We start from the raw sequence: 61,332 nt of genomic DNA, 5'->3' as shown, positions 1-61,332 counted from the left end.
TTATTACAAATTTATAATGTTTCGTCTGCCATCTGAATAGTTGTTATGTTATGTGCATTGAAATTAAATTTTATGACGCCATCGATCCCACAAGTGTGGATAATATTTATTACAAATTTATAATGTTTCGTCTGTCATCTGAATAGTTGTTGTGTAACTATGTGCATTGAAATTAAATATTATGACGCCATCGATCCCACAAGTGTGGGTAATAGATGAAGCCAATACCTACTATTACCATAGTAAGGTCCACGTTATAATGGCAGTGGATAAAGATAGAAGAATAGCGATGCCGATTCTCTGCATTAATTAATTATATTTCTACACTGTCAAAAACATGATTGGCATCGTTCTGAACCTAGAAAAGGATAGTAACACCGGTTTTGTCGAATGATAGACAAGGATAGCAAAACCAAAGTTGATCAAATACTGTCATTATAACGTGGACCTCACTATAGTAATAGTAGAAGTAGCAGAAGGTATTAGTCTAATTTTTATAGTATAACTAAATATACGAGTTGGCCTACTTGAAGCTCTGCGATTAGCTGAGTGAGTTAGCTTTAGGGAATCAGCCAATCATGTCAATTTGTCTGAATAAACGCTTTGTGTGGCCTGACCCAAGGAGGAGAAAAGCCGCATGTTAAACGTTCCAGTTTGTCGTAGTACCACTTTGTCATCGACTTAGCCTACCTGTCAAAACAAAACTCAAAAATGTTGTTCATGTAAGAGGTTATGTTATTTTGTGGTTTTTGACATTTTGACTTTTTTTGAAACCTTACTTTTAAGAATAACAAGCGAATAATTATATTTTAATTTACAAAAATATTTGTAGAGTGATATTTTTTATTGTAACGTTCTAGTGTTTTGTATAATTTACGGCATTAACAATAAATCTAATGGCTAATGTTAGTTCAATAATATTAGACCAATCAATAAGATTGTTTTTATTATTACAAAACGTTAAATAATTGAAAATTTGAAAATGTGCTTTGTCTTTGCTGTATAAACATATCCATTACGATATATTGCCGCATTAACTTGAGACAACGTTTTTTACTGTGAACTGTGTAATGTGGGTAATTGAAAAAATCACAATTTTCCCCAACAAGACTTGATGCAGGTTTGTAATTAACTTACATTAAGACATTTTATATATTTAAATATTAGGTTTAGCATTGTTTTGCTTAATTTATCTATCATTAACCGTTAACTCTATCCTCTAACTAATAAGATGGTAACAAAAATTAACTGACAGTCGTCAACTCATCATAATAGCAGTTGGTAACAAATAGAATAGATAGCCTACATAATAATAAATACTTTTAACTAAAGTTTAATCTGTTACTCTCCATAATAGAAAACTCACACAATGATTATAGTATAGTGAGTTATCCAGCAACATATAGGCCTACCTCTCAATGCCCTATGAAACTATACTGCAAGCAGCTATTGGTAATCCCGTCCTGTCCCCGAACCTATGGATTGGGGTACAGTTAAGATTTAATTCACGAAAACGTCGACAGCCCCAAAAGTAAGTCTTTAATTTGCACTAACCTTGGAACTGGCGAGGAAGTGGACTGTATCTCGTGTGTAGAAGCTACTGCTGACGATATCCTGTCTTTATGCGTAGGCCTATATGATATTGTACATATATCACGAAACGAAACGAGGTAATTGCATTCAGCTCGAATGCCACGGAACAGGAGAAACGGAATGAAACGATGTTGACTTCTCGAGCACGCTTCTTGAAGTGCTGGGTTGAAAGATAAACGGGGAGGATGAAGGAGGGGTGAGGGAGAGAGGTTATCTTGCCTCTTTGGGGAGGGGGAAGGGGAGGAAAGCACAAACCAATCAACCTGCAATCAAGGCTGCCGATCCTCCATGAATCCACCATCTCCGCCCGCCTTGGAATGCCCCATTCCCAAGAACATAAACTCAAAAAAAACTAAAATTTAAAAGTAAAAGAAAAACAAAACAACATGCACTGAACGGTAGAAAAGGAAAAACGAATGGAAAAAGAAATAGGAAAGGAAAACGGAAAACTTGGTGTGTGGGTTAAACTAATAGGGAAGTATGGGGGCAAGTTTCCTAACTGGCCTAACATACTCACCAGAGTTAGTTTTCACGTGAGCTGAGCGCACAACACCCTCAGCATCACTTATGATTTGGGTGACTCTACCTAATGGGTATGATAAGGGTGATGAATTGTCCTCTTTAATCCATACTAACTGCCCTACCTGAAGGTTTGTGTCACTCTCAAACCACTTATTCTTCTGTTGAAGAGTGTGGAGGTATTCACTCTCCCACCTCTTCCACAATCTCTGTGTGAAGCGATTATCCTTTTCCCAACGAGACAGTCTGTGCTCGTTGACATCACTCACGTCAATTTCAGGAACCGCCAACAGAGGGCGACGAACAAGGAAATGTCCGGGAGTCAGCGCCTCGTAGTCATCAGGAGATGAAGAGAGCGCATACAACGGTCTTGAATTGAGTATCGCCTCAATTTTCACCAACAGAGTGGAAAGCTCAACAATAGTTAGGACCGAATTTCCCACTTTACGAAACAAATGGAATTTCACATTTTTAATATTAGACTCACAGATTCCATTCATGAAAGGAGCATGTGGAATATTAAAACGAAATTGGATGCTTTTAGATGACATCGCATCACAAACGTTGGATTGATTTTCTGATGATCTGAGAAATTCAACAATTTCCTTCAATTGTCGCACAGCACCTTTGAAATTCGTCCCTTGATCACAGAATATTTCTTTAGGCAATCCACGCCTAGAAACAAAACGATGGAGAGTGTTAATAAACTCTTCGGATGAAAGACTTGTAAGCACCTCAATGTGACAAGCTTTTGTTGCCAGACAGACAAACAGTGCAAAGTATGCCTTGTACGTACGAGCTTTGGGCCGAATACTCTCTTTGACAGTGAAAGGACCAGCTAGATCGACCGCAGCCTTCAGAAAGGGAGCACTGGGAACAACACGAGAGCTGGGAAGATCACCCATGACGGGAGCAACAGGAGTTGCATTGAATAAACGGCAATGAGTACAATTGAAAATCACATTTCTGATAACACTGTGTGCTCCAGCAATCCAAAAATAACGCTGAATAAGAGCACGCACTATTCTTGGTCCAGCATGAAGATGAGAAATATGATAATACTCAATGAGGAGTTTAGTAAAATGACTATCCACAGCTCTTGTAAAAAACATTTCATTTTGAATATTACTGGAGCTATAAAACTGAGAGGGTCATACAGGCGCACGATAAAGGACAGAACAGTGCGCGTGTGTGTCTGAGTTTTTCTTTTGAAACTCTGGAACGGAGACTTTAATATGAAAACAATCAGTAGTTGGGTTCCACATTATGCCAAGAACTTTCACATTTGAATTAGGCTCATCACTGATATGAAGTGGTACTTGAGTGTTTTCAGAACAAATCAATTCCAAGAACTCAGGAGAATTACTGCTCCATTTATTCAACTTGATATGAGCACAGTTTAGAAGATTACAAAGTTGTGATTTTATTTCACAGATTTCTTCCAACGAATTAGCACATGTGAGAAAATCGTCGTGATATATATCATCACGAATAGCTGCTGCTGCCAACGGAAATTTATCTCCTTCATCTTTCGCCAGTTGAATGAGAGTACGTTGAGCAAGAAAACCAGACGGTTTCAAACCATATGTGATTGTTTTGAGCTCATAAACGACAATATCATCGGAAGGATCTTTATGAAACAATATGAGAAGGAAAGAACAATCTTCTTCATCAACGAGGATAGCACTATACATTTTCGTAACATCACACGTGAATACGAATGAGTGAAGTCTGAATCTAGTTAACACATCACATATGTCATTTAACAATTTTGGACCTGAATGAAGAACTTGATTCAACAAAATGTGACTCTTTTTAGTAGACCCATCAAATACAACACGAACCTTTGTTGTAGGTGATGACGGATTGAATACACAAAAATAAGGAATAAAATATTTACCTGGTTTTTTAGCAACTTCCATATGATCCAAAAGAAGATACTCTTCCATAAATGATACGCAATCAGATTTCAAACGAGCATCACGCAGCATACACCGCTCAAAATATCACAATTTTCCCCAACAAGACTTGATGCAGGTTTGTAATTAACTTACATTAACACATTTTATATATTTAAATATTAGGTTTAGCATTGTTTTGCTTAATTTATCTATCATTAACCGTTAACTCTATCCTCTAACTAATAAGATGGTAACAAAAATTAACTGACAGTCGTCAACTCATCATAATAGCAGTTGGTAACAAATAGAATAGATAGCCTACATAATAATAAATACTTTTAACTAAAGTTTAATCTGTTACTCTCCATAATAGAAAACTCACACAATGATTATAGTATAGTGAGTTATCCAGCAACATATAGGCCTACCTCTCAATGCCCTATGAAACTATACTGCAAGCAGCTATTGGTAATCCCGTCCTGTCCCCAAACCTATGGATTGGGGTACAGTTAAGATTTAATTCACGAAAACGTCGACAGCCCCAAAAGTAAGTCTTTAATTTGTACTAACCTTGGAAGTGGACTGTATCTTGTGTGTAGAAGTTACTGCTAACGATATCCTGTCTTTATGCGTAGGCCTATATGATATTGTACATATATCACAAAACGAAACAAGGTAATTGTGTTCAGCTCGAACGCCACGGAACAGGAGAAACGGAATGAAACGATGTTGACTTCTCGAGCACGCTTTTTGAAGTGCTGGGTTGAAAGATAAACGGGGAGGATGAAGGAGTGGTGAGGGAGAGAGGTTATCTTGCCTCTTTGGGAGAGGGGGAAGGGGAGGAAAGCACAAACCAATCAACCTGCAATCAAGGCTGCCGATCCTCCATGAATCCACCATCTCCGCCCGCCTTGGAATGCCCCATTTCCAAGAACATAAACTCAAAAAAAAACTAAAATTTAAAAGTAAAAGAAAAACAAAACAACATGCACTGAACGGTAGAAAAGGAAAAACAAATGGAAAAAGAAATAGGAAAGGAAAACGGAAAACTTGGTGTGTGGGTTAAACTAATAGGGAAGTATGGGGGCAAGTTTCCTAACTGGCCTAACATACTCACCAGAGTTAGTTTTCACGTGAGCTGAGCGCACAACACCCTTAGCATCACTTATGATTTGGGTGACTCTACCTAATGGGTATGATAAGGGTGATGAATTGTCCTCTTTAATCCATACTAACTGCCCTACCTGAAGGTTTGTGTCACTCTCAAACCACTTATTCTTCTGTTGAAGAGTGTGGATGTATTCACTCTCCCACCTCTTCCACAATCTCTGAGTGAAGCGATTAACCTTTTCCCAACGAGACAGTCTGTGCTCGTTGACATCACTCACGTCAATTTCAGGAACCGCCAACAGAGGGCGACGAACAAGGAAATATCCGGGAGTCGGCGCCTCGTAGTCATCAGGAGATGAAGAGAGCGCATACAACGGTCTTGAATTGAGTATCGCCTCAATTTTCACCAACAGAGTGGAAAGCTCAACAATAGTTAGGACCGAATTTCCCACTTCACGAAACAAATGGAATTTCACATTTTTAATATTAGACTCACAGATTCCATTCATGAAAGGAGCATGTGGAATATTAAAACGAAATTGGATGCTTTTAGATGACATCGCATCACAGATGTTGGATTGATTTTCTGATGATTTGAGAAATTCAACAATTTCCTTCAATTGTCGCACAGCACCTTTGAAATTCGTCCCTTGATCACAGAATATTTCTTTAGGCAATCCACGCCTAGAAACAAAACGATGGAGAGTGTTAATAAACTCTTCGGATGTAAGACTTGTAAGCACCTCAATGTGACAAGCTTCTGTTGCCAGACAGACAAACAGTGCAAAGTATGCCTTGTACGTACGAGCTTTGGGCCGAATACTCTCTTTGACAGTGAAAGGACCAGCTAGATCGACCGCAGCCTTCAGAAAGGGAGCACTGGGAACAACACCCATGACGGGAGCAACAGGAGTTGCATTGAATAAACGGCAACGAGTACAATTGAAAATCACATTTCTGATAACACTGTGTGCTCCAGCAATCCAAAAATAACGCTGAATAAGAGACGCACTATTCTTGGTCCAGCATGAAGATGAGAAATATGATAATACTCAATGAGGAGTTTAGTAAAATGACTATCTTTATGTATCAAACAAGGATGCTTGGCTTCATATCCTAAAGCACTATTTACCAATCTGCCACCAACACGAATCACACCATCACAATCCAAGAATACAGACAATTTTTGGAAACTCTTATCACAAGGTTTACCCTCTTTCAATAATTCGAGTTCACGATTGAAATGACACTTTTGAACAATTTTAACACAATAAATTTGTGCACATTTCAACTCTTGAACACTAAGTGCGCCTGATTTACGACAGACACCACTAATTGATGCTTTACAGTTATTCACGAAACGTAAAACATAAGCACAGGAACGTAACAATCTCATGTATGAGGAGAAACGTGTTATCTGAATAACAGCAGTCTCTTCAGTGATATTCAAAACAACACCTTCATTTTGTTTCACATCAGGCAGAATTTCAGTAGCAGGGTAAGTCATAGATGACAACGGCCAACATGACAACGAATTAGAACACCACGTTGGAGCATTGAACCAATCTTGCAAATTGCACAAATTTTGGGGAGAAATGCCTCTTGAACCAACATCGACAATATTGAAATCAGTACCAATGTGGTTCCAATCTGAATTATTAGTCAACTCTAATATTCTCACAACACGATTTGCAACAAACGTTTGCAACTTGTAAGGAGGTATATGCAACCAAGATAAAACAATAGTTTAATCACTGAACAGAAACGTAGATTGAAGATTGATTTTTTCCAGTGAAGGAAGGACTGAAACATACAATCGCGAAAGCAACAATGCAGCTTGAAGCTCTAATCGAGGAATAGACAGAGTTTTCAACGACGCAACTTTAGTTTTAGCTTTCAACAGGAAGCATTTCACCGTAGATTCTGACGACACAACTCTCAAGAAGATACAAGCACAGATTCCTTTCTGCGATGCGTCGGAAAACCCAAGTATTTGACAAGAAAAAGCATCGCCATAAACGCATCGAGGAATTGAAATTGAACTTAGAGCAGGAAGCTCTCTCATCAGCTCGTTCCAGCATTCGTTGTAGTCAACAGGAATCGGCGTATCCCAATCGATGTCCAACTTCCACAGCTCTTGTAAAAAACATTTCATTTTGAATATTACTGGAGCTATAAAACTGAGAGGGTCATACAGGCGCGCGATAAAGGACAGAACAGTGCGCTTAGAGTTTTTCTTTTGAAACTCTGGAACGGAGACTTTAATATGAAAACAATCAGTAGTTGGGTTCCACATTATGCCAAGAACTTTCACATTTGAATTAGGCTCATCACTGATATGAAGTGGTACTTGAGTGTTTTCAGAACAAATCAATTCCAAGAACTCAGGAGAATTACTGCTCCATTTATTCAACTTGATATGAGCACAGTTTAGAAGATTACAAAGTTGTGATTTTATTTCACAGATTTCTTCCAATGAATTAGCACCTGTGAGAAAATCGTCATGATATATATCATCACGAATAGCTGCTGCTGCCAACGGAAATTTATCTCCTTCATCTTTCGCCAGTTGAATGAGAGCACGTTGAGCAAGAAAACCAGACGGTTTCAAACCATATGTGATTGTTTTGAGCTCATAAACGACAATATCATCGGAAGGATCTTTATGAAACAATATGAGAAGGAAAGAACAATCTTCTTCATCAATGAGGATAGCACTATACATTTTCGTAACATCACACGTGAATACGAATGAGTGAAGTCTGAATCTAGTTAACACATCACATATGTCATTCAACAATTTTGGACCTGAATGAAGAACTTGATTCAACAAAATGTGACTCTTTTTAGTAGACCCATCAAATACAACACGAACCTTTGTTGTAGGTGATGACGGATTGAATACACAAAAATAAGAAATAAAATATTTACCTGGTTTTTTAGCAACTTCCATATGATCCAAAAGAAGATACTCTTCCATAAATGATACGCAATCAGATTTCAAACGAGCATCACGCAGCATACACCGCTCCAACGACAGAAAACGATTTAAAGCAACATCATGAGATTCATGAAACTTGAGTTGATTAGTGTCAACTTTGAAAGTGAGATGAACAACATATCTTCCTTCAGTATCACGCGTGTGAGTTTCAGCAAAATGTTTCTCACAAAACTCATCATCGGGACTAGGAAATTTATGATTAGGAATTTCTTCACTTTCCCAAAACTTATGAATCAAATTATTCAACGAGTTCTCAGAGGTGGGACACGTCATTAATGCAGTCAATGACTGATTAAGAAGACCGGAATGATTTGGAAATTCACCCAAAATAATGTCACCAAACACTGTAGGAATCACGCAAAACAAACACTCTTCACTAGATGAGACTTGACTATGATGACATAATATTTTGTTGAATAACTGGCATCCTAATAGAAGGTCAACGGAACATTGTTCATAGAACACAGGATCAGCAAGGTTGAATTTTTTCAACTCATTTTGCACTTTCGAACTGAGATAAATAGGGGGCAATGAACCAACTATTTTATCAATCACGTAAGCCTCAGCTTCTAGATGAGGGTGATTTGAGCCCTTAGGTTTCAACAAACATTTCACAACACCAGAAGAATTCCCTACACTCGAGGAATTCAAACCAGAGAAATTTTGATGACAATCATGAACAGATAAACCAAGTTTCATAACAAGATCTTTTGTGATGAAATTAACAGTACTACCAGAATCAATCATTAAACGAACCAGATGAATTTTTAATAACTGCTTGAGCAGTACCTGGAACAACACTCGTTTTAGGAATTAAACTAACAATTTATGACTTATCAATAACATTATCAGTGATACCACAATGCTTAGAAGAATTTGAATTCTCAACAACATTCATAGTGCTATCAGTTTGAGTGATGGAATCAACGGATTTCGATTTCAAAGCAACTTTAGAAACTTCAGGAACTTACAATGATTTCAGAGTGGTAATACTATCACCTACTTTAACAAGAAAATCTTGAAGCGATTGTAACAAAGGTTTAAATGGGATTGAACTAGTTTTCAAAATCTCATTTACGTAGTAGTTAGCTAGCACCCTATCACTTTCATAACGCTTGCATAGAGTTTTCCATGCCAAATCAAAATCACTACTTATCTGAAAAGATTTCACTACTCTGGCTGATTCGCCTTTCAACAAATTATGCAAAATATGAGATTTATGAACAGAAGAATAATATTTATCATCCACAATCAATGATGAAAAGATATTTTTGAATCTAGGCCAGTCTGAAATATCAGAGTCATCAAACGGTTTTATTTCAGTTGGAGGTAATATCATGTTCAAACGGGGAGAATGAGAGGTTGAAGGTGAAGGTTCACTTTTCTCCTTTGGCTTCTCATTTTTCATTTGATTCAATTTATCACGAGCATTTATTATTGCACAGGATAAATTATCAATAACGGTAAGTGATTGATATTCAGGTTCTTTAGTAGGTTCAACTTGAATAGATAATTCATTGATTTCATCTAAGAGTGCAGAATATTCTTTCACAGTATTTTCAATAGATATGCTTCTTATCAAAAATTGAGATTGAATTTTAGGATCATTGATGTCCTTCAACAATTCATAAGCTTGTTGAACACGGCTAAACAAAGTTTCTTTCTTCTTCACACGAATAGTAAGCAAGGCTTGTGGGCTTGCCATTGTAACTAAGTAACTGATTAGATAAACAAGGAGATTTGGAAAGGAACTTTGTAACTGGATTTAACATTGATATCAGTGCATGTACCAACAAGTAACTCTACTATTAACGAATTGAAATTTAAATTGAAAAATAAATCTCTTGGAAATAGAACATATCCCAGGCCTGGTCGGACCATGTGGTAATCCCGTCCTGTCCCCAAACCTATGGATTGGGGTACAGTTAAGATTTAATTCACGAAAACGTCAACAGCCCCAAAAGTAAGTCTTTAATTTGCACTAACCTTGGAACTGGCGAGGAAGTGGACTGTATCTTGTGTGTAGAAGTTACTGCTGACGATATCCTGTCTTTATGCGTAGGCCTATATGATATTGTACATATATCACGAAATGAAACGAGGTAATTGCATTCAGCTCGAACGCCACGGAACAGGAGAAACGGAATGAAACGATGTTGACTTCTCGAGCACGCTTCTTGAAGTGCTGGGTTGAAAGATAAACGGGGAGGATGAAGGAGGGGTGAGGGAGAGAGGTTATCTTGCCTCTTTGGGAGAGGGGGAAGGGGAGGAAAGCACAATCCAATCAACCTGCAATCAAGGCTGCCGATCCTCCGTGAATCCACCAGCTATAATATAGGCTACTGTGCACCCCTGGGGCCTGGGCAATATTGGTAACTTGGTGTAGGGTGTGATACACAAATGGGCCAGGAGTGACCATAACCAAGTTCTGTTTAGCCTTCAATAGGGCATATCCAACCTCTCAATAAGCATCGTATCTCAAATAAGTGGATATTCTCTGCCTGGTTGCAAGCTATCCTCAAACTTGCATGTGCTTTGCAGTGTGCATGAAAACCTCACATGGAAAGACTTTTACAGTAAACCTATCAGCCCCACAAGGTCCTTAATCATCCTTAAGATCATTATTATACTATCAAATCATAGATCAAACAGTATCTTCGTTGAATTCCAGGTTTGAGATCTTTTGAATTTTTAATAAATATTAAAAAATTCTTACTATGTAAAGATTCTCATAAAAATGACATATCTTGTTCTGTGAGGGCGATGTAGTTTCTTACCGCCTTCTCCTCCATATTTATAATAGATTTTTCAAAAGACGACAATGTTGAGAACCTGCAAGACTGCACAATCTGTTCTCAAGAAAAATCCTCATTTTAGAGTTTAGAGGTCTTACACCAGAACCGCACGAGTTTGTGCGTATTATTACACCGTACCGGGTGTCAACATCAACAGCCGAGATTGAAAACAGAAAAGAAAATAATAATTATACTGATGGTGATGCCCACATAAGTTCTTAGGCTTGTGCGTCGGTAATGAATGAGAGGGATGATGATGAGAGATGACAACTTTTTTTAGGTAATCGGAACCAATGACTTATCGTCTCCTCCGAAAGACGGGGTGGCCGTATCCATGTGATTGTGCTGTGGTCAAAAACTTTTGCCCCGGTCGAGAATCGAACTCGAGCTCTTTTGATTATTAGACCGGCGCGTTCACTTACTCCAACAAGTCACCCAATATAATATATGAGAGGAATGAGCTGTAAATACTGTATGTTATAGTGTGTTAATAGCATAAAAGAACAAATAATGTGATCTTGAAGGTGGACTTTGGTCCCACAATATTTGAATGAAGTCGGCACCGCTGCAATGCTCTACTGCACAGATTTAAAAATCACTGCAAATGAAACATTGCTATGGTGAGGTCCACGTTATAATGGCAGTGAAGAAAGATAGGAGAAGCTGATACCGGTATATATAATGAATTATTAACTGTTAACACGTTTTTAAAATTTATTGTAATTATAATCACTTTTATAATATTTCATGATTTTGATACCATAGTCAATGATGTATCTCAGTTCCTTTGTTGGTTGAAACAGTGAGGAAAGAACAAAGTTCCTCCTTTTTTCTGTGGTTGAATCCATGTGAATATCCCCATGCTGGAAGTAACCGTTTTGTATCTTCAGATTAAATTTTGCCATGTTTCTAAGAGTCTAGTTCTATAATAATACCTTCTACATCTTCTTCAAATCGTCCTACAACTCATTTGCCTGTTCTTCTACCTGTTAAAGCATTGAAGTCACCTAATAGCCTAGTTTTTATTTCCACTTATTGATGCTACCAACAGGTCTTTTAGTTTATCCTCAACATACATTTCTTTTCGTTCTTTGAGTCATCGTCAACTGTAGGAGCATAAACTGCAACACAACATCCTGTTATTCTTTCAAATCTACTTGAATATTGAATAATTTTAATTGAAGTTGAAAATGTTCAGCAAAAACTTGGATTCTAACCCACAACCTTTCTTTCATTCTGTGCGTCAAGAGTGCACTCGCCGAAGACCTTTGTTTGGGTTTTTATTGTTACTTAAACTTGTATATCAAATTCAATAAATTCGTTTTAATGATTAAAATTGAATATTAGTCTTATTTATAAGACCTGTAGGTTGTGTAACTTTACAAATTGAATCTGATTCTAAAATATCCATAGCAAAGTTTATAATTGTAAAGTGTCCTTCAGTTGTTCCAATCCTAGGCCTAGAATCATGTATTGATCTCAACTTGATTGAAAGAGTTGACTCTATAGATAAAAAAATGATAAAAATTATCAAGTGGATGAGGAAAAACAGGCTATCTATAAAAAAAACAAACATGTCTTCGACGGCCTTGGGCGTTTTCCTGATATTTGCAAGATTAAATTGAAAAAAAAATGCATCACCAAAAATAAGTCCTGCTCGGCGTACCCCACTCAAAATTAAAGAGAAGTTTCGAGAAACTTTGGAATCACTAAAGTCAGAAGGTATTATAACTCCAGTTGAAGAGCCTGTTAACTGGATAAATAACGTTGTAGTTGTTGAAAAGCCGGATGGATCACTGAGAATTTGTATTGACCCAGTTGAACTTAATAAATATATAATCAGGGAACGTTATCTCATTCCAACAGTGGAAGAACTAGCACCAAAATTGTCACACAAGAAGGTGTTTACTGTATTAGATATTAAAGATGCATTCTAGCATATTGCACTTGATGAGGAGTCCAGTAAGCTGTGTTCATTTAACACAGGATTTGGAACATACAGATTTTTACGAGCACCATTTGGTCTGTCGTGCTTGCTTAAACTGTTTCAGAGGTTAGTGCACAAATACTTTGGAGATATTGAAGGCATCTCACTGTACTTTGATGACCTCTGCATTGCTAGTAATTCAAAAGAAGATAAATCATTCGAATTAATTATTGGAATTAATTAATTTTATTAAAAATAAAAAAGGCATATGTCCATACTTTGTAAATTAGACATTTTTATGCCAAATTTCAATTTAATCAGTTCGGAAGTTCAGATCTGATGATGCAACAAACTTGTATTTCGTATCCCGTACAACCTTCCTTTATTAATAACTAGCCGGCAGGCTCGCTTCGCTCGGATTCGCCCCCTGGACCCCCGGCTGGATCATCCAGATATTTAGACCCTAGCTGTACTTCTGTACCAAGTTTGAATATTTTCTCTCAATTGATTCTTGAAAAATATGAGAAAACGCAGTAAAACCGCCCTTAATGGGCTTATCTTTGGCGTAATTATGTATTCCTCTTAAGACAACATTTCTGACCCTTAAAATTAAATATTAATTTTATTTATTATAATCAATAATTCAAATTATTAATTATTGGAATTGATAAATTTTATTAAAAATAAAAATAGGCTTATATCCATCCTTGGTAAATTAAACATTTTTATGCAAAATTTCGAGTTAATCCGTTCGGAAGCTCAGATCTGATGATACAACAAACTTGTATTTCTTATCCCGTACATCCTTCCTTTATTAATAACTAGCCGGCAGATAGACCATTGCTTATCTTTTGTACCGAATCTGAACAAGATCTGTCAATTTTAGCTCTTGAGAACGTGTAGAAAGCACAGGTAAACTAAAAAAACTGCGGAACTTGGGTTTTTCCAAGACCCTCCCAATACAACATTTTTATACCTCAGCTGAACCTGTGTACTAAATTTGAAAATTTTCTCTCAATTAGTTCTTGAAAAATGTGAGAAAACGCAGAAAAAACGGTAGGGAACGCTGGGAAAAGCAGTGAAACCGCCTATTTTGGGCGTATCTTTGGCGTAATTCTGAGTACTCTCAAGAATGAATTTCTGGACCCTGGCTGAACTTCTGTTCAAAATGTTAACATGGTCTGTCAATTAGTTTTTGAGATGGCCTAGAGAACGCAGGAAAAACGCTCAAAACCCGCCAATCTTGGGCGGAACTTAGGCGTCTTAACTTTAGGCGGAACTCAACTTAAAAAAAAAATCAATTCAAAACTTCCAATACAACATTTTTGTACCTCAGCTAAGCCTATGTACCAAGTTTGAACATTTGTATAGGGTAGGGTTTGAACTTTAGGGTATAAGCAAGTTGTATAGGGTAGAAATGGTAGGTTTGCATTATTTTGAAAAATACCCCTTTTTTGAAAATTCGTAGCTCCAGCTCCAAAAATGGCAGAGGCCTGCGCGACCACTTAATTTATTGGAAATTTAGTTATCTTTAATTTTGTAAAGAATGCTTTTTCTCGAAAAACTCAAGGTTTTTGAGATTAAATGGATGAATGCAAAAAATACGAAATTTTGGGGGTGAAGCCGCCCTCTGGCGTGTCAGCGAATTCCAGATTCGAATTCAGCGCCCCAAAATACATATAGAACCGTCGAGAAAAATTCTTTCGGGGCTGTTTCCTGAAAAACGACCATTTGACTGGACTATAATATCGTCCTCTCATCTGGCTTTACATATACAACTATACAATCAAATTCAATATCTATGATCTGATTATATGATACTAGCCGTCAGGCTCGCTTCGCTCGCCTTATACGTCTAGCCAGGGGGCTCCGCCCCCTGGACCCCCGACTGGATCGTCCAAGAATGAGATCAGCAGGCTCGCTTCGCTCGCCTGCATTTTTCATTTGAGCATTTTTATCATATGTTAGGACAATCCAGTCGGGGGTTCAGACTAAACGTCTGGCTAAACGGATATGGCGAGCGAAGCGAGCCTGACGGCTAGTAATATAATATTCCCAGGATTGAAGTAGCAGTGCCCAATCAATTATTTTTTCGCGATAAATGCATTTAAATCTTCAACTTGGTGCCAACCTAACAAATTCAACTCAACTTAATACCAACCTGACAAAATTATTAATTTAGTTGCCAGTTAACAACTGTTTCGAAGAGGTACTCTATCTAGATTATAGTTCTATAGTAACATATGATATGGAAATTTCAATTATAATTAAGAGATTGGGAGAAGAAGAATATACATGCTAAAAGACGAACTTTAAACCCTTAAAAACAACCCTTAGAGTTGGAATATTGCCAAAAGATTTCTTAGTGCGCCTCTAAAGGGCCAACTGAACATACCTACCAAATTTGAACGTTTTTGGTCCGGTAGATTTTTAGTTATGCGAGTGAGTGAATGAGTGAGTCAGTCAGTCAGTGAGTGCCATTTCGCTTTTATATATTATATAGATACTAGCTTACCTGGCGAACTTCGTACCGCAAAAAAATCAATGTATCTCATGTCACACTTGACTTTATTTGGTGAATCATGAAATTTATCTGACAATCAATATTTTCATTTACATCTCAATACGGACTTCCTATGTCCTTAGTCATGTAGCATTTATTATTCCGAAAATATATTCTTCTCAATCAATTGGTAGTAATATCGGACAGGTGTGTGCACTCCAATTGAAAACAATGCATCGAATCTAATCGTCCGATCCGTCCGATGACGATCTGTGTGCGCCTACCTTAAATACACAATTTATCACAGGGTGACGTATTTATTACAGCTGGTAACTTTAGATGCTGAATCATATTATCACAATATGATCTTGAATCATGATGATCATCTTTCTGTTCTTCCGTTTGCCGCTCGGCCAAAAATTCTGAAAACATGGGTCTGTAAAATGGATTAATAATTTATAATTATTAGCCCCCCTATTAAAATTTTTGGTCAGAAACCATCCCCAATATTCACACAACATATCCCCAAAGTTTCATGCCGTTCTGTCAAGTAGTTTTTACGTCTATAGGGAACAAACAAACTAGCACACAGTCATTCACTTTTATATATATAGATCACTGTGTAATGGGGCCTTAAGTAACGTTTCCCAGTTTATTAACATTTGTATTATCAATATAATTTGTAAATTGAAACTATTATACCTGTTTCTTCCTCTACTTCATCAAATTTATGCTTACAGAGCCAGCATTCAATTGTTACATTCTACTGTTAATCATTTTTAAGCAATGAATATTCAATTTTGGTATTTAACTGGATCTTATCATAAATTCAAACGATTCCGGTTTTTAATTAAACCTCCGAAAACAACCCTAAATACGTAATCCACCGCCGCTTTCTAATTACCTTCCCCATTTAGTCCGTATTCGCTCCCAAGTATCGGTGAAGTACGCTATTTTTCAACCACATTTTCTGTGAGGAAAATCCAGACTCCAGCCAAATTCTTATTAAGAATGCAATTTATTATGAAGTACAAGAGAGAAGAAGAGTATTTTTTAAGTGAATAGCCTTGAAGACGTTTTTCCTTGAGGCTGCTCTCCAGAAAACTTTGTATCTAGAAGTATCTAAAAAAACAACGTAGCTAAGTAACAGTTAACTTTTTTACATTACTAGATTACAGTACTAGTACCTCTAGAATAGTAGGGTACGGTACACTGATTCGTTTCTCATTCTATCAAACATAATAGACTCAATTCATTCACTTCTATCTACCGCCTCTACATCTCATAATCCACATAGTATTCAGGCTCATGTGAACATAATAAACAAATAGAATGATTTTTAACTATTTCAAATTTGTTGTAATATAAATGTGTTAGCGATTATTTTTGGAGCTTCCCCAACTGTTTCCTTTTTATGACTTCCTATGATCTTTTTATGATGGTCTTCTCGCAACATATTGTAATTTCACGGTGAGGTGGAAAACACTGTAGGCTCTCCACCAATAAATAAAAAACATAAATAAGTAATGACTTTGAACTTTTTCTCTCTCTCCCTTCCTTAATAATATTCACTTGAGAATTTCATTATTATCTCGTTACAATATAAAGTAGCAAAATTATTATTTCTAAATTGAATTTCTGTTCAAGTTTATAACTTAATTACTAGAACATTTTCAAAGTTGAGTGGTAGAGAGGACTTAAAGTCCCAACTCCGCCAAATAAAGGATATTTTCATTTCAAAATAAACGTAACTTTGCTCTTTAGGCCTACATCTCTTCGGATTTGTATATTTTGTTGTCCGTTCCTATCTAAAAATATCAGAAACAGACATTACAGAGAAAGGTGAAACATAAAAATGATACTCTATTCGAACTATAAAAATAATTCAATTATTGAAGTTGTATTGTCTTTATTAGTGGAGAGGATTTACTGTAGTTCCATTCCACCACATAACCCAATGCTTCTCCTTCCAAATGAGAGAGAAACATGTTGAACCAAACTAATGTATGTAGGCTACATAATATATGCATATTGAAAACGAAGTATTAGCAAGTAAAAACAATAGTTATTCAAAACCGAATAATTTAGAACAATATAGTTAATGATACTATTAATAATTGGTCGAAGATATTCTTGAGATATGATAATCGGCCCGTAAATTACTTTCAACTATCCTCGTGAAAAACTTCTTTGCGTAGGTCTACTGAAAACTATACCTTCTCCACGTTAGCTTTTAGCTTGGTTTATTTAAAATCATAAGAGGAGAACAGAAATTTTCACAAGTAGAATTCTTTTTCGTGCATGTATCTTATCTTATTTTTACTTGTGAAAATAAAATTTTAGCTCCTAAATGAGTTGATAAATTTTACAGTTCATGAATAGGCAAGTAAGTTACTGTATATGCATGGTATTTTCAGTTCGTGTATTGTTCGTGTCATTTTCTGCTTGATCTGATACCTTTTGGGGTAGGATGATTTTTCAAGATGAAAACATTGAAGAAATGTTATGATCATTTATTCACACAGACACACGAACACAACAGTGGAGGTCGTTTGCGTTCTCCGAGAGAGCACCCCTGCCTCCTCAGCCCCCCTCTCCGCCCCCCGCCTGCCATCGATTTTCTTACGGCGTCATGATCATCTGTCATTGTCATTATGCGTCATCGTTTCGCTGCTGCTATCACGGTCATCATCATTACCTTCCCCCTCCAGTCCTTCTCTCTCTTTCCAATATTATTATGCCTCATCACCATTAGCGTTCAATCCCCTTCCCCCTCACCCGTCCTCTCCTTTTCTGGTGGTCGTTATCTTTATTACCGGCTATGATCATTAAGGCCCCAACATCGTCGTAGACGAAAATCATCATCATCATCATTATCTAGCATCATCGTCATCGTCAAGATCATCATCATCATCATTCCGGGCGCGCATTTGGCTCAGTCATCATCATTATAATGTCATTACTGAGCGCGAGTCCTGGTTGGTCCGAGTTATCTTCTTCCTCCGAGTCTCGTAGGTTCGAGATTGTCGTCATCTAGTGAGTGAGTGAGAGGAGAAAGTATTTCGAGAGTGAGCCGACTCTGCAGCAGCAGAAGTTTTCACCATTCTTGTGGAAGTCGTGAACGCGTGAGCATCGCGAAAGCAACGCGCTGCTCTGTTGGTGTTTTTCTTATCAGCTTTCTGCAGTTTTATCGTAACGGGGTTTCTTATCAGTTTTGCATCTTTTATCAGTTGAATTTGGTGTTCTCTCCTGGTTTTCATTTGACAGGTAATATAGTCCTCAACTAGTGTTCATCGTTTCTATTGTATTATAGTTTCTTCATCTTGTCATTTGAATTTCTACCATAACTAAATAAAGTCTCCTAGAAGTATCGGCGGTGTAAGTCCGTCATCTGAATCGTCCTGCACAACAGCTCAACCTTCAATGATAGCTTTGTTTCATCCATTAAGCTTTATGCATGCTGCTCTTTTAGCCTGGTAGCTTTGATCAATTTAATTTACTATTTTGCAATTAACGAAGACTATCGAGTATCAGATTTACTTCTTCTACTCTATTTCCTTATAAATATTCATCCGATAACGGCAATTGACAACTAACAGTAATCATATTAAATTTATTACTCAGCAGTAATCAGGCTTCACTCGAGATGGTTCGTGACTCTGATAATTGGCTATTATCATTTCTACTCATAAAAATACCCTATTATAATTGATCTTCAACTATATGGACTATTATATGAATTTTATTCAAGATAGCTCGAATAAGTTCTGATAACACAACTAGTACTGTATTAGAGAATGACATTTTTTAATGTATAGACTAGACTTCTGTGTTATTCTTCTCATGATAGCTTGATGTCCGATTCCTGAGCGATGACTACGATTCTAGCTGCGCGGCTTCAGCCGCTCAGTCGCTAGCGGCTGTAGCCGTCACAGGTATTCACATTATTTATTAATAGTGACAGCTCTAAGTCGCTCAGCCTTTGATAGCGACAGCCGCTAGTGATAGAGCGGCTACAGCCGCGCGGCTTGATTTTTCTTGTATGTGCCACAACGAAATCCAAATGTATCTTAGAACTTCATATTTAAAAATCAATTCATTCGACTATTCTTTAAGCTTCAGAAATTCAAATAATGTCAAAATATAGTTTTAAATAAAATTCTATTAAGAAACCCGCCAAAACAACAAATTAAATACTTTGGAATAAAACTGTTTCTTTTATTTTTTCTTGGAGTCATTCGGTGCTCGAGTTTTTATTTTGATGTTCTCGAAAATATGATCAGTCAACAATTCCTTGGAAATTAAGCCTTTTTAAACCACAACATATTTACCAAAAAATGCAAATTTTTATTCAGTCATTCTTTGTATCACTCAATAGAAATGGAAAGAATAAAATCGCATGAAATATAAGTACAATTCATCATTAGCAAGTTTCGCTGGGTTATCAAAAATTCATCAATCAATAATTTTTTCCTACAGTTACGTTGAAAAGTGGCCATTGCTGCACTGATTACAGAACGCAAAGAATCACTTTTCCGCTCTAGTGCGGGAAAAATTTTTCTGCACTCCAGATTTGCAACATGGCAACGCAAAATACTTAGTAGGTTATATGGAGCAACAGTGCAGCAAAATCAAAATGAAGTTGGTAACAGTGACTGGGCTGCTATAGTGAGCAGAGGTGCAACCAAGCACAACGCGCTAATTATTATTCATTATATATTATAACCAAGGACAACGAGGACTTTAGGATTTTAGGATTAAGGTTTTTATCAATAATAAAATTACACAGAAAAACATTTGATAGATTTCAGGCAATTTTACCCATAATTACCCACTTTTCATATTCAATGGTAACTGTAGGAAAAACTTAATGTGAAATACGTGCGCAAAGTTCCTCTGCTGCACTCAAGAAACCATTCCGCCCTCGCCTACGGCTCGGGCGTAAACGTTTCTTTCGGTGCAGCAAACTGACACTTTGCGCACTAGTTGCACAAATAACTATTAAGGGTTTGTTGGCTAATAGCAGTTTGCTACTAAACTGTATATTAGCACTTGCATCCTAAACTGGCAATCCTCTTGATAATTTCCGGGTTCAGTATTGGTTGAATATTGCTGCTCTTTGCATTACACCTAAAAGAAGTGATGAAATACGTTGTTATAATGAAATAATATCCATGTCAATCCAGGATTTAGTTAGGATGTGTGATATTTTTCACGAACTGTCCTATTTGAAATGCGTTAAACAAATCAATTTATTGTGTTTATCACAATATTCTTATTCATTTGTTGATTTTCACAAATTAATAAGGAATAATTGTGTTGCAGGTAATGTGATGGCAGATGAACAGCTATTCTGTTTGAGATGGAACAACTTTCCGAACAACTTTGCATCACAGTTCGACTCTCTGCGAAGCAATGAGGATTTCGTCGACGTGACTCTCACATGTGAAGGCAGGCGGATAACAGCGCACAAGCTTGTGTTGTCAGCATGCAGTCCCTACTTCAAGCAACTCTTCAAGGTAAATTTGAATTTTTTCACTGTTATTAATTATTTCTAACCTTATGCCTTCACAAATATAGAAACTGATAGTAAGCGCTTTTGTAGAATCGTCGGAAAATCATTTTCAAATTGTATTCACTTTTCTTGCAAAAGTTTCACAAGCATGAGCTCTGATTTAGAATTTAGAAACGAGTATAAAATTTTGTAAAATATAATAAATTATATCGTTGTAAATTCTTCCACTGTTCAAAAATAATGTAGGCCAATAATAATAAGAAAACATCATTTCTACTTGTTTCACATAGGCTATGAAAAAGTACCATTGGAGTGGACGTTTTCAAGTTTAGCCGAAATTGAATTAAAATTGAATGTAACCGTAGATGCATTGACAGACCAACATTTTGATTATGCTTTATCAATACCGTATATAAATTCTGATTATGTATGGATACTATGCTAGGTACTATTGCTCTTAGTTTTCTTGGAACTTTTGCATCCAAATTCAGTTTTAGATAGTTGTTTCTCTTTTTAATTAATCCAACCATACCCTAAGTTCTATTGCCAGCATAGTCTTTATTTTTACTTATCTTACGTATTTTGTTTAAAACAAAAATAATTGAGGATATTGCTCTTTGATGGCATCTCTCACATACAAATTTCTCGGGAGTGTCTTTCTCAGTAAATTTAGAGATTATATTTAGAATATATGCCGTATTACTGTACTGCCGTATTAAGTACATAATATTGTTCTAATTTTACAGAAGCTATGTTTTCTTTTTTGTTTGTACTTTTGTTCACTTTCTTTACTGAAGAATAAAATTTATTGCCTGTTTTTTCTTTCCTAATTATAGTATGTGTATCACCTTGAATAAATAAATAAATAAAATTAAATAAATTTATTTACTAGTGTTGGAAATTAGTGGGATTGGATCGAATCACTCAGCAACTGAGCTTATTTAAATTTAGATTGCTAATGAGTGTAGATAAGTGTATTTGTAGATGCAAATAATTAATAGATTTCTGTACACCTTTTTACATTAAAATGATGAATCACTTTCACATTAGAATGATGAGAATCCACACAAATTCAAGTACATCATGGATATTTGTAACAATCATGAATATTGTTTATAAATTATAGAAACTCTCTTTCAATTAAATTATTTATTCTTACAATCACAGATTGTACCATTTTTCCAATTTCTTTATTCATGCAAGTCATGAATATGATTGAGTGAGGATAACAAACATTATTTACAATATATTTTATTTGAACAGGGCAATCCTTGCAAACACCCGATAATGTTTCTGCACAACGTGGAATTCCAACACCTGAAGGCTCTAGTCGACTTCATGTACCTGGGCGAAGTGAACGTTGCTCAGACCAATCTTCCGTCTTTCCTTCATACGGCCGAAACTCTTCAAATTCGCGGCTTAGCTGACAGTCAGTCCAAGGTAATCAATCTATTCATCAATTACATTTCATTTTCAATATTCATATTTTTTTTAGAATGTGTGTTGACTTAACTTCTCCTTTGTCTCTTCGATTTAAAGTTTTGGGAGCCGACAAGTCCATCAATAATTATTTGGTTTCTGTAACGGTCTACTAGAACACTGACTAGAATTTCCTATCATGTTGAAAACCTTCGTGATTCAGCTGACGAATGGATAGGACAGTGTCATTAAGATCCAAGCCACACTAAGCGGGCATTTTCAGATGAGACGGCAAGGCAGGAAACTCTACGATTGGCTATAAATTAGCTGATTCCCGAAAGCTATTCGGAGAGCTTTCTGCCCTGCCAACTTGTCTGAAAACGTCTCAAAAAACGCTTCGTGTGGCTTGGCCCTTACTTCGAAATTTATATTGTAATATTACATTTTTTTCTCGATTAAAATTGAATCTTCAATTCGATATTCAAAATATTTTTGACTAAACTTTTCACAGGGAATTTATCATATATACTAGTGTTGAACATCCCACTGTATCACTGTAACAAAGTTCTATTTCTGAATAAACAGATAATTCTAAACAACATAAAGGTTAATTAAATTTAAAATAACTTTAAAAATAAAGTTTTATTGAAAACAATAAATATAATGTTTGTAGACTTGTGTTCTTTGCTAATTGGCAATCAATGATGACGTGTCTCAGCTTCACAGGAAAGGCTTCTTGTTCTTGTTTCTCTCAAACTTTTTAATGGCTGGCTTATGTTAGGAGTGTTGGCTTCTGTTGAAATTTTTTTAAATAATTGAAAGTGAAGATGTGTTAATTTGTGATCTAAATGTTTTTGTAAAGTTTATTGATGTTATTGAACATACGTGAAATGTAGATTTCAATTTTTCTTTTCATTTTGTGTTGAATTTCTTGTTTAATGTTGAAAGCCATAAGCCTGTTTTGAAACCTGTAAACGATAGATAAGTATTCTTAGTCTATAAGTTATATATTTTGATCTTGATTTGAAACAATAATTTCTGAGTTTTTGTGAAAGCTGTTGGAATCTATTTTGATGAACAGAACAAACATATTAGTAACTTCAATCATGTTCAATCTATGTTCGATCCATGTATGATTATTTGTTCTGGTGTAAACTGAAAATTTTGAATCATTTCATTAAAAAATTATAATTTGATTTGCTCTGAACTGGATTTCTTATTCATAAGCATTAGGTCCATTCATGATATATCAATATATTAGCTTATTTGGAACCGATGACTTTCCTTAGAGTATAGGTGAAGGCTAACCAACCTATTAGGATAAATTGGTAGCACGTCAATATTGAAGCTTGATGTTGAGAGGGAGGACAAGGCAAAGAAGACAGGAATACATCATATGATCAGAAAAAGAACAAGCATTATTTATTGCAGAAGAAAAATAATTATTTGACTTACATGTATTAAAACTAGAATTACATCAGAAGTCTTGTTGGAAATTTTATTTATTTTTTTTTGAAGATTTCATGAATCAGTTATCGTCATTAATAATCAGTTATTAATTAAAAATCAGAATCGAGATATCATGAAATTAAAAATGGAAATTAATGAGAAATTTCATTTCTTCAAATTCTAATTAAATAATAATTATTATTCATTTAATAATAATAATTTTGCTTTTCTGTAACTTGGCACTCGCCGAAAAACCTTCGGGTTTGGCAGGACCCTCAATTGTTTGAATTGTGAAATAATTTTTTTATTTGATTTTCGTTTTGTTAGTTTGCAGATATAAATAGGAATTCGACGTGTGGCATAAATGCTGTGAAGGTGCGCTGTGGCGGGGAGGGTGGAGGTGCTGGTGGTGGGGGTGGCAGCCATATTGGTCCATCAACAACCGAGGAGGCCGAAGACATCATAACCAATGCTCTAACCAATTCCCATAAAAGACTGAAACCAAATGGATCAAGGTCATCGCTCGATTCAATTGCACCCAATCTACATGTGAGTGTTTTCTGCTTTCATTAGAAATTAGATAGATGCAATTTAAATTGTAGTAATAACAAAATCAAATAATAATAATAATCTTGAAAATCTATTGGCACATGGAATTATCATAAGCATACATCAGCATTGATTAATTACATGACTCAAACTTTACGCAAGCTTAAAGGTCCAACCAATAAGCAGAGCTTTCTCCAAGTAAAATGATTGTGTAGTGTAATTGGATTCGCGCGTGGATTCCTGAATTAAAGTTTTCAGACCAATCGAACTCTTTTTTACTTTCCTTGCCCTACTACCATAGGTAAGGAAAGTATTGCTTTCCAAAAAAAATTAAGGTACCCCAATTTCAAGTTTTCTATACGTTTCAAGGTCCCCTGAGTCCAAAAACATGATTTTTGGGTATTGGTCTGTGTGTGTGTGTGTGTGTGTATGTGTGTGTGTGTGTGTGTGTGTGTGTGTGTGTATGTGTGTGTGTGTGTGTGTGTGTGTGTGTGTGTGTGGTGTGTGTGTGTGTGTGTGTGTGTGTATGTCTGTGAACACGATAACTCCATTCCTAATTAACCGATCGACTTGAAATTTTAAACTTAAGGTCCCTATACCATGAGGACCCGACAATAAGAAATTCAATAAAATTCAATTCAAGATGGCGGAAAAAATGGTGGATAATTACTAAAAAACCATGTTTTTCACGTTTTTCTCGAAAATGGCTCTAACGATTTTCTTCAAATTTATATCATGGATAGCTATTTATAAGCCCTATCAACTAGCATAAGTCTCATTTCTGGGAAAATTTCAGGAGCTCCGTAATATTCTTGAGAAAAATGGCGGAAAATGACTAAAAATCCATGTTTTTCACCGTTTTCTCGAAAACTGCTCTAACGATTTACTTCAAATTCATACCATGGATAGATATTCATAAGCACTATCAACTGGCATGAGTCTCATTTCTGGGAAAATTCCATGAGCTCCGTAATATTCTTGAGAAAAATGGCGGATAATGACCAAAAACCAGGTTTTTCAAGGTTTTCTCAAAAACGGCTCTAACGATTTTCTTCAAATTCAAGCCATGGGTAGCTATTCATAAGTCCTATCAAATGACATGAGTTTTTTCCTTGGAAAATTGCAGGAGCTCCGTAATATTCTTGAGAAAAATGGCGGATAATTACTAAAAAACCATGTTTTTCACGATTTTTTCAAAATAACTTGACCGATTTTTTTCAAATTCATACTCTGTATAGTTATTTATCAGCTCTATTAACTGGCATGAGTCTCCTTTCTGGGAAACTAATGGGGGGTCCACCCCATCCTTGAGAAATGGACATTGTAACCTCCTTCTCGTGCATGAGGTAGGTAGGTAGAGCAGTTCATAAAAAGAACACATAGTCGAGATATTTCATCTGTAGAACAGCTGTTTTGACGACTTTAAAAAAATGACGACTAAAAAAATCATTGAATTTCACAATTTACACAAAGGAAAAAGTACTCTGAAAACAATTATATATACACATATACAAAAGTCTGATCGTAGTTTCGAATATGAGCAAGGAAAGTTGTGTGAGTGTACCACACCAGATTTTTTGCTGATAATTTTCAATTCTGGTGAAGATTATCCTTGTGATTTTGACAAAGTCATATATAATTTTTATTCTATTTTTTATGTTTCCTGGTCATAAGTACAGTAACTATATAACTGGTTATAGATACTGTAGACATATGAGATTGCATTTAAAAAAAAATTCCCTGGTGCAAACCAAGGGTTTCCTGCTAATTATGTATAATGTTCTATATGTGTTCGTTGGTTTAATATCAGCCGTTCTTGATTTAATTTTTTTTAAAGATTTAATGGATATTCACTTCATTTCCATGTTTATCCTTGTTTTATTATAAATTATGGTTCTTAGTGAACTAGCGTAGCGTAGCGTATGACTGAGAAACAATACAGTTTTATTTTAAGTGCAAAATCCGTAAGGTACGTTCGTAAGATGCGATGTCCTATCTCTGTATAATATTCCCACACTTCAGAAGTGTTTTAGAATAAACTTTATTCATCGAATGTGATAATGCAATAAGTTTCAACGCAGAGTTCAAATGCATATTCTTTAAACATTGACAAAAGTCTAAAATCCTATTATTATAAACGGTTATTGACTTTTCAGTTTATTAAATAAATCTATTATGCAAATCCTTGATATTTTTATCGATGATGATGATGATGTGTTGATGATGATGATGATGATGATGATAATGATAATGATGATGATGATGATGGAAAAATGTTGAAGAAAAGGTCATGACTGATCAGTGAGATAATTTGTTGTCTGACCCTAATGACGGTTGTCATTACCAGACCCCCTTTAATGACTGCACACAAAAGAATGATCATCAGTGAACGCCATTCCTCTCATGCTAAATGATGGAAGTCATCATCATCAACTCTATCTAATCTTCTACAAGTTTCCTCTCTTCTCCCTTTTTAATGCTTCTCTTATATAAGAACTAGATCTTCTTGTTCAGGTTTCTCCATAACAAAAAAACTAGTTTATAAAATATGATAGAAATTTTATATCCATATTTCTATTCTAGTTTTCATTCACACATTTATTTATAATTATTTGTGATCAATCACAATTACTTTGAAAGCATGTTCATAATTAAATGGTCAACCTTTTTTAATAACTTGTTTTACATCTTTACACAAAATGAGAGTTGAAATATGATATTGGTTTCTCAAACAACTACTTTTAAAAACAGTCGTTAGGCCCTAAAATTGATCAGTTGCGATCAGAAAACTCTGACACCAGACCTGAGCCAGCCAGGTCACTCGATATTATTATTATTATATTTAAAAATATTTTTGTTCAAATTATTATTGAGCTATTCATTAAATTTGATGAGTAGTCCTAAATAAATTTCTCCATTCAATTTTATTTAGTTACTAGCAGATGTCTTGATATTCAAGGACTTTACTTGGTTCTTTACTTTGATCTTTGTTGTATCTTGCTAGCAGTTTTTCATTATAGAGAGATATTTTAAATTTTTGTTGCAGCCAAAACTAGAAAAGGGAGAGTTTTCAGCTGCAGATCTTCTGGAATCAGCGACTGCAGCCTCAGCAGCTGTCAATCCTTTCTTGGCACTCGAGTCAGCTGTCGAAAATGTCCATAGCAGTGGATTAACGTTACAAGGTAACTGGCATTTCAATAATTCATTATACTGACACTACTTATAACTTGTTCTATATCTTATATCTTGTTCTATATTTCCTTTTCCTTTTTAGTTCGTGAGAGAATTTGTTGGTTTTCTATTCATTAGATAAGGCAGATTAAAGATTAGAAATAAATGTATGCTTTACACTTTATCTAGTAGAAAGTCACAAAAAGTTCAATAAATACTAGGCCAATGTATGCGCAGATATTAGTAATGCTATCTCGTATTTGACAATAATTGACATTGATATACGATGAAACTAGTAGATTTACATGAAATAATAACAAACAACCATCAATTTGTCGAAACTTATAAACAAGTTCAACCTCAAGAAATTTCAACCTAGAACCAACAGAGTAAATTATTTCTGTTTGAACTAAAATAACGTGGTAAGATATTGAAAACCAGTGTACAATAAACATCAAGGAGTATGCTATCATCTTTTTTCTTTAGGGCTACTTTTGAATTTAAGTAAAAATATAAACTTTGAGTACCCTTTTTTAATTGCTTTTTCGCCCCACTTGGATGTAATGAGCTGGTTTACGTGCGTCATATGGAGGCCGAAAGTGATTGTTTTCTGGCCAGGCCGGTAAAATTTTTACGGCCCTAGGGCTGTAAAATAACCTGGAAGTCAGCTGATTCTGATTTGATGTGAACGTGTTTACAAAATAGTTTATGAAACGGAATAAGTTTATGCTTCTAGAATTGAATAAAGTATTTTGCAATAAGATACAATCATTTTATTTGAATGAATGAAATACAAATGAGATATTATAAACTATTCAAATTCAATTTTCAGAGTATAATAGAATCTAACCTCAAACCTCCTAGTACTGCGTTTATCACGGAACATAGTGGATAAACGGAATCATTTTATGCTTCTAGAATTCAATAAAGTATTCTGCAATAATATACTATCATTCTATTTGGATGAATAAAATACAGATAAGATATATATTATTATAAACTATTCAAATAATTTGATTTTCAGAGTAGGATAGAACTTCTAACCTAAACTTCCATTGACATTCAGATTGGCCAAATTTCAAGTGTGCTAAAACAGCTGATCAAAAACTTTTCATTATTTGTGTTTATCATTCAATAATTAAAACATTTATAATAATATCATCTTATTGTCATTTGGAAGAATAAAAAGTTTAAACTCAACCTCTTACATAATTGAACATAATCTTTTAGGTTATTTAGACAAATCAGAATAAAAAATAAAAATACTTGGACAATTTCCTGATATTCAGATTACCTCAGATTTGCTAGAGCTATGACCTTCCACTTTTGCTTTCGGAAGTGCTTATAATAGACAATAAATTATTTTCATATATATATTGTTTATTTTTCTGTGTGGCGAAAAATAACGTTCTCACCATGGGCAAAAATGTTTTTCCGGCTCTCAATCTTTTCTAGTCCTCGGCCTACGGCCTCGGACTTGAAAACCGATTTCGAGCCAGAAAAGTCTCATTTTCGGCCCTAGGTGCGAAATATACTATATCAGTCACTTGATAATGACATAAGTAGCCGAAACATTCCGTGATGAAATAATTTGAAAAGGGTACTCATATTTATATTTTTATTTATAGTAAGCTATCATTATACTTCCTGACATATTTATATTTTAACCATTAAAACCTACATTATTGGATTGTTCCTTTTCGCATGTGAATAAACCCACTATTGATTGGGTGAAGTTTATGATGTATTTTAATTTGCAGGTGCTTTAGATGCTGCAACGACAGGAGGTCCGCACCCTGCTGCAGTGTCACAAACCCATCACAGCGATCAATCAGTCCAGGAACAATCCTCATCCAGTGGTCAGTACATTTATTTCATTTTCGCCCGGTTGCACAAAACCCTGTTGAATTTTGATCTATATTAAATGCCATGAGAACTAATCAGAAAAAAGTCTTCTCAGAATGGTTCTTGTAACATTTGATCATGATAAAAATTCTACAGGAATTTTTGCTACTGAACCTTAAACTGTTAGAACTGTCTTGCACTCTAATGACATCATTAGAGAAGGATGATAATTAATATAATATGAAAATTAATGAATCTAACAGATACTTCACAATTTCCGTACTTTGGAATCACAAATTCCAAATAAAGTCAGTAGCAATAGCAAGGCAACAATTAGTTCGGTGTTGACAATACGAAAAAAGACAAATCCCACTCATCTAAGGTTTATTCAAAGTTTAATGTTATTGAAAAAAGTGAAGAAGTGATTGTTGTGTTGAATTGGTTTATTTAATAAAATAATTTTCTTTCATGAAGAACAAGTTTAATACATACGTAACTTAATATTTTTTCTTTCATTATATGATTTTACTGTAAAATATCGACATGTAGCGTGGGATATCGTTTTCAAAGAATAGACACTAATATTTCTACTCATTGAAATAATTACAGTCTTAAATGTATACTAATAGAATGTTTTCAGTTTACTTTAAAGATTATCAGCGATGTGTACATTTTTTTATATTATATAGGTACTCCATTCTTTAAAATCAACAACAATTTGTTAGTAATAAATACTGGAGCCCTACTAAATACCAGTAGTAAAATTATCTTCAAGGGGTTCAAAGGTATTCAAAAACGCTCGGATTTGTGAGTTTTTAAGTTAACAAATCATTCTTACATTTATAAAGAATGATGATTGATAATTGTAGTGAAGTGTAAGAAAATTCAATGCAAGTCGAAAGCGCTTCAATCATCTCGTGATCAAATCTCTTAAAAAAAAAGATAACTTGTAAGTTATGAAGGTTGTCATACATACATGACATCAAACCATCTAATTTTATTGACTGTAAATTATAAATATCATTTGCGAGTTGGAAGTTACGGTCATGGAATCAATTATTGGTAAAGCGATTTTAATTTCCAATGCGAATATAAGAAGATGTGCTTTATCACGTTTCTTGAAGGTAATATTATGATTTCAACTCCATGCTATACAAACAAGAGAGTGAGTTGGCTTTTGTTCTGCAAATCAAGGTCTGGATTGGATCACATAAATACTTTTTGAATTTTCTATTCGAAGCCCATTTCTTTTCCATCCGTTTGTGAGTTACAGGTGTTTGTTTTAAAGCATTGCTTACCTGAAGAGATCTTTTGTCTTGAGACTTCAATTATAGGCTGTCTCAGTCCGGGCAGATAACTGTATTTTCGGGATTGGGATCTTGAAGGGAGGAGTGGTGTTTTGATCAAACATTTTGTAAAATTATTATTAACCTATATATATATTTTTTTAATTAATGACGCGAGTGATTCTTTATCCAGAGTTTGAGGTGCGGATCAATGGACCAATAAGGCAAGCTTTAAATAATAGGCTTTTGAAAAGTTTTCAATCTCTGTCCCAAAAATTTAATAGTATTTGTTCCTGTATAGTTTTATTCCTGAGCGACCAAAGACAATGCAAAGCGAGTAGCCCTATTTATTGTTTTGATAATCATATTACTTTCATTAATATTTGAAAACTCTTGTCTGTTTATAATAAAAATCATAATTGTTTAACATAACGCATTCGGTAATGAATTGTTTAGTATTTCTGTTTAAAGTTGTTCTCAATTACACCCACCATCCATCTAGTAGTTTTATCTCGTTTTTACTTTCCTTGCCCTACTACCATAGGTAAGGAAAGTATTGCTTTCCAAAAAAAATTAAGGTACCCCAATTTCAAATTTTCTATACGTTTCAAGGTCCCCTGAGTCCAAAAACATGATTTTTGGGTGTTGGTCTGTGTGTGTGTATGTGTGTATGTGTGTGTATGTGTGTGTGTGTGTGTGTATGTCTGTGAACACGATAACTCCATTCCTAATTAACCGATCGACTTGAAATTTTAAACTTAAGGTCCCTCTACCATGAGGACCCGACAATAATAAATTCAATAAAATTCAATTCAAGATGGCGGAAAAAATGGCGGATAATTACTAAAAAACCATGTTTTTCACGGTTTTCTCGAAAATGGCTCTAACGATTTTCTTCAAATTTATATCATGGATAGCTATTTATAAGCCCTATCAACTGGCATAAGTCTCATTCCTGGGAAAATTTCAGGAGCTCCGTAATATTCTTGAGAAAAATGGCGGATAATGACTAAAAATCCATGTTTTTCACCGTTTTCTCGAAAACGGCTCCAACGATTTTCTTCAAATTTATACCATGGATAGCTATTTATAAGCCCTATCATCTGGCATAAGTCTCATTTCTGGGAAAATTTCAGGAGCTCCGTAATATTCTTGAGAAAAATGGCGGATAATGACTAAAAATCCATGTTTTTCACCGTTTTCTCGAAAACGGCTCTAACGATTTTCTTCAAATTCATACCATGGATAGATATTTATAAGCACTATCAACTGGCATGAGTCTCATTTCTGGGAAAATTCCATGAGCTCCGTAATATTCTTGAGAAAAATGGCGGATAATGACCAAAAAACCAGGGTTTTCACGGTTTTCTCGAAAATGGCTTTAACGATTTTCTTCAAATTTAAACCATGGATAGCTATTCATAAGCCCTATCAAATGACATGAGTTCTTTCCTTGGAAAATTGCAGGAGCTCCGTAATATTCTTGAGAAAAATGGCGGATAATTACTGAAAAACCATGTTTTTCACGATTTCTCAAAAATAACTTGACCGATTTTTTTCAAATTCATACCCTGTATAGTTATTTATCAGCTCTATCAACTGGCATGAGTTTCCTTTCTGGGAAACCAATGGGGGGTCCACCCCATCCTTGGGAAATGGACTTAGTAACCTCCTTCTCGTGCATGAGGTAGGTAGGTAGCGCAGTTCATAAAAAGAACACATAGTCGAGATATTTCATCTGTAGAACAGCTGTTTTGACGACTTTAAAAAAATGACGACTAAAAAAATCATCGAATTTCACATTCACACAAAGAAAAAGTACTTTGAAAACAATTATATATACACCATATACAGAAGTCTGATCGTAGTTTCAAATATGAGCAAGGAAAGTTGTGTGAGTGTACCACACCAGATTTTTTAGATTACATAAATTTGGTGAAGGCAACGGTTGTTTGTTTTAATTGTTTAAAGGTAACGCAATCATTAATTCATTAATTTATCTATTAACCTTTCGTTATAAATAACACCCACCAAATCTCATTTCACTATTTATTTATTGGATAAAGTAAACAATACAGTAGTCGGAAAAGAAAAAACAGGCTATTTCCCAAAACTTATTCAATTTCCTAATTTTGTCTTGAATTGTCCAAATATTATGTAGGTTATGTCCATTTCAATTTATACACTAAATCATCAATCTGAATAAAACAAACAATTTCGAATTTAGATAGATTAATAATATAACTTCCGTAAAAACATGAAACAAACTTCAAATTCACAAAAAAAATTACAAAGTAATGTAACATCGAGAATGCGTATTATTCAGAATAACGTTTTATAATAGATGAATTGTATTATAATAAATATCAACTGCATGCAAATTAAATATAAATAAGAATCTTCAGATATATTGAAAATTGTGACTAAAGATTCGTTTTTATTTTTGTAGATGGCGAGATGGCGAAACCTCACTCACTGGACCCAAGGCCGTGTCCCGAATGTGGCCGCATCTACAGCAACATCTCCAACCTGAGGCAACACATCCGCCTCATCCACTACCCAGAGTGTATCGCCTGTCCGCTCTGCTTCAAACCGTTCAAAAACAAACTCTACCTGAAACGCCACCTCATCAGTTACCACGAACTTCTACCTCCCAGCTACATGGAGAAACGCTACCAATACAACTCGGGAGGGGGTCCTGGGGCAGTGGGGGGTCCTGGTAACAGTAATCATAGCAACACTCCTATGATGTTCCCCAACTACAATTACCTCAATAGACACAGTAACGCTGATCAGCAACCTCTACCTCCTACGAACAATAACCATGCCAACTTCTCCAATAGCAATCACATGCCAGTGCAAGCTGTTCTCAGCTCTCCGCCTCCGAATAATAGCAACTACTACCAACAGCATTCCACGCCACGGCCTCCTGAGTACAGTCCTCGCATCAGTGATAATGCCAGTGACGCCTCACAAGAACAATCCACCTCTTTGAAAAGGAGCTATCCTAATTCTCAACAAGCTCCGGTTGAAACGCCTCAAGAAAGCAATAATACTACTAAAGAATGCTAGTTTTTAGTGTAGGCCTAATGTAACAGTATTATTTTACTTATCATGAAATGAGTGCTCATTTTGCCAACAATTGATTTATCTCTATCACTGAACAAATAAACATACATCACAAATAATCATCCTCTCGCGGTTTCCCACTGCAATACCGTGTGAAGTTGTTAATTTCTTATGTGAGAATAATATTTATCTATTTTTATCGCGTCTATAAATCGAATTTCTTATAATCGAAGTGATGAAGATCTTATACTCATTTTTTTATAAATTATTTTTCCCTACTGAACCATCTAACTTAGTGTAACCTGCCACATCATCTCACTTATTCATTATCGAAAAATACCTCAACAAACTGCTAGCCTAACAAAATTAGACGGAACCCTGATCTAGTTATTGATCTCTTGTTTCTTGTGGTATATTTTTGGCAACTGCTGTGTTTTATAGGTAATTTCACAAAACAAGCGGCGCTTAGCGCTGCGGCAGATAAGTCACGTATTTATAAAACGTTTCCTTGTGATTTGATTCCTCTTAACATAATCTCTATTATTTAGGATTATTTTTTTCATCTTTTTTTAAAATTAAACTGTTAAATTCACCCAAAAATTCAAAATGTTTTTTTTTTTCAATTGAGAAACATTTTTTGGCTGAAAGCCTGTTAATTTTCTTCAATTATTGCATTGATTTGTGAAAATTCAATAAGTAATAATGAAGTATGAAAAATGTTCTAATGGCATAAAAAGAGATGAAAGTGTCCGTCATTAGATTTCTTTATTAATTTCATATCGATTTTTCATTGAACTCTGTCCTCTGTGTAACAATATTTTCATATTACTTCACATTTCTTAAGATTTCAACAATTTTATTCTTCAGATAAATGCATATTTTTGGAGCCCATCCGTTTGAAATACACCCCTAGTTGTTAATGCATTTTTTTAGCCTTATCTTATTGAAAGAATTGATTTGTCTTTTTGTTAGGTACTTATTATTGTACTCAAGTAATACTTATTATTGTACTTAAGTAATGAATGAAATCAAAAATCAATAGTAATAATTGGTATTTTAACAAATTATTCAACTGTACTAAGCCTCTAATATAATAAGATAACTATAAACTAATGGGAACTAATTTCCATTGCTATTTTCGAGTTAACTAGCCATTTAGCATGTAAGGTTCAAATTCAAATCGTACAAAATTATCCATGCAATATTAGTTTTAAGCATCATGTTCGATCCTCAGAATAAATAGCTTCTTAAGTGTAGTTATTTATATCAAAGTGCAAAAGCTTTTCAAAAATCAAAATTTGAATTTTTCATAGAGTTATATTTTTAACTAGAAGTGGTAATATGCAATTTATAGTGTAGTTACTAGTTGTTACATATTATACCATTTACAGATTCATTGATAACTATGCAAGCTGCCATAATATTCAAGAATCGATGTCAAGTAAATAAATTACTTGTTCGTTAAAAGTCTCAAGTATCTTTATTCTTCTCCCAGATCTTTAATTTTATTAGAAATGAGATTATTTTAATTCATTCAACTGGAATTTTGAGATTTAAAGTAACCAATATAGTTGAAATGAAAAATGAAAAATACGGTAAATAAATTGAAATGGTACTACCTACACATAGACTAATGCAAATACTATAGTCCAACGTATTGATTCACACTAATATTGTAAATTGGCAAATCTTATAAAACACTGAAATAATATGACTTAAAAATTAATATTTATCCTATTATTTTTGAGAAATCTCATGCCCAAGGTGGACGACTATTTCAATAATAACTCGGAGCTCCCAATTTTGAGAATGTTGACTGCATTTAGTCGAATTGTAACTGTGTGCTGGTAAAAAGGAGACAAAATTGTTTCAAGTTATTTTTTTATGTAGGTACTATACTTTAAAAAGGAAGTTGTACATGATAGAAATGAGCATTTTCCCTAAAGAATCAACTGCTGGAAATATTTGAAGTTGATAACAATTAAAAACAAAAATTATATTAATGTACTTTAATACTGATCTCATTAACAATAATATTAAGTTACAATAGCGGGAGTGAGGAAAAAATCATGTTACAAGTTAGGCGTATTTATTGAATATTCTAAATAGATTTCAACTGGAAATTATTATTAAAAACGATAAAAATCTTAACGTTAGTTGTAGAATTTACTGCTTGAAAGTGATTTTTTGAGAAATCAAATAAATAATGGTATCATAGAGTAAAGATACTGTTCAATTGTATCATTTGTCTCTGATGGTATTTTCCAATTTTAATCTTTTTGCGAGAAACGTGCAATCAAATGCCTTCATTAGTGGATCGGCGACAAACTGGATCTATTCATATTTCAGACTAGCTGGCCCAGCGAACTTTGTACCGTCAAATAGTTAATGCATCTCATGACAAACTTCAGCTGGATGCACACCTAAGGAAGCGCAATCTCAAGGTCTATAAATGGGTATTTATAGACCTTGCGCGATCTGGCATTTTGCATCCAGGTGCTTCTTGTTTATTGGTTTGAATGGAAGAACTCAGCAACTCACACACACTGAATCGGGCATGGCGTGGAACGGTGTGATAAGACAATCTCCATAAGATCAATACTTTGTATCACCAAGCCGCGCCACCTTAGGTGTGCATAGCCTTAGCTTAATCTGATGCACTATATTTTTATGAAAAATATACAACAATCAGTATTTACATTTATATATTTCAATATGGACTTCCTATGTGCTTAGTTAGCTGTGCAGCAGTATGTATTTTTAGATATAGTTGAATGCAGCTTGCTGGGAAATTGAATGGTATATCTCGTTGCTGCTGACTTTCCCGTACATATTCTAAATTTACAGCATTTCGAGTTCTACGACCCAAGTTTGGACGTCGTTTGTACCACGGCATTATTATTATTAGAATTAAAATTTTGTGAATCAGTAGAAAGAAAATAGAAAAATCTGGTGTGGCGCACTCACACAACTTTTTTTGCCGTTATGAAAATTGATCACCTGACGCTAGTGTACACGCGCATCTCAAGTCTACTTATAAACAAAGATCTGAGCCAGCTGGTGACAGGACAATAACGCTGGAGACATACGAGGTCTGCTATCTCTTCATAGTGAATCATTAATAACAGTTGCCAACAGTTTGCAATTGGATAATTACATTTTCTCGAACTTCGAGCTTATTTTCAATTTTAGGTGAAAATGTTACTGGAAATAAATTGTAGAGATTTTCATGCTGAATCTTTTCCACTCGAAATTTTTTGTTCAAATTGTATCTGAAGCCTGATAATTGGGAATCTAAAATTAAACTTTGCATAGATGGGGCGGAGCTCCTGAAATTTGTACAGATATGCGGCTTGTGGCAGTTGATAGAGCTTATCAATGACTATTTTAGGTATAAATTTAATCAAAATCGTTGGAGCCGTTATCGAGAAAATCGCGAAAAACCCGGTTTTTGACAACATTTTCTCCATTTTAGCCGCCATCTTGAATTGCATTTGATCCAAATTGTTCGTGTCGGATCCTCATAGTGTAAGGACCTTAAGTTTCAAATTTCAAGTCATTCCGTTAATTGGGAGATGAGATATCGTGTACACAGACGCAAATACACACACACACACACACACACACACACACACACACACACAGACCAATACCCAAAAACCACTTTTTTGGACTCAGGGGACCTTGAAACGTTTAGAAATTTAGAAATTGGGACACTTTAATTTTTTTCGGATAGCAATACTTTCCTTACCTATGGTAATAGGGCAAGGAAAGTAAAAACAGATCCTACCGACGGCTGTTGGATGATGCAATGATTATAACAGCAGCTGATTTCTATCTCTGTGTGTGGCCAGCCACACTACCTCCGTAAACAAAGCCGTAGTGCATTCGTGTGACGTCAGCACAGGTAGTGCTCCTACACCAAACAAAACACTAGCTGATATAGATCAGCTGAAATTAACGAATTTTTATTGGTGTGTGAGCACTACCTGTGCTGACGTCATAGGAATGCACTACGGCTTTGTTTACGTAGGTAGTGGGCCAGCTCACAAAAATCTTCTCCCATAAGGATTACATGTAAACTTTGAAGGACCGTAGGAAAGAATCCTGAAATCGGATCATAAATTTGATGGTCCATAAACCTACTCCTGAACATAACAAACACAACTAAAAAATTATCAAATTCGGTGCACACATAAAAATGTTATTGAATGTCAAAATTTGAGGCTCGATTTTCATTTATATAGGTTACAGTAGCTATATAAAAATAGTTTTTCAGTGAATATAACTATGGTTTTTGTCGTTCGTCTAAAATTATAGTAATTATATAACCATGAAATAAGTAAACTCTTCATTTGTAGAGCTTTAATCAAATAAAATTGAACATGACTTTCTACTAGTAACGGATCAACAACATTTGATATTTATGAATGAATCAATGACAACGAAAACATATGGTTTATCATATCATTCTACCCGGCTAGATTTTCGTGTTATCTTAGGGGCAAGATGACGGAGCGACACAGTGGACTCTTGTCATCAGGGCGACGAATGTGAGCATACTCTGGGTTTGCCTCAATCAATTCAACTTCTTCTACTGATGAATCTTGCTTTGAATTTCGGTTCATTTTCTTCAGCCAAACTGGTCCTGGGCTCATTAGCCAAGATGGTAGTGACTGTCCATTTGTTGAGGATCTCATGTGTAGGAACATTCGTTCATGAGGGGTGCAATTTGTTGTAGTACACAAAAGAGATCGAATAGAGTGAAGTGCATCAGGCAACACTTCCTCCCATCGATTTGAATCAAGTCCTCGTGATCTTAGAGCTAGTGTTATTGCTTTCCATATAATTCCATTATATCGCTCTACTTGACCATTCCCTCTCGGATTGTAAGGCGTTGATCTACTAGTTGCTATCCCTTTTGAGCCAAGAAAGCTCTTCAACTCAGTTGACATGAAGGATGTTCCTCTGTCTGTGTGAATATAGCTTGGAAGGCCAAACATTGATATTAATGAGACCAGGCAATTTATGACTGTTCTCGCAGTCATGTCTGGACAAGGAAATACAAAAGGGAATCTTGAGTACTCATCAACCATCACCAGTAGGTATTTATTTCTTGTTTTTGATTGTACGGGTCCTTTGAAGTCCATATTAATTCGTTCAAAAGGTTTTGTTGCCTTTATGAGATTTCCTTTTGTCTTCATATACTGTGGTTTTATTTCAGAGCAAATTGCACAATTGGAGCAAATTTTTCTTACATCATCTACAGTATAGGGGAGATTTTTCATTCTGAGCCAGTGGTAGAAACGAGTTACACCAGGGTGACAAAGTTCATCATGGTATTTTGCCAAAGCTGAGTTCAATGTTGAACAACCAGCTGTAATACATATACGAGAGAGTGCATCAGCTGGTGCATTTTCTTTTCCAGGTCTGTAGACTATGTTGAATTTGTATTCAGATAATTCTAGGCGCCACCTTTGTATCTTTTCATTTTTTATTTTTCTATTGTGTTGAGTGCCAAACATGAATGTGACTGATTTTTGGTCAGTGATCAAAGTGAATTGTTTTCGTAGTAAATAGTGTCTCCATTTTCTTATAGACTCCACAATGGCATAGGCTTCTTTCTCAACAGCTGAATGCCTGGTTTCACTTTGGGACAAAGTTCGTGAGAAAAAGGCTACTGGTCGAGAATTTTGTGTTAATGTTGCACCAATTGCAAAATCTGATGCATCTGTCTCAATTATGAATGGTACATTTTCATCAACAAAGAGCAGTACCGCGGAAGCAATTTCATTTTTCAACAATTCCAAAGTTTCCATCTGATCTTGAGATAGAGGGAATTTCTGTATGTGGACAAGGGGGTGAATCTTTTGAGAAAAGTTTTTAATCCATCGGGAGTAATGAGCCAGTAATCCCATGAGTCGTTTCATTTCTTTAGCATTTCTTGGGGGTGGAAAGTTCATGAGTGGTGCAAGGCGTTCTGGGTCAGGTTTAATTTCTCCATGTTTTATCTCATACCCAAGGAACTTCAATGATTTTTTTGAAAATTTACATTTTTCTTCATTTATAGTCAAGCCATACAATTCAATTACTTGTTGAAATTTCTTAAGATTTCTGTCATGTTCTTCTTGATCTGAACCGCAAATGACAACATCATCCAAATAGGCAAAGCAGTCGTTCAAATTCTCTCTTTCTAAAAGTCCGTTTATTGTACGTTGGAAGGCAGCTACTCCATTGGTTACTCCGAATGGTATTCGTTTGAACTGATAAAGTTTTCGGCCTACTTCAAAGGCAGTGTAATGTCGTTCATTCTCAAGAATCGGTATTTGATGGTAAGCTGACTTGAAATCTACAGTACTAAAAAAGTTGTACTTGGCAATTGTGTTTACAAGATCTTCGATCAATGGGAGAGGGTATGCGTCTAAATTTGTGAATTTATTAATAGTCTGTGAATAGTCTATGACCATTCGTTTCTTCTGTCCATTGGTTACAATGAAAGGCTGGGCACGCCAACTGGACTGGCTTTCCTCAATTATTCCTTCTGTAAGGAGGCGATTGACCTCATTCTTCATGAATTCATAGTCATCTTGTGGGTGTCTTCTGGATCGGGTAGTTATTGGGTGGCAATCGGGAGTCAAGTCATTGAAAAGGGAACATGGTTTTATCATGGCCTCCACCAAGAGGCAATCTTTCAAGGGTGGTGTGGTTGTAGAATTATTATCTATTACAAGAGGCTGTTTATTACCATTGAATGCTAAACTTATTGTAGAGTGATTCATCAAAAAATCGTGACCAAGTATCACATTGCAACAGCATTCTTTTAATACCAAGAGTTAATATTGTTGTATTCATTTCCTTTGTACACAATATTGCTATAAACACATGCTTTTGTAGCGGTGTTATGTTGAACAGATGCAAATCTTATAAAACAAGAATCTGATGCAGTTTTAAATTTATTTGTTTTTGCAAATTTTTCATCAATAAAACTGGCAACACTTCCGGTATCAATAAGAGCTGGTGTATTTATTCCATTCACCGAAACAATAATTGTAGCTTTAGAAAGATTACTGGCTATACCAGCTGCAGTAATAGTTGACGTAGTTAGTTTTTCTTTGAGCGTTTTACTTTTACACACATGGGAAAAGTGTCCAATTCGGGAACATTTATGACAAGTCTTTCCTATTGCAGGACATTCTTGAGAATTTGAGTGTTTTTTATATCCGCAACGTTGGCATTGAACGGATTTCTCTACAATTGCCTGTCGATTTTGGGTTACAGCATTAACATCTGAGAAAGATTCACTCAAGCTTATGTTTTTATTTTCTTCAACAGAGTTTGTATAACAAGTACTTTTAAAGGAGTCGGCATATGTTTTTGCGGATTCAAGAACACGTGCTTGGGAAACGGTTTCTTGTAGACTCAAATCTCCTTGTTGAAAAAGTTTCTCTTTAATTTCAATAGAACATAACCCTGAAACAAGAGCATCTCTAATATGCTCGTTTTTGTTTTCTTCGGCTGACACTCTAGTGAAGTTACATGATAAGCTTAATCTTTTTAGTTCAGAATAGTAGTGATCAATGGACTCACCTATTTGTTGTTTTGCATTAGCAAGGCAGTATCGTGCATAAATTTCGTTCTTCGGTTTAACGAACATATCTTCCAACATGGATATAGTTTCTTCATATGAAGTATAGCTTTCCACAATTTCGTATAAAGCAGGTGATAAGAAGTTTACCAATATTTTTATTTTGTCTTTGGTTGTCGTTCCTTCTAAGAAATCTTCTTCGTAGTTACGGTTTTCAATCGTTTTTGTCTTTTTCTTTGTCAGCATTTTTATTTGATTAAATTGAAATAAGTAAACTCTTCATTTGTAGAGAATCAAGAATCAAGAATCAAGAATCAAGAATTTTATTGGCCATAAAACAACATTACAAAAATGTAAGCAATAGGCTTTGTCAATAATAAGTAAAATATCACAAGTTGGACTATAAAATGAACAAATTTACAAATACACAGTGAAATATTGTAGCAAAATAACACGAGTTGGACTATAGAAACGAACAAAATTACACATATACATTGAAATATTCTAGGTACTCATTGACAGAATAGAAAGCTTCAGACTTGAGCCATTTATCAACAGAAATACAATAATAATAATATACAACAATAATACAACAATACAACAATAATACAACAATAATAATAATAATACAATAATACAACAATAATAATATTGAGTTTTAGTCAATCTAACTGTAGGTCTAGTTATATCGTCCCTATGTCTAGTATAATGTGAATGTATAGAAATATTTTTATCAAAATTAGACAGATTTTTCTTCACTGAGATTAAATTATAATATATATACAGACAAGGCAAGGTCATAATTTTGTGTTCTACAAAAATTCCTCTACAAGATTCATTGTGTTTCATACCAAATATAACTCTAAGTGCTTTCTTTTGCCATATAAATGCTTTTTTTGAAGAAGATGAGTTGCCCCACAGTTTTACTCCATAAATCAAGTGTGAATGGAAGAGACCAAAGTAAATCATTTTGATTACATCAAGGTTTACACAATATTTCAGTCTTCGTAAGAGAAATGTTATTCTAGAAAGCTTTTTACATAAATTCACTAGGTGATACTCCCAGCTGAGTTTACTATCTAAGTACATTCCTAGTAACTTTACAGGCTTGAAAACATCATCATTCAGATTCAGGTTACCAGTACTTACATTGTTGAGAGAAAATATTATTTGTTCTGTTTTGCTCTCATTTACCTTAAGTAAGTTGGCATTGAACCATACCTTAGACTCATCCATAGCCCTTCCAAGCGTATCCTGAACAGTTTTTATATCAACGTCCTTATGTACCAGAGTGGTATCATCTGCATATAATATTGAAAAGACAGAAACATTTTTACTAAAATCATTTACAAAGACCAGAAACAGAAAAGGGCCAAGGACTGATCCTTGAGGAACCCCCATGGTTACATCAAGGAAATTTGAGTTTGCACTATTCAAGCTAACTATTTGTTTTCTATTTTTCAAATAACTCTTGATCAGCATGAGCTCCTTATCTTTAATACCATACTTTTCAAGTTTTTTGCAGAGTATAGAGTGAGAAACACAGTCGAATGCCTTGCTTAAGTCCAATAGTAAAGATCCAACTGGTTGCTTGAGTTCAAAACCATTCAAAACATATTCAACAAGTTTTTCAATTGCATCAATAGTACTATGATTCGGTCTAAAGCCATACTGAGAAGGATAGAACAGCTGGTTGTTAACAAAATATTCATTAAGTTGAATTACAATACATGTCTCAATGATTTTACTTAGTATAGGTACAATTGCAATTGGTCTATAGTTCTGGGGTTCATTAGGATCCCCCTTCTTATAAACAGGTGTAACTTTGGTAACTTTTAGAAAATCAGGAAAAACTCCTTCACTCAGTATATAATTTACAATATAAGTCAGTTCAGATATAAAAACATCAACTACATTTTTCAACAAATAATTTGACATACAATACACATCCTCAGATTTTGAGTGACTCATTCTATTTATAATAAGACTAATTATTGTTTCATCAACCTTCTTAAATTTAAAATTTTGGCTATTCAGATTACTATTGATACTATTATTTAAAAGATCAGAGAAGTCTACATCATTTGTACTATTACTATTTGTTTGAATATTACCAGTAGCACATGACACATTAACAAAAAAATTATTAAACTGCTCAGGAGAGATTGGAATGACCTGTTTTGTTGAATTTACCAGATAACCTTCATTTTTGACAATTTGCCAGGCTGCCTTGCATTGATTTTTAGCCTCAGCAATAAATTTACCATTAGCTACAAGTTTTGCCCTAGAAATCTCTTTCTTGTATTTTATCTTTAAATTCTTGAACATAATTTTATACTCAAGGTTATTAGTGCTCTTCCATTTGTTATAATATATCACAAGAAGTAGTTTACGCATACTATCAAGTTCAGGAGTAAACCAGTTTATCACAGATGCTTTCTTCTTACCATTTATATTTCTAACATTTATGTATGGACAGCTAACATTGAAATACTTTGTAAAAATATATAAGAAGCTCCTAACAGCACTATTTACATCTTTGGTATAAATATCAGACCAGTCTGCAGTAGTCAATAACTGTCTGAAATAGTTTAGATTATCTAGAGTAATAAAACGCTTCTTAATGTATGTTCTACTACATGCGTCATCATTTTCAACCTCTGATGTAGGATCCAAATAGAAAGTAGACCAGTAGAGCTTTAATCAAATAAAATTGAACATGACTTTCTACTAGTAACGGATCAACAACATTTGATATTTATGAATGAATCAATGACAACGAAAACATATGGTTTTATCATATCAAACCATATAACGACAAAAAATATTAGGCTTATGATAGAATGGGTTGGCGGCCAGTCAGGTCACATTTCTGAGTAGTCCCAGTCTGTCGTGTGCGTGCAGCAACAAACCGGGTTAAGGTTCAGCACAAACTCCATTCTCTCATTATCTGTGGTTGGTGGTTTCACATTCCTAATTAATAAGTAGACCCTGCTATTGACTGATGCGACAAACTAGGTTAAGAAAACGTTCCAGTCTGTCAACTTATCTTTGTCGTCAGCCTTATTTGTCACAGCCTCATTGAAGCTCCCAAACAAAATATTCTGTAGCTAATCTGGTACCTGGGCGATGGATCAAAGAAGTTGCTATTCAACTCATGAGTACGGTAAATAAATCAACAATCATGAAAAAAATAATTGTTTTGAAATTTTTCATTGTTTTCTTATAATATTTACAAAATTATTTCTACTGTTTACTTTATTATTGGTGACAACGCAAGTATAGCCAACATAACAGTGCAAATCAGATGACGAGTTGACTTGGACTTGTCTTGAAGAAGGCAGCCGAAGTAGAACAAATTAGCAAACCGATTATTAAAATTGCTGCTTCTGCTTCATTATATATATATATTTGATTGAGGAATTCGATGAGTGTCGAAATAATAATAACGCGTATGCAAAGTGAAACTCGTCACCGTTATGTTTAAACGAATAGGAATGATTGAGAAGTAGTATGCCGGTACGCATGTGAAGTGCACTGTGTAGGTTAAAAACATTCATTTGTATTTAGCGACTGTTTATTTATTATTCAATTACTGATGTGCAGTGAATTTTATAATTCAAACCTTTGATTTACAAATACGTTTTTAGTTGCTTGAAAAGAAATTGAATGTTAGATAGATAAAATTGTGTTGTAAACTCCTACCAAACGCCGAAAACATGTCCAAGCATTTATTGAATACGGTAATTGTATTCTTTGTAACCCTAATAAAAGTGTGTGATGTTGTTAGCTTTGGTGAGGTTATTTACGCTATAAATGCCGGTGGTGACGCCTTTACGGACAGTATGGGAATAACGTATGATCGGGACCCATTATTCGGCAAAGTGGGAACCGCATCAGATTATGGTAAAAGACTTCTTATTGCTAGAGTTCCAGCAAATGACCAAGTGCTATATCAAACAGAGAGGTATCATCACAGTACTTTTGGCTATGACATTCCCATCAATGAGGATGGTGACTATGTTATGGTGCTAAAATTCTGTGAAGTTTACTTCAATGCTCCAAATATGAAGGTGAGTTCTGCTACATATTTTGTTCATTAAGATTATTTTTACTTTATGCAAGCAGATAAATGACGATAGGGTTGAATAATACTTATTAAGGTTTATTATCCAAATAATAAACAAATACAGTAAAAGTGTTTGCTCAATATTGTAGAACTTTGAAAAACCTGCTGTTTTTTATCAAGTTCAAGTTTAGTATTTTATCATCATATTAATTAATTGTTTGCTGTGGGTACTTCATATTTCACACTGTTAAATCCAATCCTTGATAAAAACTCATTTAAAAAAAAACTTATTTGAATCTTTTATTTGTTGTATCTATATAAAAATGTTTGCTGTAGGTACTTTATAATTCACCATCTTATTTCTAATCCTCGATAAAACCCCATTTTAAAGAAAAGTAAGTTCATTTGAGTCTTTTATTTGTTGTACCTATATGAACAATAACAAAATATCAAACTTATACTTTTTCAAATTATTCTTTTAATATATTTTTGATTTGTCATTTTCTACTTAAAAGTTTTTACTTCAGAATAAGTCAGTAAAACTACTGACTTCTAACAAATTGTCTGTCACGTCAGGTCGTCAGCATATGTTACAGCCACGTAGATTGATTAAAGTCAATTATACCAATGAATGTGTTTGTTGATTAATAGGCCTATGCATTTTACAGGTGTTTGATATTGTTCTAAATGGTGATCATACAATTGTGGCCGACTTGGATATTTATGACAGAGTTGGTCAAGGTGTCGCTCATGACGAATATGTTCCGTTCAGTGTGAAGCAGGGCAGACTTTACTATAGCGAAGAAGAATCTGACATTCGAGCAGGAAAAATTAGAATAGAATTTATAAAGGTAAGCTCTCATCATTATACCGCCTATAAACCGCATAGAGGTTGCGGAATCTTGTATGAATAAATTATTTTTTGAGCTTAAAATAATTTTCTGAGATGATGTTGAAAAAGGATAAATGCTGTTCTTAAAGTACTTGAGTACAGCTACACATACTTTCTATTGCGCAAGTACAGACGTATTATACGGTATGTACTATGTTCAAACTTTTTAGTGAACGATTTCATTCAGCAGTCTGCGATACGACAAGTTGTGGAATTTTCATTTAAACTGCGAAACATTCAGCTTATTTTATCAAAAAGTTTCACCCCAAGGAGATCATGCTTGACAAATATTTTAATGGAGTGATAAGGAAGGTAGGAAGATAAGAAAGGGGGAATGACCCAAGACTTCAAAAATTAATCACTGTTATGGAAATCTTGTACTAAAAAACTGGATATAATTAGTTATTGGAGTATAGGATTATATATAAGTAATGTTATTTTTATTGTAATATTTATTTTCATTAAGTGAGTGACCAAAGACGTTTCTGTAGTTCATAAAATAAGTTTTTGCAATGTTCAATAACTTTTGCAGTCAGTGGTTTTAGATTTATGAATAATGGCTCAGGCTGAGTAATGTATTTTATAAGGTTTTAGCTCGAGTCTGTTTCTAACAATAACTACAACCAAAGCAATTATTTTTCATTAGTGATTACTGATTGGATAACAACATTATTTTAATAAACCTTCCATATTTTTCAATCATTTAACGCTTATTCGACAACTTTGTGTCCTCTTAGAAACTATAGTAGGATGACATACTATCACCTTACTTCAATGAATTGGATTCCTTTCATCGTAATTTAGTTGCTGTAAATATTTTATTCTTGAAGAGGCCTATATATTTGGTGTATGTAATAGAATTAAAAATATTATTCACGCCTTATAATTTGAAGAAATACTTTTTAAAATCGTCATTGGTGATGAGCGAATAATTTTGACATAGATTTTAATGATTCTACGGAAAAAATATATTTTTATTTATGATGAGAAATATTACTTTGTGAGGATTGCTATTTATTTATTCGTAAATGACACATCCACATAATCATGAAATCATCGTATTCAATACATTATTGCAATATTCGCCAAAACGACAGTTTTGGGCCAACCCTGTTGTTCCTTCCTTATCATATTTATATGATTTGTGATTGTATCTACCAATAAATAAATAATACAAAAACGTTTAACTGTACTATACAAAGTGGGGCAGTCAAACTACACTAATTCAGGTATGGAAATAAAATTCACAAAAGTCATATATTCCAACATATCGTAAGATCACAAATGGAAATTTTTTTTAACAGAAAAATTGTTACATTTTGAATATTACTCCAGTAATCATCTTACACACGTTGTTTGAGTCTCACACTTAAATTCTCACTAACACGCCGTAACTCCTCTGGTGTTATTGCACTAATTTATTGTGTTATCCGTATTCGATCACAAGGTTCTGTAAAATATTTCTCGTGAGGTCAATTCATGCTCTGGCCATATGGCTAGCAGCTTAATCTTGTTGAAAAAGAGTGTTATCATTCACATGAAATCGTCGAAGTTCAGAAACGAGGAAGCTGTTCAGCATTTGAACATATAGAGCTGTTGCTACTGTGAAGGCGTCACCTTTGTCATCCTCAAAATGGACCAATTTTCCATTTGAAGGTATATAGCACATCAGGCAGTCACTTTAGCCGAATGTAGTGGCCTTTCATGAAATTCTTGAGGATTTTGAACAGCCAAATATCGAAAATGTTGTCTATTTACGTGTTAGTGAGAATTTTAGTGTAAGACTTGAAACAATGTGTGCAAATTGATGACCGACATCTTACTGGGGTAATTTTCAAAAAGTAACAAATTTTCATATAAAACCAAAATTTCCATGTGTTTTCTTACAATTTGTTGGAATATATGACTTGAAAATATTTTCTCTGAATTTTATTATAATACCTGAAATAGTGCAGTTTGACTATCCTACCTTGTAGTTCATTTCAATATTATAATAAAGAATATGCTTCTATTGGGGTAAACTTAGTTTTAAAAACAAGCCATCGTTTATGTATTAACTGTGCAAAGTACAATCATTGTCAACTTCAGCTTCTCATCTTGTTCCGATTTTTCTTCTCAAACTATAAAAACATTTTGACTGGAGATGCTAAACAAATGTCATCTTTCAGAGTAGATTTTCTCGTCAAAAGGATAAACGTAGGTGAATAATTGAAACAATGAACATTTGATTACGATTGGTAAGAATTAACTTAATAAAACGTCATCAAAAGAATAAACGTAGGTGAATAATTGAAACAATGAATATTTGATTATGATAGGTATCTGTATGTAAAGTTGTTATATGAAGATGGTACCCAAGCTATGGTCTGTTGAAAGACAACTTAATCAATTGTTTAAATAAATACAAGGTGAACGAATCCTCTAATCAAAGCTTCCATTCATTGATGCTACTTTTTGAGTTCACAAAACAAAATATTGAATAGTGAAAAAAAAATCTCATCCTCAACTTTTGGCAAGAATAATAATTACTGTCCTATGTGTAGAATTTTAATCCCGATGCAGGATAATAATGTTGATAACTAGTCCCGAAAGCTTAAGACTATATTTGGATGTACGATCGAAAAGTTACATTCTATCATCATTTATCTTGTTCATTACTATCATAGCTCGTAAACCCACCACTGTTGAAAAAACAATCAGGTGAAACTACCCATGCTACTCACCGACAATTAATTTAAAGTTTGATTATCCTCATTGCTATAAAATCTTAATGTTCCTTTCATATTCATAATTATTGTCACCCTCCTTATCCTCCATTGAATTAAAGTGGATGTATGAATATGGTTTGCAATTATTAATCTTATTAAATCCTGCTTCATATAAAATAATAATCAATCATTCTAGCTCTTTAATCTGCGTTCTTCGTTCAAAAATGTAATTATTTATGCACTCTGCTCTTGGTTGGTGGAGTAAATTTTTACAAGTAGCCTCATCTCACATTTCAAGCAATATCAACCAATGCTTTATAAATCTACTAGAAGCAGATTGACATTTGACAGATACTACGGTACCTATTAATGATCATGATGAAAATAATAATATCGTGTGACCTGGCTGGCTCAGGTCTGGTGCCAGAGTTTTCAGGTCGCACCTGATCAATTTCAGGGTCTCTGACATGACCTAACGACTGTTATTAGGCAGCCAGAACCGATGGCTTAGCGTGTCCATTGGAAACATATCTTGCCCGTGCCGGCATTTGAACCCGGGTCTTTGAATTATGACGCCAGCGTCTAATCCACTCGACTACAGCACTCCTATGATCATGATCATACCACTCAAGTGTGATTGGAAAATCAAAAGTCAAAAACCAATCTTAATTTTTCATCTTCTTAATTTGGATTGTGTGCACAGTACTGAACTTTATCAAAGTTATTGGAGAATTAATTTGATCAAAGAAAATTTCGATTTTTAGGTAAAACCATGTTTCTTGTGACTAACAAAATGTGACAATCTGTGATTATGTTTTTTAGAGATCACCTTCAATAATGATTTATGTTGCTTTTTCAGGGATATAGAGACAACCCAAAAATTAACGCTGTTTATGTGATAAAGGGAAAAGCTTCGGGTAAGTGAGATGCCAACTGAAATAATCTTATTAAAAATTGTTATGCTCAGTGCCTTTTCCTATCGTTAAATTTCAGTTTATTGCTATGATAATTTAATTCAGTAAACGATACTTGAATCAATTGATTAATAAATAGAAATTCTCATGGTGGTGACAAAATTGAATTTGAACAAAAAAGCCATAAATATTGGATATGCTGCGCTCTATTTCTTGTTAATCTTAATTTTTACTTGCGTTTTTCTTTTATGTCTATTTAATCTCGCCCATACATCTGATACAATTTATATTTGCAGTAACTTCTTCACACTTCCAGTTTTCATGCATACAGTCCAGTATATCTAGAATAACACTATTATTGCTTAAATCTTGTGTCTTCAAGCTTATCAGGAAACTTTCACTCGTACAAAGAGATAGAATTGAAAAAATGAATCTTGTTCCTCCCATCTCCTCTCATCTATAGTGATGTCCACTTTATAATGGCAATGGAGAAAGATAGGAGAACAACGTTGCCGATCATCTGTTTTGTCGATGCCTTCTATGGAGGGTATTGATGTAATATGTTCATTCTCGTTTAAAATAATTAATTGTATTTTATCAAGCACGAAATTATATTATTCAATGATTTCATAATGAATTTTCATAATCAAGATGAAATATTTTGTTAATTAATCATATTTCTAAATTGTTAAAAACGATCTGGCAACAGAGCAAAGCGAGAAAGAGATAGCGCTATCCGCTTTGTTGAATGATAGTTGGAAGGATAGCAAATTACTAATCAAACACTGCCATTATAACGTGGACCGCACTATAGGGTGAAATATAATGTACACTTTAAACTTCCGTTGAATCTATTGCATTTTGTTAAATATTTAGCCGTAATTCTGTTTTCTAGGATCTTATAAAAATTCAGTCAGCTTCGTCATTGGCACTATTGACAGATCAATAAGTTTTCTACTTCAGATTACCTCTGTATATATAAAATATTAAGCCGTTCTCATACTTTTCAACCATACTTTAAGGGCAGGTCACACCGAGCTCGCGTCCGCGGCGGTAGCGAAGTCAAAAAACTCGCCTTCCATGTTATTAAGTTGTGCAGGTCACACCGAGCTCGCTACCGCGAAGGTAGTTCCTCGGCGGTAGTTTCACTTCGCGAGCCAGGCGAACTTTTGAAACGTCTCCTAGTGGGAGTACCGCTAGCGGTAGTGAGCTCGGTCTGACCTGGCCAATCTAATAACATGGAAAGCGAACTCCAGAACTTCGCCATCGGTAGCGCATGCGCAGAATACCGAGACTCACACGTAACAACGAGTCATTTGCATGCCTACAGCGTCGCAACATTTTGTGTTGCAGTCGGAATTGAGCTATTGTCATTTGCATTGTCTTCCGTTGTTGCATTGTCATTTTCGTTGTTCATCATTTTATTTAAATTATTTAATTATATTTCTTTAATCTTAATCTATTCTTAATCAACTATTGCTTCAATGGAGAACCTAATTGAAGAAGTGAGGAAACGACCCATAATATGGGATCGGAGCTACTGTCCTCTAACCACGGTACATTATTACGAAGTGATTTTTGGTCGCTAAAATTTAGCGTCATGTCCATTGTCGAACACTTCTGCTACTAGATAGTAGACAGTCCAGAGCTAGACACTAGTACAGTACTGCACGAGACGAAGTACAGCACTCTGGTTGCCGGCCTTCCCCCACTTCTAGAGAATCAGCCTCATCAAAACAAGAACAAAACCAAACTACCGCTGGCGAACTGCTTCCAGAAAAACTACCTCCGCGGGAGCGAGCTCGCTACCGCCAGCAGACGTTGGTGTGACGACCGCTTTAGTACCGTTTGCACATTTACAATTTAATCGAAATTCAATTTCAACTGAATTGAATCTATACCGTACCAAGTCTCGTTCGTTATAATGTGTTTCATTTTGACTTCAAGCAACCAGGTGATTAAATTCAGTTTAAGCTTTGACTGTGCAAACGGCCCTAAGTATGACTCAGTTATACTCTATCTTTCATTTGCTACAGTCACTAATGACTAGGCCGCTAAGTGATTGTACACAAGTTGGTAGCGGAAAGTGAGACTAGATAAGGAGAATGATCTTGTTAAGGTCTTTAGTTTAACCGACGTCTCCCATACATTTTCCATTGCCATTTTTATAATTTGGCTTTCGATCTACTGTTAACAAATTGTTTTCACACTTGAACTAATGAGATTTGTACTGCTAAGGGTCGCTTTCTCCAAAGTTGGTTTGACTATTGAACTCGTTTAATCAATGTATGGTTTCATTTATTATAATGTGTTTCGATTGAGTCAGCTGATGGTTTAAACTAGTATTTGAGTTCAACTTTTTTTGAGAAAGTGACCCTGAGACCTACAATGACCGAATTATGTGTTGTAGACATTCCGAAACTGCCGTCAATGCCGGAGATGGAAGACTGGAAGGTGGTGGACGAGGTGGAGGGTGACAAGGGCGGAAACGGGGCAGGGGTGGGCGCGGGGGGTCGCACTCGACGGCCGTCGGGCCCCCGCACCCCCGACCCCTACGCTGTCGACGACTCATCACTTATGCTTCCTGTGTTCGTTGCCATCGGCGCCTTCATTCCCCTCCTCTTCTGTCTCTGCAAACTCTAGAGGTCTGCTCATGCGCACACCAACCACCGAAAGCTGCGCAAACCCACTCAGGGCTTTCTTCCCAAACCACTCTAACAGGTTTGTGCAACTTCGGAAAGTTAGTGCCGGACACTAACTGCGAGTTTGTGCGCTATTCTCGGAGTTTGTGAAAAGCAACTTGACAAGTTGATTTGCAATACTAGAAGTTTGTGAAAAGCAACTTGAGGAGTTGATTTACAATACTAGAAGTTTTGTGTGAAAAACAACTTCAGGAGTTGATTTACAATACTAGAATTTTGTGTGCAATTGTAGGACTTTGTGGAAAGTATCTTGAGGAGTTGATGTGCTGCTATCCTAGAAGTCTCAGGTAAACAACTTGAGGAGTTCATGTGCAATTCGAAAGTTTGTGGCAAGCAAGGCAAGAAGTTCATGTGCAATTCTAGAAGTTTGCAGCAAACAGCTTAAAGAGTTAAGTGCAATTCTAGGAGAGAAAATCAATTATACATGAGTTCTAGAAATGTATCTATTCTAGGAGTTTGTGAAAAGCATTGTTAGGAGTTCAAGTGCAATTCTAAGAGTTTGCGAAAAACAAATGTTGAAGTTTTGTGTGCAAAGCAACTATTGATGTCTGTACAAAAGAAGTTCTTGTGAAAAATAGTTTTAAAAATATGATGTGCAAAGCAACATTGGAAGCATATGTGGAAAGCACTCCAAAAATTTCTGCGGAAGGAAACGTTTGTGTAAGATAAACTAGCTTGTTACCACAAAAGTTGAGAGTTCTCATAAACTCCAGAATCTTGTACAAGCTATTTTTAGGAATTGACGTAATCTCTTTCCCAGAATCTTATGTAGTATCAAATTTTCTCATTCAATGTAGTAATTATATGATCTGTGAACTGTCCAATTAAATTGTGGAATTTTTTAAAATTGTGAGTAAGATACTGTTGTAATGTGAAAATTTGATACTAGTCTAGATTATTGGCCGATAGTTGAGAAAGGATGACGAAATTCCTTCTAGGAGCTTTCTAGGATCCATCTAATCTAGAATATCGTGCTTACCAAGTTTATAAGTTTGTAGAAGTATGTGCACCCGGATTGATTTTGTGAATGAAGTTTGAAGATTCCAAGTTGGAAATTGGAGTTCGGGAGCTATGATTAACTATGAACACGTAGTGGAATTCACCGCATTGCTTCGATTCAAGCTGTATTGTCAGTACGTCACGCGCCGCGCACACTCACATAAGAGGCCATCGCTTGCTGTCCGTCCGTCTGTTAGGAAGCAAGTGCCAGATTCGTAGTAAGTACGTTGAAGTACTTTCTTACCCAATTCAAGCATTGAATTGAATTTATTGTGCTAGGATAGTTTAGTAGTAACGTTCATCGTAGATCGATAGTAAAGTAGAAGCGATTTAGGCTATTCAATCACGTACCACGTTGAACATTGAATGAAAACGTGGAAACACCATAGAAACTATGTTCGCTATTAAATTACGTCCCACTATGATTATTGGATGAAAATGTGTAACGATATTGATATTATGATGATGGTATTGTGGAAATACAGTAGAAACCTCCGATCAATCGGTTGTAAAATATGAGACAAACTTCGTATAGATTCACACTTTTACTCAAAGCGTGACCAATCACAAAGTGACAAACATTATTGATGTAAATATCTTATTTTTCTTCGACTTTTCCCATCATTTATTCATGTTGAATTGACTAAAACATATTATTTCTCGGCTGCAACAACCGAGATCATCCGGAAAACTTAGCATTAGTTCCACAATTTTCTGAAATTGATAGAGCAATAGAGGTATGGAATAATATTATAAGATTGATAATGCCGTTTCTACTGTATTTTTAAATAATTTTAAATCGACTATGTATTCTATATAGGCTATGTCCTGAACCAATATTTTAGACTTACTCCCTAGTCCATCTATTGATTAGCCAGATTGGAGTTTTTAAAAATACTTCGGAACTGAAATAAATTGCTAAGATCTTAATCGTGATTGTGAGAAGTTTTAGTTTGGTTGTTTGTTCATTTCACATTTAGTTGATAGGAAGTTTCAATTGAACTCTATTAGTTATTTATTCTTTCTACTTACTAATACGAGTAGTTCAAATATTTTATTCAAGTCTATTTTGTTATTATCAACCCCAGCAGAAATGTTATGTATATTAAAAGTGTACGAACATTACTTAAAAGTTATAATATATTCGGTATAAACAATAATGGATTGGCGAAATTCAGGAGTTTCATAGTGTAATTGGGAATAATAATTATTATATATTATTATTTTATGTTGATGTTGGTATTGCTGTGAGGAATAAATAAATAATAAAGCGCTTATTTTTAACCATGAAAATATGTCTTGAAACTTAAAAGAAGTGTTCAAGATACGTGACATTCTAAGACAACTCTTTGACTCATTTAGAAATGATGATCATTTACCAAAAATAATTGAATTTTGTTACGTTCATTCCAAGGAACCTAAAATACATTCTAGGTACATCGGTTCATCCTACACTTTCGCCATAAACTTTTAAAACTTTTTAGAACTTTTGGTTCTATTCATTCACGCACAATCTCTTTCTCATGCAATTGAAAAATGTCTATTCGTATCCACATATTGAGAATTGGTTTTGCTAGTATGTAAAATTGAATATGGCTTGTACTCTACCGTATTTATAAGTTACTGGATGTTTGAATCATTTTCACAGAATTTATGCAATGTCATTCAAAGTCATTGCCAACATGAAATTGCAAACTGTTTTTCACATTGAATCTAGAAACTCATTAATTTATTAGTAACATACTTAAATGATAATTGCAAGTAATGTTGAAGCACAGTATCACATCACTGTTGGAACTTGGATAAATGATATTGATATTTATAATTTCTATCACATATTATGAGTTTCATCATAACCTATAGATATTATGTACTATTTTCTTGTAAATAGATAAAACTCATCACTCACTATATTGAACATTTTTAATATATAAATTTTATTAAAATAAGATCATCACATTCTCCTCAGCATAAATATTTGTTGTTTTTATTGATAATTATGTTTGGTTCTATTGAACAGTGTTGATTAATTTTTAAGGTTCCTATGATGATATTATGTCACTCATTAATGAGTTCATTAATTAATTGCAAATAGTAAAAGTAAATTTGATTGATATCGGTTTAATTTGTATAATACATTTTTGACTTGTTTTTCATTATTATTAAACTATGTGAATCGTCAGTAATGTGTTGTGAAATGTAGGTTTGGAGTGCAAAGCAGTAATTTCTTGAGAAATTTTCGAGTGAGAAGTAATATAGAATTGTAAAAATTGAAATTAATCGATAAAATTATTCAGGTTATGGGTCCTTATAGGAAATATTAGTGATATTTTGATGTATTAAGATTAAGTTCTTTTTGAAATGTTAGGTCTGTGAATCAGTTAATAATGATACTGTTGAAATTAAACTAAAATATTATTTAAACTTGGGTTGCCTTGATTGGGAATATTGATTCAAATTGTGTTATATGATATTTCAGTCTATTTAAATTATATTCATGAATACAGACATCAAATACTCAAACATCATGATCTCATATTATCAGCCTTTTCAATTAACGCTGTTTTATTCATAGCAATTAAACCCACGTGAAGTAATTTTTAGTTGATTATAGTAAAATTGTTAATTTTCAATTAATTCGTAGGCCTATATTTCAATACTTTTGCAAATAGACATTGCATAGTAGGCATAATGCATAACATTCTATACCGTAATTTACAATGTGCATTGTACTTTTAAGCTGGAAATGCTGGGCATATTATATGGTTTGTATGATTGTATAAAATTCAAATGACCGTACTTACTTCATTTACTACTTTTTATCGTTTTTTCAAGAGACAGTATTTTATTTTTATCGGTTGTTGAATGAATGTAATAATATTTATTTTGTTATAATTTATGAAGCAAGATTTTTAGATTTATTATTTGCAGTACTTAATTTAGTGGTTTTATCATGGGCGATATATTTTGTTTTATTTTTATTGGATGAAATTAATTGAATTTTTCAATAAGCAGAAGAGAGGCTTCAACTAGAATTTGGATTTCTGTCATTGTTGGTAAAGTGAGTTAATATGCCGTATCACTCCAATAGTCTGATATTATTTTGAATATTTTTTCATAAGTATAATTAAGATTATAATAGGAATCCATTATCAATAAGGATTATTTATTGCTTATTTTTATTGATGCAAATGAAACATTTCACTTATCTATTCTTCATCATGTATAAATCATCTTTCATTTATGCTTGAGCAGGTATTCTAAGTTGTGTCAGTGACAAAAGAGCTAAGGCTAATATATATATTTATTATTTTGAAGTATTTAATGCATATTTTATTTAATAGAAATCTTTTAAAAATTCAAAATATATTTTTGTGGAAAATTATCGAATATCAATCATTTTCAAGATCTAACTAAGCTCTTGTAATACTCTTAAACCAAACCATTCTCTTTCATAACTTCTTATATCTGCCAAGGTGATGTTTCATATAAATGTAAAGTTCATAAGTCATTATTGATATTATTCATGTTTCAATTCTTTTTGCACTCACCAATACTCAACTGGATGAACATTCTCGATAGTGTCATTAGTCTTGAGTTTCAAAGTAGCACAAAAATAATATACAAAGTATTGATGACATAAATCCTTGGCTTTAAGTGCCTTTGACAAGCATATTAAAATTCACTCCAAAGAAACACAAACATCTCTACTAATGTGTAAAAAATTCGAAAATTGACAATGAAAGTAATGACTGAAATTAATTTCACAGCAATTGACAAAACACTGCTTTTCACGCAGACTACGTTAGTCTTCCATTTCACAATGTTATCAGCATACATTTTCAACTGTGCTCCAAAAATAAGGAATACAATAATATTATCTGCACATTACTACCTTGAATAGATCAATTATTTAAACTTAGATTGTAGAAAAACTTGACTTTGAAGTATATTTAAATTTTAGTTTCACGGATTTTCAGGATGGTTTTAATGATTAGTTTTATAGAATATCTGTTGGTTTTATTGTACTGTATGTTTCATCCAGTGGTGATTCATTTGTTGTTTTGCAGGAATTGTGTATTATTGTGGTAATTTTGCAACAATGCATAGTATGTGCAATAAATTTATTTATACTCTGAAACTGTGCTTTGAGCTTCTATTTCAGCTTCTACAATAGCTGCTTATCCTTCCCAGTTTTTGACTTTTAAATGTCATAACATCCTCCGTTCAACTACAAATGAAAATAAATACTAGATTAGTTGATTGAATAAAAATAGGTACCTCCGTCTATAGGTATGGACGTCTCTTGAATTGTTTTTATTTGAAAATATGTACTTATTCCATTTTTGCAGTTTCAATTGATAGAAATATCAAAGTGAGAAAATGAAATATAAACCGCACTTATCTCAATTGTTCACCCCCATTCAAGTAATTTATTTAATTTTATAATCTTGTTGGTCGGTTAGAAAAATAATGAGTTTAGGTACATGTTTGATAATGTCAAAGAAAATTTTTATTCCTCAGTTGAATTTGTGCAAAACCAGTCATTGTCAAAAAAGATAGAATTTAGCTTTGCTGAGTTTGACCATCTATCGAGTTAGGCAAAATGTTTGCACACAATATTTTTCCCAAGTTACTATCACTGAAGTCAATTTTATTTAAACCTTGTTGTTTAATAAATGATGAATGTATAGTATAAAATAATAATTTTTTCACTAAAAGTTACTTATTGCCGTGAAGATGCCCTGTTTAATGCCTCGGTCAAGACATTTACAATGTGCACTGAAATTATGGATATCATAGAAATGATATTATTTTCTAATAATGAGGTCCACGTTATATTGGCAATATTTGATTATCATTGGCGTTGCTATCCTTGCCTATCATTCAACAAGGCAGATAGCGCTATCCTTTTCTAGCGCTGCAACATTGTCACATCGTTTTTTAACAATGCAGAAATATAATAAATTAGCACAATATTTAATCTCAATTATAAAAACAAATACTATTTAATCCTTGAAAAATTAATTTTCTCGATAAATAAAATATAATTTATTATTTTAAACAAGAATGAACAGTTAATATTACACCATATATACCGGTGTCAACTAACCTCGAAAGAAGGCAGTGGCAAAGCAGAGAGTCGGCAACGCTGTCCCCTATCTTAAATCAGTCATTTGTATATTGAATTATCGTTAAAGTATTCAAGGATGAATTTTCTATTTTTCAACCGAATTTGACTTATGATGCATGATTTTGAACCGCCTTGACGAACTGAGAATGAACTGTAGTTCGATGAGATCCGATTAATGTATCAAGTTATGAGATCTTTGATCCTTGAGGTGTCCTTATGCGCGCCTCTCTACTAGGAAATACTGAAATGAATTGCATCTAACGGGTAATTCTCATAGCACATGGTCTTATGAACTTATATCATTGTGCAAAATCTCAATATGAGGACAATGAAGTTGGTGATGATGGTTGGAGCTAAAAATTTGATGTTTTTCAGAATACAAGGAGCATTGTTATCAGGTGTTCCTGGAAATCTATATGAGAGAAAGAGCACAATCTACCTGATCACAGATTGTAGAGCACAAAATTACACTCAGCAGTATGACGTATTTTCAACTAGACCTATACATTCTAATGGTAACAATCGGAAAATATTGTTGATGAAAAACTAAAATTCATCAAAATTGTTTTTCTCTTGAAATTTTATCAATTTTTGAAAAATTGTAACTCAATACTTATTAAAGATAGAGAGTTACGAATGATCTCATTTTATTCAGAATTTTATAATCGAAAAGAAAGGCGAGAGCAAATTTTTATGTTCGAATTACTGGAAATAGCTAAAAACTGGAAAATGGACTAGAAACTTTTGCATGAAAAAATTGGTTCTAGACATCTCTTATGTATCCAAACAAATCAGAACTGAATCAACTTTAACTTAGAAAATCTGAACTACAATACAAATTGCTAAGGTTCATTTCCATCATCAGTTACATTATTCAAAAATGTTTATATGAGTTGTGTACTTATAAGTTTAAAGTTAATTTCTACTGTATTATTGATACATTATGATATAGTGCCAAATTAACCTTTCAGAAGTGTTTAGTATCTTCAAATTGTTAGTTTTAGGTATCTGATGAGATGTTTTTACTTTCCTTGCCCTACTACCATAGGTAAGGAAAGTATTGCTTTCCAAAAAAAATTAAGGTACCCCAATTTCAAGTTTTCTATACGTTTCAAGGTTCCCTGAGTCCAAAAACATGATTTTTGGGTATTGGTCTGTGTGTGTGTATGTGTGTATGTGTGTGTGTATGTCTGTGAACACGATAACTCCATTCCTAATTAACCGATCGACTTGAAATTTTAAACTTAAGGTCCCTATACCATGAGGACCCGACAATAAGAAATTCAATAAAATTCAATTCAAGATGGCGGAAAAAATGGCGGATAATTACTAAAAAACCATGTTTTTCACGTTTTTCTCGAAAATGGCTCTAACGATTTTCTTCAAATTTATATCATGGATAGCTATTTATAAGCCCTATCAACTAGCATAAGTCTCATTTCTGGGAAAATTTCAGGAGCTCCGTAATATTCTTGAGAAAAATGGCGGAAAATGACTAAAAAACCATGTTTTTCACGGTTTTCTCGAAAACGGCTCCAACGATTTTCTTCAAATTTATACCATGGATAGTTATTTTTAAGCCCTATCAACTGGCATAAGTTTCATTTCTGGGAAAATTTCAGGAGCTCCGTAATATTCTTGAGAAAAATGGCGGATAATGACTAAAAATCCATGTTTTTCACCGTTTTCTCGAAAACTGCTCTAACGATTTACTTCAAATTCATACGATGGATAGATATTCATAAGCACTATCAACTGGCATGAGTCTCATTTCTGGGAAAATTCCATGAGCTCCGTAATATTCTTGAGAAAAATGGCGGATAATGACCAAAAACCAGGTTTTTCACGGTTTTCTCGAAAACTGCTCTAACGATTTTCTTCAAATTCAAGCCATGGGTAGCTATTCATAAGTCCTATCAAATGACATGAGTTTTTTCCTTGGAAAATTGCAGGAGCTCCGTAATATTTTTGAGAAAAATGGCGGATAATTACTAAAAAACCATGTTTTTCACGATTTTTTCAAAATAACTTGACCAATTTTTTTCAAATTCATACTCTGTATAGTTATTTATCAGCTCTATTAACTGGCATGAGTCTCCTTTCTGGGAAACTAATGGGGGGGTCCACCCCATCCTTGAGAAATGGACTTTGTAACCTCCTTCTCGTGCATGAGGTAGGTAGGTAGAGCAGTTCATAAAAAGAACACATAGTCGAGATATTTCATCTGTAGAACATTTGTTTTGACGACTTTAAAAAATGACTAAAAAAAAAAATCATCGAATTTCACAATTTACACAAAGGAAAAAGTACTCTGAAAACAATTATATATACACATATACAAAAGTCTGATCGTAGTTTCGAATATGAGCAAGGAAAGTTGTGTGAGTGTACCACACCAGATTTTTTATTTTGTTGTATTGCTGATGATGTAAACAATAAACTTGAAACTTGAATTGCAAGTACACATCATTTTTCATGTTTATATTGACTGGACTACTTGTAAACAGTATCTGATTTGACCATGTTCAAATGTCTTTATGAAACCGGACCTGAGGCATTTGTCATACCAGCCTATCAAAACCCTGTTCATAAAATGTTGCTGTCAATGAGCTCAAGTGCGTCATGACGTTGTTTTGGCTCTGTCCTCAAAGTCATGTCTTTATAGTTTGAGGTAAAA

At 34.3% G+C, this 61,332-nt stretch overlaps 2 protein-coding genes across 5 annotated transcripts; both read left to right on the top strand.

Annotated features, from left to right (window-relative positions):
* The first annotated feature begins 690 nt into the window (after positions 1 to 690).
* Positions 691 to 34,127, top strand: LOC111062982 (protein abrupt). Of its 4 annotated transcripts, none has more exons than XM_039436251.1 (7): positions 691 to 1,120; positions 20,675 to 20,868; positions 22,128 to 22,304; positions 24,060 to 24,281; positions 27,328 to 27,463; positions 29,213 to 29,311; positions 33,033 to 34,127. In XM_039436251.1, the coding sequence occupies exons 2-7, from the start codon at positions 20,683 to 20,685 to the stop codon at positions 33,653 to 33,655; spliced, it is 1,443 nt and encodes a 480-aa protein (XP_039292185.1). In that variant the 5' UTR covers positions 691 to 1,120; positions 20,675 to 20,682; the 3' UTR covers positions 33,656 to 34,127. The 4 variants fall into 4 exon arrangements, with proteins under 4 accessions (XP_039292185.1, XP_039292187.1, XP_039292186.1 ...); XM_039436253.1 differs by lacking the exon at positions 691 to 1,120 and adding an exon at positions 4,124 to 4,149; XM_039436252.1 differs by lacking the exon at positions 691 to 1,120 and adding an exon at positions 17,989 to 18,616.
* A 10,417-nt stretch (positions 34,128 to 44,544) lies between these two features.
* LOC111044605 (malectin) lies at positions 44,545 to 57,662 on the top strand. Its single transcript, XM_039436255.1, has 4 exons — positions 44,545 to 45,310; positions 45,975 to 46,157; positions 49,766 to 49,823; positions 52,231 to 57,662. Exons 1-4 carry the CDS (start codon positions 44,957 to 44,959, stop codon positions 52,461 to 52,463), a joined length of 828 nt encoding a protein of 275 aa, XP_039292189.1. The 5' UTR covers positions 44,545 to 44,956; the 3' UTR covers positions 52,464 to 57,662.
* The last annotated feature ends 3,670 nt before the right edge of the window (positions 57,663 to 61,332 follow it).

The sequence above is a fragment of the Nilaparvata lugens genome, chromosome 10 (assembly GCF_014356525.2).
Source record: "Nilaparvata lugens isolate BPH chromosome 10, ASM1435652v1, whole genome shotgun sequence".
Lineage (NCBI taxonomy): Eukaryota > Metazoa > Arthropoda > Insecta > Hemiptera > Delphacidae > Nilaparvata > Nilaparvata lugens.
The sequence above is the reverse complement of the archived record's forward strand: the minus strand, read 5'-3'. Positions and strand labels throughout refer to the sequence as shown.

Bases quoted from the DNA above. Each gene is read 5' to 3' on its own strand.
- LOC111062982 (XM_039436251.1), top strand. From the start codon at position 20,683: ATGGCAGATGAACAGCTATTCTGTTTGAGATGGAACAACTTTCCGAAC. The intron at 20,869-22,127 runs GTAAATTTGAAT...TTATTTGAACAG, and splicing joins ACTTCAAGCAACTCTTCAAG to GGCAATCCTTGCAAACACCC. The intron at 22,305-24,059 runs GTAATCAATCTA...TCGTTTTGTTAG, and splicing joins TAGCTGACAGTCAGTCCAAG to TTTGCAGATATAAATAGGAA.
- LOC111044605 (XM_039436255.1), top strand. From the start codon at position 44,957: ATGTCCAAGCATTTATTGAATACGGTAATTGTATTCTTTGTAACCCTA. The intron at 45,311-45,974 runs GTGAGTTCTGCT...TGCATTTTACAG, and splicing joins TCAATGCTCCAAATATGAAG to GTGTTTGATATTGTTCTAAA. The intron at 49,824-52,230 runs GTAAGTGAGATG...TATGTGTTGTAG, and splicing joins GATAAAGGGAAAAGCTTCGG to ACATTCCGAAACTGCCGTCA.